Source organism: Pyrus communis, chromosome 2 (assembly GCF_041283825.1).
Source record: "Pyrus communis isolate YQ-2024b chromosome 2, ASM4128382v1, whole genome shotgun sequence".
Lineage (NCBI taxonomy): Eukaryota > Viridiplantae > Streptophyta > Magnoliopsida > Rosales > Rosaceae > Pyrus > Pyrus communis.
Genome location: NC_142566.1, coordinates 18315321 through 18387409, shown reverse-complemented (window position 1 = coordinate 18387409; position 72089 = coordinate 18315321). Strand labels below are relative to the sequence as shown.

Here is a 72089-nt window from a genome sequence, read left to right as displayed (position 1 = left end):
GTGGCTCGATTTTCTTGGCATTACAATGGAAGCAGCTTATATTTTGGGTAGCCTGAAAACAAGGAGCATAAGATTGAACAAGTATTCACATGCAACTACATAGCCAGCTCCTAAGTTAGCTCCATCAATGGTTCACTTCCACGCAATTTCACGTCTCACACGTGTAAGGTTTCTATTACAAGCAGTGTACGTAGCTAGGTTTGATTGGAAGTATTTTTTATAGTATCAAATGTTTGTATGTCCATCATATAACCAAAAACGTTTTGTAATAGAAACTTGACTAACGATTTATTTTTTATTTTTTGATGTTTCAAAGAAAAATATATATCCTTGTAGTAAGAGCTTGTAGGTGAATACGTGTAAGAAGTATTTGAATTTTTGTATAACTAAAATATACTTATATATGTTTTTCTTCTGTACAAGTGAATCGGTGATATTAAGGAAAAGAGAAATCGAACGCCAAACCTCATATATAAAGATAGACTTAACCAACTTGCAAACACCTTGCAAACTAATATGCTTTTAACAAAATTACTAGTCACCAAGGTTCTAAAAGACATTAGGCGTTAGTCAGGCGGCGGGCTGGGGCCTAGTGCCTAGGCGGACTAGGTGGATTTAATTAAATCTATTATATTTCGTGTAAATAAGTGTCTGTTTATACTTAAATTATATATGATTTCATCATGAACTACAAAATGAAATGACATATATATTATGAGCTATTGGAACACAATGAAAACGTGAAGAACAAGTATATAATGTGTGTTCCTTTAAGCATTCAACAAGTCTCTTACAATTTATTGAAAAAATAAAATGTAAAATGAAAGTTATCTATTTTCTATCTAAGTGAGTCACAACCTAGGCGGGTGTCTAGGCAGGTCTGGGCGGGCTAGGCAGGTGCCTCAATAGGTCTAGGCGTCATTTCTTAATTTTCAAACGCCTAGATATTAATCAGGGCAGTGGCCAACAGCTTAACACCTAGACGGCGCTGGACAGAGATTTTTAGAATAGTGCTAGTCACTACTAGTTAAAAAAATCTTGCGTGTAAAAAGTACTCTGCAAAAAAAATTTTAAGTAAGAATTTTTGTTGTATGTAATTGTAACACCACCGCATGATAATCATTTAATATTAGAACAAAAATGAATTGATAACATAGTGTTATGATTATGTTGTTACAATTTTGTTCATGGTGCTCTTTTCCTCTATCGAGGAAAACTTTCGTGGTTGTGGTTTCTCACTCTGTATTAATGGCAACATTTTGTACCGCTTATAGGACTGGGTCAATCACGGATCTTAGAATGGTTGTTGTTGTTGAAACATGAGATTGTGATTTTTGCGCTTGGAAAATGACTAATGAGGGGGAAGTATGATATTTACTAGAGGTGACTAATAACAATGTTTCTACTCCAACGATTAGAAAATCATCAGAGTGGTACAATATTTTCCTTTTGGTGCCCTTATAGCAATTCTTTCACTTGCAATTTTTAGTCCTTGCAAGTCTTATTTTCTCTGTTTGTTGGATATGAGTCTTTCGTAGTAACGGAATTGAATTTTACTTCTAATGAGTTTACAATTGTGTAATTGACCCAAGTGGAACTCTTGCAAGGGATCACCCTTATATTTTTTCTAGCTAAGATTTGCTTTGAGATCCATATTTCATGTGCATGTAATGTAAGTTCTTACTCATTTTTTCTGAAGTTTCATTTGATCTAAACAAAAAGGCTTTTTAGCCAAAACGATCTGACATTAGCATAACTTCTCATTTTGATTTCTGAGATTTGAAATCAATTGAAGTGGTTCCTAAGTTTTGTCAATCATCAATTATTTTGGTCATTCCGTGAAAAATCTCCATTAAACAAAAATAAAATGACAAAAATACCCTTTATTTGTGTCAATTATTTGGCCCATTGTTTATTAAATTGAGAGTATTTTTGTTATTTCGGTCATTATTTAAAAGATTTTTTTTATGAAAGAACCAAAATTATTGATGGTGAACAAAATCATGACCACTTTTATTGATTTCAAACCTCAGAAACCAAATTAAACCCAAAAAATTATGTCAATAGAGACCATTTATGGTAAAAAGGCAAAAGAATATAAAGAAATAGACAAAAATGATTTCTTAATCTTGGGATAGATATTGGACAATCGGCTATGCATAAGGCATGCACACCATACAGAAAAGCGAAATTACTAAAATACCCACATATAACTACTAAAAACCATCAGCTCAATGCATCACTTTCTTATTTAAAAGAGAGAGATGTTGAAAGAGCTCTATGAGCTCTGGGTTTTTGGGTTGAGCTCAGATCTCTTAGCTCGGATTTCGAAGAGAGAGAAGTCCAAAGAGAGGTGAGAAGAGTGAGTTGGTTTTTGAGTTGACCTCATACCTTTGATTTTGAACACAGGGATGTCGAGAGATGGTGAGAAGAGTGAGGTCGGGGTTTTCGGGTTTTAGCTTAGATCTGTGAGCTATGTGTGTTATTCTTCCATAACCAAACAAAACAAATTGTTCCATCCTTAAAGATAGGATATTTGTACTATATTTTCTGTTTTAGTCGAAAAGTTCCATTTTTTCCGACGACTGAAGCTTTGGTAGGCATAATAAGGTAGGGTGTTTAGTTCCAAGTTCCTTCATCAATGATTTATGAAATAAATGAGTTCTTTAAGATGAATTAATACTTAGAAGTTAAATTAGGGTTTGTGTTTCATGTTGGGGCATATGGGTTGTGGAATAAATTTTAAGTTTTGACGTGCTACAAAACTGAGAAAGAACATTTTCTAGTTCAAGTGTTCAATTGCAGAAATTTGTGAAATTTGTTCCGTAATATGCATGTAGTGTGCATTGTTACATCTTAATATAAGAAGCGAGAGTGTTCACTAGTATAAAAAGTATTCGAATCTTTGTATAAATGAAATAAACTTATATATGTTTTTCTTCTATACAAGTGATATTAAGGAAAAGAAAAATCATATACCAAACCTCAAATATAAAATAATTTCCATAAAAAAAAATAAAAAATAAAAAATAAACTTAACCAACTAACTTGCAAACACCTTGCAAACCTATATTCTTTTAATAAAATCACTATTAGTAAAGTGTAAAAAATTACTTTAAGCAAAAACTCTTCTAAGTAATAATTTTCGTTGTAAGTAATTATAACACCACCGCGTGGTAATCATTTAATATTAGAACATAAATGAATTGATATCATAGTATCATGATTATGTTGTTATGATTTGTTCCGTGGTACTCTTTTGCTCTATGAGAAAAGCTTTTGTGGTTGTGGTTGTGGTTTCTCTCGCTCCGTTAAGGATAACATTTTGTAACGCTTATGGGACGGCTCAACTTCAAATCTTAGAGCGTTTGTTGTTGAAATATGAGATTTTGGTTTTTGAGCTTGAAAAATGACTATGAGGAGGAAGTTCAATGTTTACGGGAGGCGACTAATAACAACAATGTTTCTTCACCAACAATTAGAAAATCATCAGATAGTTGTATAACTTTTTTTTTCTTGTGGTGCCCCTATAGTAGTTCTTTGGCTTGCAATTTTTAGTCTTAGCGAGTGTTATTTTATCTGTTTGTTGGCTATAGGTCATTCGTAATTAAGGAATTGAATATTACTTCTAATGAGTTTACAATTGTGTAATTGACACAAGTGGAGCTCTTGCTAGGGATCTCCCTTGTATATTTTCTAGCTAATATTTGCTTTGAGGTCCATATTTCATATGCATGTGTCATGTAAGTTCTTACTCATTCTTCTAAAGTTTGATTCAATCTAATAAAAAACGCTTTTTAGTCAAAATGGTTTCTGAGATTGGCATATCTCCTCATTTTGGTTCTTGAGATTTGAAATCAATAGAAGTGGTCTTTGAGTTTATCCATCATCAATCATTTTGGTTATTTCATGAAAAATTTCAATTAAATAAAGATAAAATGACAAAAATATTTTTGTCAAATTATTTTGGCCATTGTTTATTATATTGAGGGTATTTTTATCATTTTGGTCATTATTTAATAGAATTTTTATGGAATGACCAAAATAATTAATGATGAACAAACGCAATGACCACTTCTATTAATTTCAAATCTCATGAATCAAAGTAAAAAGTTATATCAGAGATTTTGACTAAAAAGGCAAACAAAAAGTATACAACAAGAGCATATGGCACTCTCCTTGAAGTGCAGGTGGGGCTAGAGCACTTCAATGTTGCAAACATGATTAAAGAGATCCGTGCAAGGAAGGCGTGATGGGGCAGATGGGCATAAATTTTGTGGACACAATAACAATTCCATATAAGGAAACAGGGCAGAGTGACTCAGAGAGAGAGAGAGAGAGAGAGAGAGAGAGAGAAGGAGGGAGGGAGTTGTGAGTGGAAAAGCTTAAACGCGTCCCAGAAAGGGGAACCGAAGAAGTAGTTTGTCCGAGTGAATGATGAAAGCGACCTAACACAGTATATATATGTGTATGTGTATGTGTGTGTATATGTGTATAATATATATATATATATATATATATATATATAATTGTAAGACCAATGCAGTGCAATGCAATGGCACCTTCCAGAGTCAAGTCCCAGTCTGAGTCCCTCCTCACAGCTGAGTGACAGTCACATTCATAACTTATCATCAAAAAAATATCTTCTCAACCGAAAAATATGTAAAATGGGTATCTATCAGACACAAACAACGTGAGAAGACAATGACGCGCCACTCCAATAATGAAACTCAGTAAATAAAAAACCGATTTCCAACGATTTAAAGTAACCACATTCATGGAAACCCTCCTTCAAATTGAACTAAAGTGCATTAAAAATGAATTTCATATTGATAGGATGAGAGATTTTTTATGTGCTTCTAAGTAAGTTAGGTTACTTCGCATATTACCAATTAGTTTTACAATGAAATCTCAATTTTTTTTATGGTATCAGAGCAGGTTATCTTGCGTGTGAAGTCCAACGGTCACAAGTGGTCCATGTCACCCGATTAGAGGAGGATTTTCTCCCCTCCTAATCTCTCCCTCCTTCCCTTCCCTTCTATTTGAACGATTACGGTTTAACCACGTCATCATTTTATATTGATTTTTTTATAGAGACAATAAGACAAAAAATAATATGTGAGAGGAGAGGATAGAAATAGGAGGGGATATAATCCTACTCCCATCCGATTTGTGTTGTTCGTGTTCTAGATTTGAAAATTTGTCACACATGGGGAGGTGTGCTAAGAATATCAATCTCACATCGAGAAAAATAAAGACCTTACATGTACTTCTAAGTAATTAAAGTTCTGCCTATATATTACCAACTATATTTACAGTGAAACCTCAAATTTTTTCCAACTGCATACATAAAATTGGTCCCAAGACAAATGACATTAACATGGTCTTTATTCTTTTCTAGCTAGGGTTTTCACTTTGACCCCTAAACTTTTCATTTAATAGTAATATATCTGTACTTGTGTGTTGTTGCAAATTATGACCGTTTTAGCGTTCCACCTAATTCATTGTTATTTTTTTTATCACGTTAAAGTATTCCCCTATACTAGCATCATTATATTAGTAACAACTAATTTAATTGTTCAAATTGATGTAAAATGAATTTGTACACATGGTCGTTTTTTAGGTGAGGGCCTCAGAAATTTACCTTCACATTGAAGAAGAATAAATATATAAATAGAAAACTAGATTTCAATCTCTAAATAAGATGAAGTTTAGAAAAATGTCTTATACAATATTAAAAATTGATTTTAATTCTTAGACTCTATTTAATATCCGCATATGTATGCACTGTCTCTCTTTTTTATTTATAATTTTATGTTGTCCATAAATTAAATTTTATTAAAATGTTATAAATTTTAATTCTCATTATGGTGAGTATCTTATATAAGAAAATATTTAGTAGAGATTTTTCAATACACTTATGTTTTTGCATATTTTTTTATGTGCCACTAATTTTATTACAATATATCTATGTACAAACATTTCGGTACACTGGATTAGTATAATATGTTTAGGTATAGACATTTCAGTACACTAGTTTAGTATAATATATTAGGTACCGACATTTTGGTACACTAGTTTAGTATCATATTGTTAGGCATGAAATTTTTGGTACGATTATGTTTTTGCATATTTTCTTATGTGCCACTAATTCACTACAATATATTTAGGTACGCACATTTCAATACACTAATTTAGTAAAATATATTATGATACAGACATTTATGTACGCTAATTAAAGGAAGTTAAATAAAATTAATGAATTAAAATGTGTATTATAATGAATTTAAAATTTAATGTAATGACATTAAATAGATATCTATTAAATATTAAAACAAAAAGATAATATGAATTTGAATTAAGTACACATTAAGGGATTAAAATCAATATCTAATCTAACACCAGGTTTTTATTAAATTTTAATCTTCTTGAAGAATTATAATTCAAAAACCCCATAAATAAAACATGTTCACAGAAGAATAACATATCAAAAATTCTCAGCTACATTGTTCAGTATGATATCTAGTATACGTAGTGTTCCATGATAATTTATTTATTTATTACATTTATGTTATTTGTAACCCACTCATCTCAAATTATGACGTGGTTGTTGATGATTTAATTATTACTTAAGTATTAGTTAACGTGTTTATTTTTTATTGGTGACACATTCCATAATTTGCAAATGTGGTGTAAAAAAATTAGTCTAACATTATTCTTTTCATATATGTTCTCTAACATGTTACATTATTATTATTTTATTATTATTATTATTTTTTTTTTTTTTTTTTTTGGTGTTTATATATTTGAGTAAACTGTCGATTTACCCCCTGAACTTTCACCTAGCTTTCGATTTCTCCCCTGAACATTTATAATGGAAAATTAAGGACTCAAACTAATTTTTTTTTTAGCCAATTTGCCCCCTACCATTAGTTTTTCATATATTCCATCCATATTTCTGTTAAGTGAGACCAAGTGCACAACATGTGAGGGTGGTTAAGTCATTTCACTCTTAAAAACGATTAAAAAACTGAAAAAAAACAAAAAAAAAAAAACAAAACAAAACAAAACTTTCCCTCTATTTTTTTCCGCTAATTCCTATCCTCGATTTTATTTTTTCTTCTCATTCCTATGCATGAGAATTGACATATGGTGTTATTGTCTTCATAAGTAGCTAAGTTAGTCTTTTTCTTGAAGCATGTACTACCATTTTTATTTTCTCTAACAAATTAATAATTTGACAAATGCTCATGGTGTTATTGTTTCCAAAGCAATGCATTAATATAAGAAACATGTTCAAAATACTCATAAAAAAATGCTCAAGATAATCACATACTTTTCATAATGTCATAATAATCCCAATACAATTCCACATAATGATCCTTAAGACCATCTCCAATGGTGGCTTATAACCTAAATTTTCCCTTCCCCCCCCCCCAAAAAAAATCCACTCCAACTCAAAACCTAAACCAAACCTAAAACCTAAAACTTAAAATGAACCCAAATACCAGTCACAAATTTAGCCCACAAATTGAAGTGGGACCCACACCCCAAAACCCAATCTGCCAAACAGGGATGAACAATGCAGCTGAAGCCTACCCACGTGGGCTGTCCCATCTGCTGCCAGTTTCACAGTAGCCCAACGACTACTTTTCTTCATCCAACGGCTCCATTTAAATGGGCTGTTGCTTAATCCAACGGTCTAGATTCAAATTATTTTTTTTAAGTTTTATATTTATATATTTATTGAATCCAACGGCTTAGATCGAATATAATCAAATCTAACGGTAAAAAAAAAGATCTAACGGTCCAAATTTAAATCCAACAGCTAAAATAATTTAAAAAAATTATTTAACTTAAAATTCAACCAAAAACTCTATAAATACCTATGTATTTGTTCAAACATCCACACAAAACTCACTTTTCTCCTACAATTCTTCCAATTTTTCTCTCTACCATTTCTTCTCATTTCCAAAATTTTTGAGATGGCAAAAAAGCATGTTAGAGGTCGTAATTGGACCTTTGACGAATATATTGCCTTATGTTTGGCATGAATTTCTGTTAGCGAAGATGGTGTCGTCGGCACCAATCAAAATAGAAAGGTTTTGTGGGGTAAAATCGTTGATAAGTTCCATGAAAACTCCAACGCCGGTCGAAGGGAAGTTGGTGGTGTTTATGATCGGTGAAAGATTATCAACAAAGCGTGCACTTTGTGGAAGGGAAGCTTGGAGAGAGCCATGGTTGACATGCCTAGTGGAAGGGGCGCCTCAGAAATTGTGAGTTTCTTTGTTGATATTTTAGTTGTCATGTACATAATAGTATTTTGCAACTAATTGTTTTTATGTATTTGTTGCATAGGGTGACAAAGCAATGGCAATTTATAAGACAAGAACTACACCAAAAAATCAAGCTTTTAAGTTGCATCATGCTTGGAACATCCTCAAGGATTGTCCGAGGTGGGGAACCGATGCGAATCAACAATGTGGAAGATTATTTCATAATGAAGCCCCACCCCCAAATGATGTCAATGAAGGTGTGAATTTTTCCGACAATGAAGGTGTCGACCAAATGAGCCCAACTTCTTCTTTTCCAAGGCCCCCAGGTAGAGATAAGCAAAGGGAAGCAAAGAGAAAAAGGGAAGTCCCAAGATCCGATACGTGCACAATTTGCTAGCGAAATGGCAAGAATGAACGAAAACCAATGTCGTCGGCAAGAAGAATCGGCCCAAATATTTTTGGCCATGAAGGAAGAAGGGGATAGGGAGCAAGAAAGGTACGAAACTAATTTGATAATGGAGGACCTTGACAAATACACTCCAGAGAGGAAGAAATACTTACGTGGTAAACAAAAGGAAATTTTACGAAGGAATGCCACAAGGAGTAGATTTCAAGATGATGATTCATCTCAAGACTATCACCCAAGTCCATCACCAAGTCAAGATGATGGATATCATTATTAAATTTATATAGTCTATGAGTTTTCGATTGTATTAAGTTATGTGGTTTATTAAGTTTTTTTTTTTTTTTTTTTTTTTTTTTTTTTTTAAGTTTATGTGGTTTATCATGATTTTCATGTATTGATTTAGTGATTTTTCAAAATTTATCGGAATTTAAATATTTTTAGGTTAAAGTGTTCATAAAATTAATTTAAGATAGTCTACATAATTTTGTTTTAAAAAAAATTAGCCTTAATTCATTATTTGATAATCTGGGGCTAAAATTTTAGGTCATAATGGTTGGAGTAGAAAAACTGTTTCTGGGCTAAAACCTAAATTTTCTGGGCTAAATATTTTTAGGTTTTAGGTCACCATTGGAGATGGTCTTAAGGTTGGATTATGGCTCGGTCAAATCCCAAACAAAGTAGGATTTTTGGGGGATCGAGATTGGTTTTGATAAGATTTGGATGAAATTGCTTAAGGATCAAAACTTGTGCTTGGATAAGAAATGAATTAATCACATAAGAGGTCTAGGTTCAGAGTCCTAGTTCAAGTAGAAGAGGCCAAGACTCGGCTGTGATAGAGTTTCGGCGGAAGAAAGATTTATGGAGATAATTCCACTTGTTTTCAGATAATGCTGACGAAATGCAATACTATCAGAACTGTGCAACTCGACAATCTTGGGCATCAAGTAAATTATCCTTATAAATACAAAAGGATTTGCAACGTAGAGAGGACCTTCAACTCAACACATAAATCAATGATCTACGCGAAACCTATCACACTTTTTGAGAAAACTAACTTTTTCACTAACCGTCAGCACAAATTTCGACTGGATAGACGGGTTTGGGCTACCAGCCGACGAACAACGACTAACTGGATAGACAAGGTTTTCCAGAAGAAACCAACAAAGGCAAGCGATTGGATAGAAGAGGGCAGAGTTTTAGAGTCAATTTGTCTTCGGAGTCTCGGTTGTCTAGTTAGACGGGGACTCTCTAAGGTCCGACTGATTATTTATCTCAAGTCTAAGCCGGTGAAGAATTTTTTATTCTTTTGCCGAAAGAGGTCACTTCATCACCTTTCTTTATGAAGTGAGGTGTTACTTTTAGGTTACTTTTAGATTTCGACACATAGATAGTCGAAGCAGTATTGAACTTCACAACAATTGGCAGAACTTTGAATTCAAGTTATAGAACCCAAGTCCAAGAGTGTTCCTTTCTCCGCTGAAGTCGCTCGATTCAGAAGTACAACAACACATTTCACCATATCCACCACATTCAAGACATTTGCCCGGCCAAGCTCGGTAGCAAATTGGCACATTCACATACTGAGTAACGTAATTAGCTCTTAGTTATTTCGGCATGCGTACAACGCAAGCTGCGTAATTTTTAGAATCAACGGTTACAAGAATGTAACAAGACAATCAATCGCACTTTCTTTCTTTTAGTTTTCTGTTTCATTTTCCAATTGGTCCCCACACTCCTAGTACACACACATAAGCAATAATAACATTAATTCATATAGCTGTGTTACCAGTTATTAGCCTTCACCTTTTTGTTTTATTTTTTTTCACCAGAATTTAATGGTAGAAAGCATATAATGAGAAATGTATATAGAGAGTGGGATAAATGATCTGTTTGTCTGAGAAATGGCAGTGCTTCGTAGATCCGATGCACAGGAAAGGATCTTAGGCGAGGGGCTTTAAGCTAGTAGAGGACAGTATCGCTTTGTTCCCTTTTGGAAATTGCAGTTTTTCTTTCAGTCAATTCAAACCTAAATTATATAAAGCCCCGTGCAAAAGTTGGTGCTTTGGACCACTTCACACATAACACTGATAAAGAAATCTACGGCACACAAAAATTTTGTATTATTCATTCTATGCAAAGCAAATAAAAACATGTGAGAAAATTACTTCTTTAACCTCAAAATTTAGGGTTAGCAAATCAAGGGATTCAAGGAAGATCCAGTGTAACAGATCCAAGTCTTTTAGATGGAACCGTGGAAACATCGCACAATATTTCAATTAGACGTTTCATCAAATAATTGGTGCAGTATGTTGTCGTCTATCAAGTCATGTTGTGCACATGACAAATGTAGACATATGTCAACGCAAGCTTTTAAATACTGTTGAAATATTTATCAAATAGTCAAATACCCTATGGGCTCAAGAGACCTTGGTCCCTATGTGGATTTGCCCTTGGTCTAAGGTACCTTGTATTTTGAAATACAATCATGTTGACGCATGTGTAATAAGAAGTTCTAAATGTAAACACTAACGAGTTATAGTAATAGCAATTTCATTCTAATAGTGTAACATATCTTCTTCTTTTTTTTTCTTTTTTTTTTTGTAATTTAGACATTGAGCAATAATGTCATCTTATAACACTGATAAATGTGAAAATATGAAGCCTAAAAGTAAATAACAATAATGACGTGTGAAATTAAAGCAAAGAATACAATTCCATAATCTTGACTAATAAGTTTATCAAGGAATTGTGAAATTTTCTCAAATTTTATGTTCTTTAAATATTCTAAATTACGCACAAATAGTTTTATGTTCTTCAAATGATTTAGAAGCACTACATTTGGCTTCTATTTCTAAGTCAAAAGAACAATGAAGAAAAGTGGCAGTAAAAATGAGAGGGGCTGCGTACGATTCTTTGCTTCGCAGGCCTTGTCTACCGCCCTCACATGCAAGGGACAGAATCTTTTGCTCTATGGTTGATCAGATGCCTAATTACAATGCTTAATCCATGATTACAACTAATTAATCAACATATATGCCATCCCCAAAACGTAAGTACGTAGAATATTTTACAGCTACGAAGCCAGGGATATTTACAAAGTACCTTTCGTATATTTATATTCATAGGTCTGCCTCGATTGGTTTTTTCATATCCCGCAAAACGAAATCCCACTCCTAAAGTTTTTCGTGTACATTTGTATAACATGTAATCCGATGAAGACTTCGAAAAAATGTGAAGATCGATGGCGAAAGAGAGGAGAATATATTTGCATGAGCCTATAAAAAAACCTTTGGTGTGACGCGCAGGATGATGGAAGCAACTCTTGTTTTTTATTCGCATCTACCCAACTTACACTATCTAAATGTGGTGGATAATTAACATATTATTGTGTACCATTTTTATGAATAAAAAATAAAAAGTTGAAAACGTTTTCTTCGTATTGTCGCATGTTCTAGGTCTAACCCACTCATCGAACTTGGCCCCAGTGTTTTTTAATTTGCAAAACGGCCAAGTGGAACCCTAACCCTTCTACGCATTCGGTCACTAACTTTTTGTGTTTGTTTCTTTTTTAATATATTTAGTTTCTTTTTTCCTTTCTTTATTCATGTTCTAGGTCTAACCCACTCATTAATCTTGATCTCATTCCATTAAATTTGTTTTTAGTACCATACTCAATACCAACACATACTGACCGTTAGATTTGAGCAGTTTAAAATTTAATAGTGTTTGTAACTTTTAAAAAAAATCACATTTTGTTTTTCAAAACTAACAATTAACTTTAGAAAACCGTTAAACACATGCAATTTTTCTTTTTCCGCATATTATTTTTTATTTATAGTCATTAGATTGAAAGGACAGACAAAAACAATGCACAAATTAACTCTAAACTCCTCTTTATTTATAATTAGAAACACGACATAAAATTACGCAAAAATATGTGAAAAATGAAAACAACTCTTTAGTTACTATCATTTCTCTAATTTGAAACCCTAACCCTTGTACCCCTTTGGTCATCAACTTTTTTAATATGAAATATATTAATTAATTTATAAAATATCTTGCTTTATTTGTTTATGTCCTTTGAGGCTAGAATGAAAGGTCCCTCTCGTCATAATAGCAGTGTCTGACTGCTTTTGGCGGAGAGAACTGATTCAAAGGACACCGATGATAGCGACTATTCATCACCATCGCGTTTATATTTCCAACACATTTACAAAACACTCCCTTTTCGTATAGCTCTTTTTTTTTTTTTGTGTCTCCACCCCTCTTTTAATAGAAAATTTTAACCCTATATTTTCCTCCACTACGTTTTTCACCTAAATTATGTCACGCATTACCCCATTAGGTAACTAAAGAATCAACACTCCAACCCCAACTTTTGTGGCCAAACTTTCATTTATTAAAAATGATAAATACCGCAGTAAAGAGTAAGAGCAATATTCTAAAAGACGCTAGGCGTTAGTTGGACGACGGATTGGAGTTTCGAGCTTCGCAACTGAGCAAGTTAGGCAGACGCTAAACAAGTCTACGCATCATTTTTTAATTTTCAAACGCTTAAAAATTAATCCAAGATGACTAGCCACCTGATGCCCAGACGGATATTTTTAGAATAATGTGTTAGAGAGAAGAACAACTATTTAAAATATAACTTAATTGTTAATAATTGAATTATTATAAAAATATTAATTAACGTACTTACTTTCTATTAATTACAGAGATTTGCGACTATGTTACAAAAGTTGATCTATGATGTAGTAGTACTCTGTAATAAATAGTACTCTAGGCTTTAAGAAAATAATATAAAAAACCTATAAATAAAATAAATAAAAGAACAAATCAATTATTGTTGTCAGAACTCAGAAAATCTAGTTGAAGATCTACTTCGTTCATTTGTTAGTTGGACAAAATGACCATACATCTTGTTTTTGGTAAAACACCAATGAGAGCATGCATTTGATTTCATTTCCCACAAACTAGGAGAATTTCCCGTCCTTGTTCTAAAATCTTTGACTTGGGGCTCTGAAAGAACAGGACTTGCCGATTTGGTGCTTACAAAATAAACATAATCAAGAGGACTGATCGTAATTAACAAGAATCGGGGACGTGGAGATGCAGGAAAATCTTGATTAAGAGGTCATGATCAAAGAGCTAAGCTAGCTTAATTAGCGTCTGGTGAGAGAGTGGAACCCATTTTTCTGCAGCCAGCTGTTTTGCGTGGGCGACGGTCTAATTTGCGGTGGGAATCCTGATGATGCTGCAGCAGTTGCAAATAAATTGGAGGTCGGAGTTGCGGATTGCCATTGTTGTTGGTGGTCGCTCGTTGACAGTGAAAGATCACTGCCAATGCGGCCGCCTCCTTCGCTGCTGCTCGGAAACTGAATCTACATAAAAAATAAAAAATAAAAATAAAAATTTATAATACACAATTATCACCATTAACTTCACAATGTACTATACGAAATTATGAGTATAATTAAATATTAAATATCCTCACATGATGATAATTTGATGAGTTGAAATTTGGTGGGAAATTGCGAGACATTTGAATGTCTCCAGCAGTAGGCCTCCTACTGAACTGCCCATATTTATGTATTTCAGCTGGGGCTTGAGATTGAAGGTTTGTTCGGAGTAGAAGCTGCATGGCTTCACTCTCCAAGTACCCGTCTCTTCTCTGAGCATCAATGTCGTCTCTTGATCGATCTCGCTGTATGTTAAGCTATTAAACAAAGGAAACAAAAACTTCAGAAATTGTTAATAACGTATGAAATGTTCTCTAATCAGACTTATATTAACCTAATTAATTATGGTCTACATTCATAATGTGGCAACATAAGATACCTTAGGCTGAAGTCCTTGACTCCTCCAATCGGCATCGAGTTGCATCGGGACAGAATGCTGGTGTTGCATTGCAACATTTTGGCTATGCTGATCATTCCCTAATGCTTGATTGTTTTTCTTTGAGTTTGTGCTTCCCAAACTCAAATCGAGATTGTGATCCGCAGCATTAACTCCCGATGATTCTACACAAATACATATCGAAATGAATAATTATACTAATTAAATCAAGATTGAGCATATAATCATCATCAAACTACAATGCATCAATGTTTTCCAATTTAATTAAATTTACCAGAGGAGTTGAGCTCGTTATCGTAGATGCTGGGATCAAAGTTTGTGACAGCTTCTTTGCCATTACACTTGATTGCTGCTTTGTCATAAGCCCTACAAGAATCGAAAAATAAAATTACTAAAGACTACAAATATACCTACATACACGTATACAAACACACACACACACACACACACGTATACACACCTTGCAGCATCAACCTCAGTGTCAAACAATCCCAGATAAACGTATCTGCCAAACCATTTAGCTTAAAAAGTTATAAATATTGTAGCAAAATTAATGAAGAAAAATAGTAAAATAAACAAACAAAAACAGTGAGAAATTAGTGAGAAGGATGGAAGCTAATTAAACAGTTTAATCAATTAATAATAATAACAGAAGGACCAAAGGTGGTGGCAATAGCGCTATTATTTGTGTGCTTACTTTTTGCCTAAAAATTGGCCCATCCTGGCCTCCCATCTGCCACACTTGTGCAAGGTGACCCCTCTATATTTAGAGCTCCCTCTCGGGAACCCGGTGCTTTGTCGGCGAAGTACATGCACAAATTCCTCCTTCGTTAAATTCCTCATCTTCTTGTGGTTGTGTGTTCCATTCCATGCAACAAAAACAACATTAACATCATAATTCATCCCTAGAATACCAAAATTCTGAATCTTAATTTTCCATGCTCAAAATAATCGATTTTAAACTTTCATGTTCAAGTTCAAATCTTCGTTTCGTTGTTTGAATGAATTCAACGTAGAATATCGCAAGTATAGTTTTTATTAAAAATATGTATTTGCTGCTACGGTGTAAGATAGGGGTATGTTATCCACACACCTATGTTTACTTCTCACACATTTTTTGTTAATTTCTGTCTGTTGATCTTCTTCAATTTATCTAATCCGATGGTCGAAAATTAAAATAGTGTGTGAGAAGTAAAAAATGATACTTAGATATCACACCCCTTAAGATAAGGTATAATAAAATTAAAACTGTTGAAGATAAGTACAAAATCCTTTCTCTGTTTCTCGGAGGCCGTACGCACCACACACTCTCACTCATGAACTCACCTGCTTCAAGTCTTCTTCATAATCCTCTATGCTAAAATTTATGTCCGCCTCCACTCCCCGGAACTTGATCGCCGCCCTATCGTACGCCCTGCATTTGAATTAATTCCCCAAATTAATTATGATAAACAAAATGTGGGATAATAATAATATTAATTATTATTGGGAAACAAAGGGCTCACCGAGCAGCTGCATGAGCTGTGTCAAATCCACCTATAAAATCAAATTTTGCAGAAAAGAAAAAACCCATCTCATTTCGTCAGAATATATATCCAAAGTACGAAATTTTTGCAAAAAAGGAAAAAGTACCAAACAAAAGTATGAAATTCTTACCAAGATAAACTTGCTTCCCACAATCCCTGTATATCCAAAGAACAAATCAAAAACCCAAAAAGGAAAAATTAAAAATAGAAAACGAAAATTTGTGATTGGCTAAATAATATGGAGAAATGTTGAAGTACGATATAGGAATGGAAGTACAACAAGTTTTAACTAATTAACTAACCAAATATGAGACTCCCAACGGCCAGTCCTCCGGTAAAACGTAACACCCCGGTACTGGGAGCTCCTGGAGCGGGGCCCACGCCGGCTCTTCTTCATGGGCTGGTGGGAGGCCTCCCCGGCGGGCGGCGGATTTCCGAGGCTGCCCGAATCCGACTGCCCGAAATTGACCCCGACCCAGTGGGCTCGGGGAAACGACGACGATGTAGAAGGAGGTGGTGGGATGCTACCGCCGCCCCCTGCGGGCCCCATTACGTCAAGATTAGAGGAGGAGGAAGAGTCTAGCTCTACCGGAAAGAACTGTCTGGTGACGGTCGCGGGCGGATCACTATCCATGGACTCCTCGTGGGCCACGGAGAACCCGAATATCTTTCCCCCACCTCCTCCTTGCTTCTTGGCGAGCTTGGTGGGCCCGTCGTCCTGATCTTCTTCTTCGTCTGATCCGCCATCCTCGATGACCACCGCCGACGAGCTTGAATTGGACACGGATCCGACCCGTTTCCTCTTTTCCTCGTCTCCGTCGGCGGAGGTCCTCTGGGAGGAGCAGCCTTCAGATTCCTCGCCACGTGGCCGCTGATCAGGCGAGTCATTGAGATCCCACATTTTTTTTTGTCTTCCCTGTCTCTCCCTTGCCTATCAGCTGTCTGGTTAGGTGTCGGTTTCGTTTTTTACATCAAACTCAGAATTCAGCGTGGCAAAAAGGCATCAACTTGAACAAGGAAACGCGAAGAGGAAAAAAGTTAGAGAGAGAAAGAGAGGAGAGCTATAAGGACGAGCTATGGAGCTAGAGAGAGAGAGAGAGAGAGTGGAGGTGATGCAGGATCCTGTGTTGGAGTGGCGCCTAAACTGCCCAATACAGCATAGACGAGGCCAGTTTTGAGCAAAGCTTTAGCTCAAGAATCCCACCACACTCATCTTAATACGTCTCTCTAACCACTTGCCTTCCTTTCTTTTCAATGACTCATGGTTTTCTCTCTCTTTCTTTTTTTCATTTTTTTTTTTTTTTTTTTTTGGTGAACCCTTTCTTTTCCATTTTTGTTTCGAAAAGATCTTTCAAATGTCGTACGAAGTTATACAATTTGTTTTTTTTTTTTTTTTAACTTGTTATATTAATTTTAAAAATCACTAGTTTATATTTGCACTTAATTATGTTGAAGTTTTTCATTTAAAATAAGTATGAAATACGCATTACTTGTGTTTAGAGTTATTTTAAAAAAAAAATTACTATGATCGAAACACAGGTAATATGACACGTGTTTTTATACAAATGATGAGAAATTTTATTTTTTAAGTTATTAACTTTTTAACACACATATCCCACTAATTATATGATGATATGTATCACTTTGTGTTTCAGTTACACTGAAAAATCTCTCGTTATTTTAGACTTTTGATACATTTTCGCAAGTTTTTTATTTATTTATTTTTTATTCTTATAAATACATAGATATATTTACAATTGTTGTGGGGGAATAAATTAGTTTAGGAGAGAGAGTGATAAGTTGCATGCTTTGTGTCAATTACACTGTTTTTTGTGTTGTTTATTATATACAGTGATATTTTACGTTAAAGAGGTGGAGATTTGAGTCAAATAAGTTAATAATAATAATTTAGTAGCATAAGTGTCATTTACACACTCTACCCCACTTTATGTTCTAAAAATCAGCCTTGATGACGTTCAAGCGCTACGCTATGGTCATCCACCACAATTTAGCCTAAGTCAGGAGGCAAAACAAGAAAAAGATTAGGCGGGCATTGGGAGGCCTAGACTTGGTTGATAACACTTTGGAATTCAGAAAAGTGAGATCATAATTTCAAATTTTTTCTGTTTTCAATCTGCAAAACGAGGAGAAACGCAGATTAATAAGGATGCGCCACCCTGTTGTCTTTTTTTTGAAATCCTAATTAATAAGGGTCGTACAAATATGATTTCATAAAAAATAAATAAAAAATAAATAAATAAAGGAAGCCCAATACTCTTTTATTTATGTGAAAATAAGGCCCATTAATTGTTTATAATACATATTTATATTTAAGTAAACTAATTATTTTTAAATATTAATAGGCACTCATTCGTTTGTATATATACATATACATATCTAAATTATCTATTAATAAAATTCTCTTTGTTAATCAAAAGAGAGTGAAAAAATAATTTGATTTTATATCACAAAATAAAATCATGAGTAATAATATAATTTTGCACAAACCAAATTTTGTTGTTTTTTTCTTTCTCTCACCCACGTCATCATAATATATCTCTAATTTTTAGAAATATAAAATATAAATATAAACCTCTCTTCACTTCCATGATTTTTTCTCTTCATATCCCTCTCAACATCGCTTTCAAATTTCTCTCAAACTTCTCTCTCTCTCTAGTCTCTCCCATATATTTTCCCAAAAAAAAATTGCTTCACACAAAGGGTGTCGACTTGGGCTAGTATATATATAATAAATTTACTTAAATCCGTTTAGTCCGTCTAGGCTTGTAAGCGTTAGGCTCCAATCTGTGATCAACTAGCGTTTAACATCTTTTAGAACTTTGATCCCACTTATAATTAAGTTGAAAATCATATCATTAGACCACAATGGTTTTTTTTTTTTTTTTTTTTTTTTTGTCAGATGATAAATCTTGTTAAATTAGATGTTAGAGTAGTCACCGACGGGGTTTGAACTCATGCCGTCACGCAAGGGTTCAACTCATTTTCATGACTGTGGTAAATAGCTACTTGTCATTAGACGACAATATTAAACACAATAATTTTTGTTTCTTATTTTGAATTTGATTGGTGGGATTGATCAAATTAAGGCGCGTGGAGTATAAGATCAGACGGGGAAATGGTGAAAAAATAAAGAATCGTCTCCTTTTTTTTTCACCAAACTTTCCCACGTTAACCAAATCGAAAAGCATGGTCTCTTCTTTTCTCGCTCCCTCTCTTCTCACCCACTAATGGAAGTAGACAACCCAAAGATTAAATAAGATGACTAATTACTCAGTTGCCTTTGTTAGCTACTTACAATATGTTTGGATGATGTAAATAAATTTAGAATTTTGACAAAAGTCAAAATTTATAATTTGACATCTAGCAATTTTTTTGTTTGAATTTATAAACATAAAAATTTAAAATTTCCGTGTTAAAAAAAATACTTGGAGTTGAGGAGAGTTTAAAAATAGCAAATTCTGTATTCAAGTCTCATTGTTCTTTTAGATTAACTAAACAAAAAAATCACAAAATCCAAAAAATAAAATTCTGTCATTTCAATTCCATCTTTTAAAATTCTTTAAATAATCTTAAATTTCCTCCTCTAAACAAAATGTTAATTCACAAATTCAGGTTTTCTCATATTTCACCAGGTTTTTACCATAAGAGAGAGAGGGCAGTAAATAGTGGATGGACAAAAGGGGCATTTTGGGAAACCAAAAAGGGGTATAATTATTGTGTGTGACTCAAGGACCTCAGAAAAAGAAATGGCAGAAGGAGAGGAGAGACAAGGAGAGAGAGAGGTTGGTTGTGATTACTGGGTTTGGTTTGGTATTAGAAAAAGGAATGGGAATAATGGTAGGAAAAGGAAGGTCTTTCTAAAAATGTCGAATCCAAGAGTACGGGAAGAGGGCCACCTTTGCCTCTTTCGTTCTTGTTTAGCCAGCCAGCAACCAATGGCCTCCTCCTTGGCCCCCTTCCCATTTGCTGTACCTCGTATTTTTCTGGCCCTTTCTCTCCAAGTCCCCACCTCACCCTCCCTCTTTCCCGCGTCCTCTCCACCTTCCCTTGTTAATTATTCATATGTTTAATTTCTCAAACAACTTTTAGAACAAAGATAACCTCTCCTCCATGTTATACCTTTTCAACATGTGGTCCTTCATTTGAATAATGTGACTGTATTATGTAAACGCGGTGGTGTTTAAGTCAAAACAATGTTTGTACAATCATTAACACTAGACTTAGGCCTAGTTTGGCGTTCATGTGCTGTGAGAACAAGTGTTGCTTTCAGAAGTAGGAGTATAGTTGCTTTTACTTTCCGTTGTTTTAGATCCATAATTTTGGTTTTTTTTATTTTTTATTTACCAAACACAATTTTAACCAACTTAAAAAAAAATATATATATATATTGCTTTTAAAAAAATTTCATACCACATAAGCCCTTATACTTTGAATTAGGGTTTTGAATTCGCAACACCTTCCCACATTACTTGAGAATATCACGTTCTCACTTTGCAATGGAAGGTCCTAAATGAATTTTTTTAACTAGGAATCAATCAAAACATCAATAGTGGATAAAAACTTATAATTGTTAGGATATGCGTTGTTTGGTTTTTTCTCTTCAGTTTGATTATGTTTTAAGAATTTCTGCGAAGTCATTTGGAGCTTGATGATTTTGATTTCTCTCTTTAGGAGAGATATTTCATTTTAGTTTTTGCCTTGGTATGCTAGATCTCTTTTAGACCTATGTCTGAAGGGGTGAAGCTGTTTGATTTGTTAGAGCTATTTCACTTAGTGTTTTGGAGTTATAACAATAATTAGGTGGTGCATCTAGACCCATGAGTATCTAACTCCTAATATATAATCTGAGAGTTTTTATTCTCACATGATCTTGTGTAACAAGTGGTTTAACGACTCTTCAATTGTTCTTTGTAATCATGCAGTTTTCTGATGAGTTTAGCTTCAAAGTTCTTGAAATCTGCTCACTGCTTTGTAATTAACCATACTTTATTGTAATTTTATTAGTTCTAGTTTGCAAAAACTTTTTAGAGTTGAATTCTTCGTGAATGTGTGTGACAGCTCGTCCCGGGAAATTTAAAACGTACGTGTGAAAAGACGAAATTGCCCCTAGTTCGATTTCTTTACGTTTATTGGTTGTTTTTGGAGTTTGGTTGGCATGTTGTAGGCCACACACACTTTCCCACACACCACAACCTTTCCTCCTGTTTCTCTGTATCTGTCCCGAGCCCCATTTCCCCTTCCCATTTTCTATCCTTTGTACGGACCACACCCAAAACCTATCAAACCTCCACAGATCGAAGAAACCAAGGCCATATTCGAGCTCGTGAGGCTTGTAGGAGTCCAACCATACCTTTTTCAGGTAAGAACACCTTCGTTTTCACGTCGAATCCACGATGCCCAATTTCGGGTACTGTTCATGCACACGTGATTTCTCACGTTTTAGGAAATTTCAAGCTTGTAGGAAGCTTGGTGAGGTCCCTAGGAGGCTCGGGGTGGTTCGTTTGAAGGTTTTGGACGTCGGGATCACTAGTTTCGAGGTTGGGCGGAATTGGGGTGATTTTTCAGGTGAGATTTCGTGAATTTTAGCCCTTGAAAGTAGTATGATTGTGTTCCTCTAGTTCTAAGCTTCATTTTGGTACCAATTTTGTGAAATTTGGATGAAAAACGAATAAGATATCGAAGTTTGAAATTTTCCCGATTTTCCGGCGCCGGAGGCTCGTCGGAGAAGACGATGGAATATTCCGTCAAGTCTGACGGAATATTCCTGACGCCGTTAACGGAATCTGTTAGGAATAACGGAATATTCCTAACGGCGTCAACTGACGCCGTCAGCGTGCCAGGCACGTGCCTGCGCGTGGCCGGAGCGTGTGGCCGTGCCTTGGCTGGCGCGTGGGGGCGCGTGCGACGGTTAAAAATTATTTTAAAAATATGGGGATGTTCGTGAGGTTGAGTAGATCACGTTGGTGTATTCATACACCCCATTTGAGCATTGTATGAGAAGTTATTTCTAAAGGTTTGGTTATGTGCTTTAATTGACGTTTTTGTAGTTGTTTCGCATATAGGTGATACCTATCCCGAGGACGAGCGTGGTCACTCGAGGCAGGGGGCTACGACCCTTCCACATACCAGTGAGTGGGCTTTTGGTTTTCCGTATATACCTATATACATATATTTTCCCAGAAATTGATTGAAATATTTATTAGTTTATACGCCATGCATTTTATATTGCCGTTGATTATGCTTGGTTAGTCGCATTCCTATTTATATGCATATTTGGTGCTGCGGACGCACATGTAAGTGCCAGGTAAGTGTTATTCATGTTTACATTCAGTAGTGATTTGAGATGCTTAGAGAGCTCATAACCTGCACCCCCGGTGTTAGTGCTCCCGCCCAGAGTAGGGCACAATCCTTCACGTGATGTTCACCTCCCGCACCACACGCTCAGCTTGGATCCAAGTTAGGTGCACAGTCCTGTCGTACAGACCACTTTAGGTGGTTCCGACTCGTAGGTGACCCGCGATTATTCGCCCAGCCTTCATGTGATCGTAGCACTTGAGCGTATATATGTATTACACCCATGCCTGTCGTACAGACCACTTTAGGTGGTTCCGACTCGTGTGCAGGTCCAAATAGTGAGTTTGAGACTTGAGCTCTAGATGCAGCCGTACAGGTCACGTTAGGTGACTCCGGCTGCCAGATTATATGTTATCGATATGATTTACACCTGAGCACTTGCATTTCATTTTGAGGTTTTGGCATGGCATATCCTTGAGCATGAGTGGTATATATATATATACGTATATCTATTTTCTGGGAAGTATACAGGTTTTACGGCGAGAGGTTAGAACGTATTTATTAATGGTTTTCGAAAAGCTTTGTTTTTGCCCACTCACTCTTTTGTTTTGCGCCCCTCTAGGTTCTAGTTGAGTAGCAGGTTTGGTGGTTTCCCAGAGGGCTTCCCGACATTTCTGACAGACATTCACCAACGTAGGGCCACCTTCGGGTGCACTGTTGTCGCATCATTTTCATTTGGACTTCTTTAGGCTTATGCTCTGAACTTGTGTCTCACTTACGCTAGCACTTGTTCTGTTACATTTTGTATGCTAGTTTTTATTATTTGTACTATTTACATTACTATTTTATTAGCTTCCGCACTGTGCACATGGCTACGTCACTTCCATGTGACGGCCAGCATGCCCTGATCTCGATCGGGGTGTGTCAGTGTGTCTTTATAATTCCATTTTTAATAAATCCTAAATAAAATATAATATTGTCACTCAGTACTACGGTCTGGTGGTATTCCTCTTCATTTGGAAATGAGAGGTCTTAGGTTCAAATCTCGTGGATAACGAATTCGATGCCAAATTAGGCTGCTCTTTGTGTGGCTTAGCTGAACTCTTTCTTCTTTTAGTGTAAAAATATCGATGTACTCATAAAAAATATATATAATACTTTTTCAAAAGTATTGGTTACTAGCTATTTAATTAATCCAAATGGTAGATACAGAAGCTTGAGCCATGAAAAATGTTATATGCCCGAAAAAAAAAATATCCATGACAAAAGAACTTGCAGAAAGAGCAACATGGTTTCTAGTCAATCTAGTTCCGAAGCTTGGTCCAACACAAAATACTTAAACTGCCAAACTTGCAATTAAAGCAACAACATAAATAACCAAAAAGAAAATTAAGGAAAAGTCCTAACAATCTCGCCAAGTATATAAAAAATTTTGTGAACCTATTTTACTTAGGAAAAAACAGAGAGAAAACTTGAGGCAAATAAAAGAGAGAAAAGAGCTTGAAGAATTCTGTGTATTATTCCTTATACATTGTATCTTTATTTATACTAATAAGGGAGAGAGAAACTAGATCTCTAAGTAATACAATTATAACTAGGAAACTACCTCAAAAATATTGCAAAATCCTACACATAATCTACTAGGATTTACACAACACACTCCTAGGTAATCTGCAACATTCCCCCTTGAGTGTATAAATATTCAAGTAAATAGCATCAAATCTTCATATGACGATATAGAAATAGTTGATGAAGTCGTCTCGTCTAGTCAGCACAATGAGCGAATGTGATCTAAAAAATAAACGGAAGAATGCATAAGTAGTAAAATTTACAAAACGTAAAACGCAAATAGGATAAAACTCATAGTCTAAGTGGAAAAGTGAGAAGTTGCAATAAGTAAAAACGAAACGCCTTCAGGACGCAAGTAGAATGCACACGTGGGTATGACTAACCCATGATAGGTGCTTCGTTAAAACCTCGCTAGTAGCACAGTGGGAAAAATGCTCCTAATGTAGGGAAATAGAGAACTACAAGCATTGCAAATGAGATAGTTACGCAAATCAATTCCTCATACAAGCTTATGGAAGGTTGACTTCGACTGTGACTTCATGAAGAGATCGGCAAGGTTTTCATGGGATCGAATTTTCTTGACTTCAATCTTCTGATCCTTTGCTGATTTGAGAATAATGTAACATGCTTGGTGTTGATTTTGTGGATGTATCATATCATGGTATGGTCAATACATTCGACATTATTTTCCTGGATCATCATTGAGGCTCAACGATGGATGAAAAACCGTAGGCACTTCGAATATGCTCACCAAGAGCTCTCAACCTTATTTCTGACGTGTGGCATAGTGTGGTGTGGTGAGCTTTGAAATGATTCAAAGATTTCACAACTAAAGTCTATTTCATGGACATCCAAGATATTGTGGTATATCTAACCGTAAAAACATAACCATTTGGGACCGTGCCTTGCACGTAACCAGTGTTAGCATAACAAACAAGGGAAGCATCATTCCGAGGATCATGAAGGTGGGATCTGCTCGAGATGCGTAGGGATAAGCCCAAATTCGTAGTACCTTCAAGGTAGTGAACAAACATCATTAATGCCAATTTAGTGGTTGCGTGCATGCGCAGTGATGTATCTTTACCAACAGATCAACATTGAAGTAGACGTCCTAGCTAATGCAATGAGCTAAGTACAATATAGCGCAAAGTTGAACTTAGATATGGAACTTCAGATTTCACAACCTCTTCAAGGGTCTCGTTTGCATCTAGCGTATAATGATCATGGGTATTCTCAAAATATAACATCTTTGGGGTATAATTCGACTGATGAACCATAATACAGTCAGAACAACATTTGGACTTCACATCAAGGCATAAACGAGTTTTTTTCAAAATCCTTCATCTCAAATTCCGTCTTCAGGAGCAAGACAGTTTTCTCAAGCTCTTCTAGAGTCTTAGTGAGATTTTTGTTATCGGCATAGACTGCAACTCTAACAATTCAGAATACTTCTTAGCTAATAGGCAATGGCATAATTTATTCTCATATCGTGACTGATCAAATAACCACTTAAATAGATATACCACATCTGCTCAAATTGCTTCAATCCATAAAGTGAACACCTCATTTGAATTGAGAGGGTGTTATGTGGTCCTAACTATTTGGACCAGTCTATGTAATTCTTCAGAAACTTACATGTAAATCTCCGTATCAATATCCCCATGGAGAAATGCTAGCCATATTCATAATGTTGCAATAAATCACAGAACTTTTGAGAGAATTCTTGCGTCATAAGGTGTTCAGTGCAACGCACTATTTCATTCATCTCATTATATTTCCTTTCCTATTTATAACATGACAGGATATTATCGTTCTTAACGATAGTGTGCCAATTTTATTGCTCCTTAATTCTCAAGGGTGTTGCCCAAGGGGTTTTCTCGACGGTGGTTCGATGGAGTGCTCGAGGTGGTTTTGTGCAGCGATCAGAAAGAACGATTTCTTCTCGGCGACTTGGGCATTCGCACGTGTCAATAGCTTTAACTGGGCAATCCTTCTGCCACACACGCCATTGTTATTGTCCTTGCTACAATTGCGCCTCACGCTGACCGACTTGAAATTCTAATGGCAGTGCTAACAGATTTATGTAGGTTTATGGTTCGTTGTGGTGGAATTGTGTTGAGGTTGAAGCCGGTGACTTTGGCTGGAATCCCCCTGCCACCCACCTCTCTTTGCCTTATCCTTGCTAAAATTGGCGACCCACCTTCCCCTGCTATCTACGCCTTCTGCCATCTCTGTACCCGCATCTCCTCCCCAGACACTTCATAACTTTAGCTTACTTTTTTAGTTCAATTTTATGTTTCATGTTTGTGCCACCTAAAACGGGTATGTGTTGCCTCGGTGATCTGTGGTGGCCTAGCTTTTTGTGGTGGCTTTAGGTGAGGGTCCTGGTGTTAAGGTTTGTCACGTTTATCGTCTTTTATTATAAATTTACTTCGAAAAACTCTTAATTTTAGTGGTTTTTTGCGGTGGTCATATAGGCATTAAATTCATTTGTGTTTTGCGCTAATTATCTCCAAATCAAAAAAATTTATCACTAAAAGTTATGTATCCATACCTATTGATCTCATTATTCTTAGTAATGAAAACTCTATTGCTTTTGTTAGGGAAAAAAAAAAAGGGGATAGCTAGATTCGTGGTTTAGGAGTTAACATCATGCTTGACATCATCAACACTAAACCATTTTATAATTTCTCCAACAACACTAAACTCTCCACTTTCTTTATGTAAAACAGAGAAATTCTAACATACAAAATATTGGACTTAATAACAAAACGAACTTCAGCAAAATTCATTTACTTTAAACAGCACTTATCGATAAGCACACACTCTGTGTGTGTGTGAATAATTTCATTTTATTTTTTTTATTAAGGAGTGTGATTAGTTTTTAAAATTTTAAAAAAAAGTATGAAAAAATGATGGTGGAGCAATTTCTCTTAATAAATGCATATTTTATCTTAATATTACATAATTACTGTTTTTTGTCCTCCTTATGTAAATATTGTGTATCAAAAGTGAGGGTAAAATAGGAAAAATAGGGATATGATTGTCATTTTATAAAAAAAAAAGGCAAAATAAGAAAAATAGGGATATGATTGTCATTTTATTAAAAGATACAAAATTACTATTTTTCACTCCTCATGTCAATATTATGTATTAAAAAATGAGAACAAAATTGAAAAAAATGAGGAAAAAAGTTAACAAGAGCTCTTCTCTTAATAGAATTGAAATAGATAAAAGATAAGAGCAGCAACATAATCCAAAAGAAATTAAAGAAAATTAAGTGGACTGCAGCCCGCAGGAGTGGAATAGGAAAAAAGATTTTATATTTCTTTTAGTTATGTATGTTTTGTCATTTTAGATGTCAATTATTATGTATAAAAAAAAACATAGTAAAATCTCTATAATTAAATAATATTGAGACCAAGAAAAATTATTATTATACCAATAAAATGACTAATTTATTAATTCTCGATGAATGAATATTTATTAATTAAAAAAAATGCTTTATTCATTTTTGTGATGAGATACATGTATTTGTAAATAAAAAACAAAGATAATGTATCTTTTAGGGTTTTAAAACTTTTAAGATAAACTAAGAACAAGAAGATCAAGTGTCTTAAAAATTTAATCTCCTAGAAGATAAAGTATTTCAAGATGTTTTATGTACATAGAACATAATCTCTTTGTATATAAGTAATCCCTTGGACTCTTAATCATCACAATTATCATACCTTGTTCCTTTCTTTTTCTCCTTTTTAAGAAAAAAAATGGGATAACTGGTGGCAAGTCAGGGTTATCCACCCCTTTCGGAGGTCGGAAAGACTCACAGAAACATTTTAACCTCCTCATAGCCACAAGTCTGGCTTCCACACCAACATCATGTTTCAAACTCGAGACCTCCAGTTTTTAGTTTTAAGAAAACCTCGTAATCTGCCATTTATCATTGGACCACCAACTCGTGGTTATCGTACCTTGTTCCTCAATAAAGCCTTATTTGAACAAAACGAAAAATATAGTGATAGAATAATAGTGATATTTCTTTAATTATTTTTTATTTCTTTTTGAATAAACGATATTATTTATATTAAGGAAGATGAGGGTGGGCTTAGTTTTACAATGTGCTAGCAATAATGTGATTCAAATTCGCCTTTAGTAAAAATCGAACTTAAAATCTTTTAATTTTTATTATTTTTAGTTGGAGCATTCTACATGAGTTTTTTGTGAGATTTGTGGTTTAAATTGTTTTTTTTTTTTTTTTGTCGATGGTGCCTGATTGACTCTCTGAGGTTACATTGTCAGAGGGAGTATTTAAAAATTAGTGTTTTTTGTTGTTGACAAAACTAGTGTTACATATAAAATTATTTTTTAACCAAATTCAAATTTGTTAATTTTTAATTACTCTCTCTTAAAATGTAATTTCAAGTTCAGTTACGGTATATATAGGTGCAAAATTTTCCAATTTTTATTTACCAACATCATATATATTTTTTTGAGAAATGTCAAGGGGAATCTCTCAAAAGTAGAATTCTTCATGAATTCTCTGTCGCCTCATGTTTTTTACGCAATGTTTAGTAATGTTAGTACGAAAATTGACGTTAAACTATAAGGTGACAGAGAGTAGATGTGGCAAATCAACTTATTAGGTCGTTAATAGATACCTATTAAGATCCATTTAGTTTGATTTCACCTTACACTATTATCACCCCTACTAAACTACCTCTATATTATAGTGATATCAAATTAAATAGTTCTTAACGATACCCATTAACAATCTAATAAGTTGATTTACCACATCTAACAGAGAATCCATAGAGGGTTCCATTTTAAAAGATTCATCTTAATTAATTTTTTTTTTTCACCGTAGGGAGGAGAGGATGTGTGTGTGAGAGAGAGAAACAAAAACAAATAAAAAAAAAATGAAAACTAATGAAAAGAATAAGAAAACTTTGAGTTTTAATGATAAGAATAAAATAAAATGTAAAGTGAATAGTATCAAGATTAACTTTTTAATATAAAAATATGATTTTTCGTTAAAGTAAACAGTATCAAAAAAATTTTGTTAAAATTTCAAAAAAAAAAAAAAAAGTCTGCAGAGGGTAGGATGCACGACAGGAGAGGTGAAAAAAGGTAGTCACGTCACAGAGCACAGGACGAAATTCTGAATGAACCCAAACACAATAAAATGCATAGACACATCGAATCTCGTCCTCAACAATCCTATCCAATCCCTACTACCAAAAACACAAATGTAAGTAATGAGTGGGTGCAAATGTGCCATTTGCAAAATGCTACCTTCCAATAATGGAAGTGGGACGAGGCTGTCATTTGACGATGTTGTCTTCCTCAAGTGCAAACAGGTGTACTCTCTAGAAGGGAGCCCACTAAAAAGTTAGGTTTCCACAATTAAATTAATTTGTAGTACGAAGAGTTGTTTAATTTCTTAAAACACATCTAATGAAGATGTTAAACTATAATGTTAAATTTCATTTGATGAGACATGATAATTTGAAGTTTGATGTTTATTTATTTATTTTTCTTAAAGGATGAGTCAAATTATTTTTTATTATATATTATAGGACCTAATGTTATAGAAATTGTTAAAAATTGTGTAAATTGGTTTGGGTACTGTATTTGATTTGAAGTTATTGGGCTATGTTATAAAATAAAAATAAAAAATGCTTCCATCTCACATACAACTCGTCGGTTGGAAGAAACTTACTGTCTTTTCATTCTATTTGGCACTTTTGACTCTTCTTCAGAGATAGTTTTATAAGTCATTGCAAGATTATTTCTTTTACCAATGTGAGATTATTTTACTTTCATATCCTCACACACCACTCATGTGTGACAAATTTTTAAGTCTAACATGTGGACAACACAAATCGGGTGACTTGGAGCACGTGTGGCTGTTGGTTGTACACGTAAGACAACATGTTCTGATTTCATAAAAAGAGTTGAGGTTACATTGTAAACTCCTTTTATTATTCTTAACGTCTTTTCTTTGTTTCAAACCTACCCTTTTATCATTTGAGCAATTTCTCAGTGTGATCATAACACCGTTGTGGTAGCAAAAATACAATGTCTTCAGTCTTGACGAGATTGTACCCACAAAACAATTAAGCATCTTTGATCAAGGACAAAGCCACGTGCCCACGAGGCAAGGTCAGTCAATGAATCTTTGATGCCTAAGTCAATTTTACTTAAAAGAAAAAGAGTTTAGGGCTTGATTGCGTAGCAAAAGCTTACCAGAAATTGCCGTTACTGATCTACAAATATTGTAACATGTGTAAATTAATAATAGTTATATTTTAAAAATAGTACCATGCGTCCACTAACACCATGTTGGTTTTCACTCCTGATTATTTTTCAAAATTTTGGAGAAAACTTGAGTAGGAATTCTTATAAATGCATAGTTTGTGTTGAAGAGTCTACAAGGACTTATAATCACGGAAGAGGATTCAGTCCGGATTTCTCTTATTAAAGGTCTAGGATCAAGTGATCCGGATCATTAAAATTTAATTCAACGACTACAAACAGGGAGCCTCTCTAAAAGTTATAATAATTGTAGTCGTTGAATTAAATTTTAACGGCCTAGATCACTTGATACTGGACCTTTGATGGGAGAGATCCAGACAGGATCCTCTTCCTATAATCACAAGTGTTATGTATTCATTAGTCAATGCATGTCACTCATCTTCTCACGTGACAAGGAAAGCGCCACAAATTGGAATTTGGATCTTCTCTGGATTTTAGCGTTCGGAACTTAAGGACCAAGAAATTTGGGGCCCTTGATTTGTGTGAAAGAGAAATCGGAGCCCTTGGTTTGTGTGAGACGGGTTAGCAAAATGAGTTATTGGAGATCATTGGATTCAATTTGAATTGTCCAGCTTGCTTGATTCTTGAGCTTCAGACAATGAGATCTGGATAGGAAAATTGTTTCTATATTTTTTCTTGCACCAATCCCACAGCTTTTTCTTTGATTACCAAGGTATAACCACAACTTTAATTTTGCAAAATTGGGTGGTTTACGTATGTAGAAATGAGTTCATGTGACAATATATTAGATATACACACCATAAAAATAAAATACGACTACTAGTAGACAAACATGGTGTTGTCTCCTTTCGTCCCTCCCTTTTTTTTTTTTTTTGTCTTGGTAACAAAAACAAAACAAGATGATACCCACTACCCACCACAGGTCCCAAATAGCAATTTCCGATCTCAATTGTGTATTACCTTATTGTACAAAAGCTTGAACATATGTATAACTTTGGTAATTGGTACCCACTTCCTCTTCTAGAACATAGCCTTCATTAAATGTGGATTATCAATCAAGGAACCCACATCACATTGATGGTCCTACACTTGATTTTAAAGCTAATTTTGGGATTACTTAAACAAACAAACACAAAAGATAGACTTAAGGTGAAGAGAGTGCCAACGAGAGCAGAGGCATATTTGTTAAATTTAGAGATGTCATTGCTACCAAACTACTATGAAGATTTAGTAATTAACTAATTTAAGTTATGGTTACTATAAATAATTTTAATGAAATTTAAGGTGCCTTAACTACAACATATACTTGACATAAGTTTACGTATACCTGCATTTCTAAATAATCGTGTATATGTATACCTACGAAAATTTTCTTAATTACGATATTTGTAATTTCTGCATACTTATGTAGAACTATTTTTAGGCGGAAAATACTAGTGTTATGTTGACGAGGTTTATCCTTTCTTTGTTTTGTTTGTGTTGACACGGTTCATCTAAATTAAACAAGTATGCTACGTCTTATGGTTTTGTATATCCATCTATATGGGTTCATCTAAATTAAACAATTATGTTATGTCTCATGGTTTTGTATATCCATCTATATGGCTTGAATTCGTAGTAAATTCTATTTCGTTAAGAACAGTTGAATCGTTTTTATCACATTTCATATACGTATGGTGCAAAAAAAAATGTCCAACTCCAAGTTATTAAAGAAAATGACTGTTTTTTAAAGCCTATGCTATCGACTCCTATGCTAAAAATGGCCAAGAACTTATGGGCTGGTTCGGATTTGGCCCCATTTTTTGAGGTGTGAGCAGTACAGCTTGATTGTAGGGTTATCCTTTATTTGGCCCATTTTTAAATGAATAGTTTGGGCCTTCCTTAATAGGCTAGGTCGGTCCATGGCCCAGCCCTAAGAGTTGGACCCAGTTTGGCCCGATGTAACTAATAAACTTGGTGTAGACTATTTATCTATAGATAATGTTAGGGCAACCAAAATTTTTAAACTAAATTGTAAATAAAATGATGTGTCACCAATAAGAAACAAACACGTTAATCAATACTTAATTAATAATCCAATCATCTAATCCAATCATCTACAACCACAATATTTGGTTTAAAAAATTTGATCTCCCTAACATTACCCTTTATCTATACTAATACAAGTAATTATTTTTCCCAACAAATTAAATCCTTTAGTCCTAGTTGTAGTTTATAATAATTGAGTAAGAGAATTTTGGTTCAATTCTTAATGGTGACAAAATAATTTTTTAAGCTAAGTAAAGACAGATTATTAGTGGCATGAAACAAACCTCAACATTGTTTTTTTTTTTCTTCAAGGAAATTATTATCAATTTTTTTAGCAAACAATATTAGCTACACTAAGGGAGTGGGGAGTGTCGGAGTGGGCTAAGCCTCACAATAGGCTAGTAATAATGTGGCTCTAATTCGCCATTGGCGAACCTAAGACCTCTCACTTACAAGTGAGGAGGAATACCATTAGTAAAGAAACAGATTTACAAACGAAAGCCCTAGAAACAAAAAAACATAAACAAGCAAAAAAGGGGCCAACTAAACAAACCAGCAAGACCCTAACTAGACAATTGAGGCCCAAAAACAGGAAAAAAAAAAAAAAAAAAAAGGGATTATCAAGAATCCATTGCTATCGCCTCCATCGGAAAAGTGCATCTCGGCCTGCACAAATCCACGTCCACCACTGAACATTGTCTCGCCAATCTCATCTTCCAACCTCGATATGCTTTCTGAGTATAGCCACAAAGTAAAGATAACCAACAATTGAAAGAAATCAGTTGGCTACCAAAAAAGGAGAAAAGAGCCAATCGGCTGGCCCAACCTAGCCAGCCCCGGGCCGCGCCAAATGTTTGAAACCAACAGCTACTTGTTGATGTCAGCTAGCCGTTATATTTGAATTTTTTTTTTCCTATAACTACCTAATCCATTAAACAACATTAAATAACATTAAGTAACATTAAACGACATTAAACAATATTAAGCAACATTAAATAACATTAACTAACATTAACGTAAAATTATTGAGATTTCGGGACATAAAATTATTGACAATCCATAACGTAAAATTATTAAGGTAGTTTAATTTAAGTAACCATATTAATTCAATTAAAATAATAAATTATGTTTGGCCCTATGACCTTTTGGCCCCCTCGGTTGGAAATGATTTTTTGTCACAGGACTATGTTTGGCTTATGGTCTTGTGGCCCCTTAGTTGGAGATGGTAAGAAAAATGACCTGACATTGTTCATTAAAATATTAATTTCTTAGAGGGCTATAAGGCCAAAGAGAGCCATCTGGCCCTCCTTCGGTTGAAGATGGCCTCAAATGAAGGAGGAAAAGGGATGCTAGTAAGGTAAGAAGAGACCCTTGAACTATAAACACCTCACTTTTAAAATTTTGAATTTATCAGTGCAAGTATGTAACGGTGTGAGTGGGTGGTGTCGACTGTTGAGACTCTTGACAAATAGATAACACTAGGGATACTAAATTTTTAAACCAAATTTGCAAACCAAATAATATGTCACCAATAGGAAATAAGTACGTTAATTGATACTTAAAATAATAATCCAATCATAAATAACCACATTAGTTGGTTTACATAATTTGGTTTAAAAATTTGGTCTCCTTAGCATTACCTTTAAAAAAGGGGGTGTGCTATCCAACACTTTTTTTTACTTCTTACACACTTTTTGTTAATTTCTGTCTTTTGATATTTTCCAATCCATCTGATCCAACGACTAAAAATTAAAAAGATGTGTGAAATGTAAAAAGGATGTGTGGATAGCAGACCCTTACAAAAAGGGTGTAGTTAAGTTAGGATTTAGATGTTGTAAACAGATCAAGGATGTGAGATTCATCATTAATTGTACATGTTTTCACATTCAAGTTGTGTACATAGCCGGATTGATATAATTGTGTTTTAGTGATCAATTTAATTGGTCCCAACTGACGTTATATACCCAAATTATTAGTGTTTCTCCGCTGCTAATCTTAGATTTATTTATGTATGTTAAATGCATGTGATGACACAATATTATATGATAAAGATTATATCATATAAAAGATCATGACATGAAGATAAATGAATTCCTTGAATTTTTAAAATTTGACCTTGAGTTTCATTTTTTGATTTTCAGTTTTCATTTTTTTTTTAAAACCGAAAGCTGAAAATATTTACTAAACAAAAAAATACTGAAAATGAAATGATTATCAAACGGTCCCTAAGTTTTCAATCTTTAATTTTTAAAAATGTTCTTTAAATTGTACCACCATTTGAAAAGATGATCAAACATAAGCGAACAAAGCCTCCTAATACACAATCTTACATTGTACTTTACATTTTATCAAATCGAACTGTCTTATTTAAAAACTGAAAAATAAAAAGGGTTTTAAATGTACCTTAAACTATAGCCACTTGAAATGCATGATCTTCAATTGTAAGTTGTATCTTAACGATCGAAATCATCTTATAAAAGGTTTGTTTATTTCCACACACACATTCCTTCAGTGACGAGGAAAGGTTTGCTTAAAGCTTTTAACCCCCTAATTCCTTATTTTGATAGGACTCCAGACTCCTAATTATGCCAGGACTCGATATCCATGGTATAAAACGTTGCTGCCCCCATCCTGCAAATTCAGACAACATAACACTCTAAGGCTGTCAACTTCCGCACACACTCGCTACTCACTCACATTCAACATCATGATTCTGTTAGCACTATTCGCGGTGATTTTCTTCGAGATGGTTTTCAAACTCTCCATCTTGCTCGAGACCCCCTTGAGGAAGACGGCGATGCTGCAGTCTTTGGTCTGCTGCGGTTAAGTTCCTAGCCAATACAATCTTCTACACAATGATCCAGAAGCGCACGACGACAATTTCATCCTCGAAGCCACTCTCATTGCGTTTGCCCTATTTCTAGCTCTTGTGATCGACCAACTGCATCGTCGTCTCAGTTCTCTTGATGAATGTATCGTTTGCAGTTCGAAAAGGTTCAAAGAGTTGGAGGAAGTGTTTGCTAGTTTAAATCTGAGGCTAAGGCACATGAGAAATCAGATTATAAGCGCTGAGAAAATTAAGAACCAGCCTCCTCAACCTTTATGTGACCAAAAGGTTGAAGGCCTCGAGCCAAATAATAAGAAATCAGTTGTTTACTGAAAGTTTGAACAAAATTAATGTTGCAGTCTACATTGAAAGACTGATCATGTCCATTTAGGTAGCTAGAAGAACTATTGACGCAATTAACTGTACAAGTTTTGAGGGTTTTTTTTTCGATTGATGGATAAACAGGTGGATAGTGAAATTGACTTCTTTTTTTCCAAAACTTAATAAATGTACTTTTTTCTCGATGCATGGCATGGTTTTATGTTGATTTATGTTTGCATAATTATTTTAATTTTTATTAACTCGAGCTAAACCTTAAAGTCCGAGCTCATTCAAAAAAAGAGCCGATTCGAACCAACCATTTATGAGTTCGAGTTCAATCCACAATGAACCGAGCTGAGCTTAACATCCCTAGTTTCTCACCAAACGTCTAAAAGACTAAAACTGATAACTTATTCGCTACAAGAGAAAACTTAGCAAAGCCGCCATCTCACCAACGATCTGTCGCGTTTGATGCGTGGTTCGAACTTGGAATCTGCACTCCAAATGAGGGACAGCCCTTTTGCTTGCTGTGTTTGGCTTGCAACACCATTTGGAATCCCTTTCCCCGGAGCTTCTTAAATGGAAGTCTCCTCCTCCAGGCCGTCTCAAAATGAATATCGGCGGAGCTTGGAGTAAGGAGAATGCTGTTGGAGGGGTGGTATCATTATCCGGGATTCTACCGGAAAGTTTGTTGCTGCAAAGGCGCTGAAGCTCTGGCTTTCAAAGAAGATCTTTTGCTGGCTTCGACAAGGGACTTTCACAAATAGTTCAGTTGAGAGTGACTCACTTCAGATCATCTCAGGCTTCGCAGCGCTAAAGGGCACCTCTGTCAACGTCTATCCTATCGGGCACATTGTGGAGGATTTCAAGGCATTGCTGACTCTGTGATCACCGAAGCTTCTATTGCAACGCGTCCGTCGCCAAGCAAACGGAGCAGCGCATCGTCTAGCCCGGTTTTCCCTAATCACTCTCTTATCTGATGCTCTTTTAGAAGACAGCTTAACTTGTAATGTTATATCTTGGTCCCCTCATGTACTGTTCTTCTAGGTAATGAAATGCTCTCTTTACTAAAATAAAAAAAAATTGATTCCCACCAGTCACCATCGATCAATCAAAAAATGAAAAAATTTCACTCTCAACCGTCTCTCTGACTCTTAGATAGACTTATATGAAATAAGCACAACAAGGTAACGGCCCCTCAATCACACCTCGCCAGTATCTTAATTACATGCAACATAATTGATTTGAAACAATACCATCTTGTAATCTCTATTTCATAAAAACTTACATGCACGAAACATGCCCATCATCACAATGGTGCTTCGATCCAATAACAATATCATATTGATAACTTATTTCAAGTAGATTACTCTCTTATTTAATACATCATGTTCCCCCATCGCCTCGCCATGAAATCATAAATGCCTCGCACACTCAGTCAAATTAGTTTGGGTAAATTACACAGAACTACCTCAATTATAGGTCGAACTACAATCGCATACCTCATGTTTAAAACATGACAATGTCATACCTCAACTTATGATTTTGTTGAAATGTCATACCTATATGTTAATTTTTCTATTAAATGCTGATGTGACATGAGAGGGATCCACTATTTTGCTAATTAGAATAAAAAATTAATTAATTAATAATAAATTATTTGTTATTTATTTAACAATTAAAAAAATATTTAAAACAAACAAACCTTTCTCTACCTTTTTTTTTTTTTTTTTTTCCCCCAGAAACCGTGCTTTCTCCTCATCTCCCCTTCATCCTCCTCCACCCCCTTCTTCCTCCTCCGTCCCCTTCATCCTCCTCTTTAAACACAGGTTTCTGATCTTTTCTAGCCCGCTTCAACTGACCCAGAGAACGGCCATATTTTCCCTCAAACTCTCCCTTTCTCTCCCAATGCTCACGATCTTTTCTTCTCTGTGTTCACAAAGACGCCGAGTCCCAGAGAAAGGCCATCACTAGACCACCACCATAACCGTGTCACTCTCTCTTATTTTCTCCCTCAACGCTCAACTCCCTAGTTTCTCTAACCTCTCATCTTCTTTGTACAACAACATAGATGGACTAAACCCTAAACTACCTCGTAGTTTTCAGATGAAAATCCATCAATTCCTGGTCAGATTGGACGAGACTTGGACCACAGATCACTTCCCCTTCATCTTGAGGTTCAGATTCGAGCATGGGAGACTTGAATTTGCCTCGATTTTGCGAGAAACCAAAAGCCCAATTTTAGGCTGACAACCTTAGGCCATTCTCAAGCCATTATCCGGCCACGACTTGGTGTAAAAAGGGTATATTTCTACTCTTTGATCTGTGATCTTCGTTTTGAGATAAATTTCATGTGTTTTGGTAGAGATTTTAGGGTGAACGGAGCAGAAATGCTGGTGCCCCTTTTTTGGGGCGCGTTAGGAGAGAAGGGAGAGTTTGAAGGAGAGAGATTGGGATGAGGGGGTCCAAAAATTATTTGTTTATAATGAATATTAATTGTTAAATAAATAACAAATAATTAATTATTAATTAATTAATTTTTTATTCTAATTAGTAAAATAATGGGCCAAGCTCATGCCACGTCAGTATTTAACAGAAAAATTAACAGAAAAATTAACAAAGGTATGACATTGTAATGAAATCATAAGTTGAGGTATAACATTGTCATATTTTAAACATGAAATATGAGATTGTAGTTCAATTATAATTGAGGTACTTTTGTGTAATTTACCCAATAAATTTTTAAATCTTCTGTTATTTATCATGTAGCGCGGTCGGGATGACCAGGGCGGTTTCTCTGCAGAATTAAAATATATAAATCTCCGCAGGCCCGCAGCTGAAAAACCAAAACAATTTGCCAACACCACCACCAGTAGTCAGTCCACTGCATCAGTATACACCCCAAACCATCATCCATGGCCTCGATTTTCGTTCCACAACCTCCGCTCCTCCATCTATCCAAGCCGTCGGCTTCTGCTCCGGGCGATCGGACGCCGTGCTTGCCGCTGGTAACCCGTCCCGGTCAGAGGCTCTTCCTGGTATCCGTCGCCACTTTGGGGGTTCGGAGGTCCTTCAATGTCGCATCCTCCGCCACCTTCGTGCCTAATTCCGTACCGGTATCTTCTTCGTTCCCGTTATGCAATTCGAATTTTCATCTGATTAATTTGATCAGAATTTGTAATATATTAGGGTGATTGATTCCTTTGTAGTTATGAACACGAGGATGAAATTTTTGGAAATGTGATTGCTGTCAAGCTTGCGCACTTGTTCATCTAATTAATTTGATCAGAATTTGTTTACTGCATTGGTATGTCTGATTAGAACTGGATAATTTATGATCGAATTGCCGCTCTTTTGCTTGATATTGTTGTGCAGGAGAAAAATGGAGTTCTTACTGTTGGCGATTTTATGACGAGAAGAGAGGATTTGCACGTGGTGAAGCCTACAACGACTGTCGACGAAGGTATTTGTTGTATTTGCATGAGATGACGCTTCGTCGCGTGTAATACTTGTTTTTATAGGTTTTTCATTTCTTCTGATGGATCTGTGCCTACAGCTATAGAGCTTCTTGTCGAAAACAGAATCACTGGTTTTCCGGTGATAGACGATGACTGGACACTGGTAGGTGCTCACTTATATATCATTGAGCTTCTTTGTCACATTTATAAATGATTGTCTAATTAAACTAACTTCAAGTTTCCATGTATTTATTTAAATTCCAGAACCAGACTTACCAATGATTGCCAATTTATGACGTTTGAAATTCATGTGGCCAAATCTTGTCTTACTTAAAACAAGCGTTACCCCAAATGATCTGATGTGAGCTTAGTGTAGTTACATTGTGCAACTGATGTATAATGGTACTCTGTTGACGCAGGTCGGTCTTGTCTCAGATTATGACTTGTTAGCACTGGACACTATTTCAGGTAACTAAATATGTTTGTTGATCTTCATTTTTGTTTCTTTATGGAATTAAGCTGTATAATTCATTTTTTTTCTTAAAGATTTCACGGCCTTCTTTTCTCTCAATTTCACATTCATTTGATTCATTACCGTACTTGATAGTGCTAGGCTACCCCTTGAAAAAGGGTAATCTGAATTTTGTGAACTAAGTTTGTTTGACAAATTTATTTGCTTAGCAGAGAAGTATTGTTTTGGCTGGTACGCATTGTAAGTATAGATTAGCTTTTTGAGGAAATTGAAGTATACGTTATTTATTTGTTTTTCAACATTGAAGCTAATTAAAATATGATGTGATTTTCTTCCATAAAAGGGAGCAAAGGCGGAGATGATGATGTTGAGGGGGATGAGTGGTATAAAGATACTGAGTGTAGAATAGAAAATGAAAATTCATGTGACGAGTCCCAACAAGTATGCGATTAGGATCCATGTAACCAAACTCAAAAGGTTGGGATTATGGTTAAGTTTAATATACAGAAATGTAAATGCGAATCATGCTGTACTGGCTTTGGCAAGTAAAGAATTAATTTTAACAAAAAAGGGGTTTTAAAGGGGGTGAATCAATATTGTATGAATAAAAAATGGAATCTTGGGCATGAATCTTGTATTAGTACAAATCTCTTGGAAGAGGGTCAAAATGTTAAATTTACCTGTATAATTTGTATATCAAATTTACTTGAGATGCAAAGGTTTGTCTAATTTCTTTTACATCCTATTTGGAACTTCATCAGAATAAGGAATTCTCTGCTTCAGTTCAGCTTCATCTGAGTTCTATATTAAGCATTACTATCTGGAACCGCCTTTGCCCTTAGAATTCAATTTATTTGTTAGGGAAAGATTTGGATGTTCATACAGATACCAGTCCAACCAAATTAGATTTGATTTGTCAAGGATTCAATTTAATTTTCTCTCACACTTTCTCTCATTCCAAAAGTAGCCCTGCATTCCCTCTTGTTTCTGCACTTTTATCTTCATTCTCCACAGAGCTCTCTAGGTTCTTCAATAATCTATTGGTTTTCATTTTTCTCATTGAAATCGAATGAATTTTGCTTGCATTATTGCGTCTACATGATGTCAAAGACGTAAGAATATATGGCTAGTTATGTTGGGGCATTGTTTGATGAAAAAATTGAACCAAATTATTTGTTTTTGCTTAATATCTGTTGGTGTTTGGAAATTTAAATTAAAAGTTCCAGTCTGTGATACTGTTGCGTGCTACAACAGCTCTAGTGGGCAACTGTTATGTAGTTCGAGAGGTGTAATATTGGGACCATATTCATTTGTTTCCTCTGTTTTAAACAATAGTGAAATCAACTTAATTATTCAATTTAGTTTCAAACAGATAACATGAAGTGAAAATCAATTATACTCAAGTTTATTTGATTGACCTCAATTCAGTTTTAGATAGAATTGCTCACAAATGATGTGTTAGGTTGTGGATTAACTTCTTCTATGTCCAATGATCGGGTTGGTCATCTCTTACATAGTTGATAATACAAATCATTCGAATATTTCACCTGATAGGTAGCGGAAGAACTGACAACAGCATGTTTCCAGAAGTTGACAGCACTTGGAAAGTATGTGATATTTTATATATCTTTTACCTTTCTCGATATTTGTCTTATAATTTTATATGAATTTTAGTAGAATTAACATATGATCTCGGTAATGGGAATGAATTTGAGAGGAGGGTTTTAATAGTTTCTCAAACTTGTATATCCCCATAGTGGCAATTGATATATCAAAAGGCATGGTGCTTTTTGCTCTAGAATTTCAAATTGGCGCATTGCGAAGCATCTTTGAAGTCTAACCAGTAGTTTTCCTTTTTCTGCAACAATAATTTGTCTTACAAAAATGCTTATATAACTGCGTTGTGGTTGCAGACTTTTAACGAGGTACAGAAATTGCTCAGTAAAACCAATGGTCAGGTGGTGGGTGATGTGATGACACCAGCCCCAGTTGTCGTTAGTGAAACCACTAATCTTGAGGGTGTTGCTAGGTATGCTTTTCCTGCTCTACTTTTTCCCATTATCGGCCTCTACCCGGAAACAATTAACTTCTGTTATATGATGGCAGAATGTTGCTCGAGACAAAATATCGCAGACTTCCAGTTGTAAATGAAAGCGGCAAGCTGGTAAGAGATGCATTCTTTTTCTCCGTCTTCGTAATGATCTTTCAACAGTATCTCTGATATGCCATTGTTTGTTATCTGAAGATTGGAATTATTACAAGAGGAAACATCATAAGAGCCGCCCTTCAAATGAAACATGCTAGTGAATCGAAAACATAACACGCAGACACATTCGTATCAATATCATTTCCAGATGTTTATGGTGGAATCACAGAAGACGTCGGAGGAATTGGTCTGCTTTTTAGGTTCAATTTCGACAAAGGATTTGTATAAATCAGCAATGAAATTGTAATAATAATAAATAACACGGAATCAGAAAGAAAATAACGATGCGTACGTTTTAGTATAGGAGGAATGTGTTGAAGTTGTTAAGATTTCCTAGCCGTTAGGATTAGGTTTCCTAGTTTGTATGATTGTTTTCAGTAGTTGTTAATAATCCCTATTCTTTAGGGACAAGTTGTTTAGTTTGCTTCGTATTTTAGTCGTGTTCCACGTTATTAGGTGTAACATCCCACATCATCCAGGGGAGTGGATCATGTAAGCCTTATATGTATATTTCCATCTCTACCTAGCATGAGACCTTTAGAGAGCTCACTAGCTTCGGGTTCCATTGGAACTTCGAAGTTAAGTGAGTTCGCACAAGAGTAATTCCATGATGGATGATCCACTGGGAAGTTTTCGTCTGAATTCCCAGAAACAAAATCGTGAGGGCATGGTCGAGGCCTAAAGCGAACAATATTGTGCTACGGTGGAGTCAAGCTTGGGATGTGGTGGGGCTCGGGTTAGGATGTGACAATATGGTATCAGAGCCAATCCCTGGTCGGTGGTGTGTCGACGAGGACATCGGGTCCCTAAAGGGGGTGGATTGTAACATCCTACATCGCCCAAATGAGTGGATCATGTAAGCCTTATATGTATATTCTCATTTCTACCTAGCACAAGGTTTTTTGGGAGCTCACTGGCTTCGGGTTCCATCGGAACTCCGAAGTTAAGCGAGTTCGCGCGAGAGTAATCCTATGATGGGTGACCTATTGGGAAGTTCTCGTGTGAGTTCTCATAAACAAAACTATGAGGGTGTGGTCGGGGCCCAAAGCGGATAATATCGTGCTACGGTGGAGTTGAGCCCGGGATATGGTGGGGGCCCAGGTCGGGATGTGACATTAGGTTTGTTAAAACGTGGGCTGCTTATTTCTTGCTTTCAGTTTTCTTGTAAGGCTATTTAACGCCATTGTTGCTCTTTCAATTGAATAATAGATATTCTCCTAGGTATTGAGTGCACAAACAAACATTTATTTACAAGTTTTCTTAAGTGTTCATTCTCATGTTCTAACATCTGGTATCAGAGCCCAATAACGGGGCCTGATCGAAGCTAGTTTCATCGTTCAACAACAACACCACGGTTGAAAGTAGCTTTGTGCAACCTACAATTCTGAGGTTTGATGGACACTATGACCACTGGAGTATGCTCATGGAGATTTCTTGCGCTTCAAAGAATATTGGAGCTTGGTGGAGACTGGGATTCCTGCAGTAGCAGACGAGGAGGATCTCGGTGATGCACAGAAGAAGACCATTGATGATCATGGGCTGAAAGATTTGAAGGCTAATAACTATTTGTTCCAGGCTATTGATCCATCAATTCTGGAGACGATACTAAAGAAAGATACTATGAAGGACATTTGGGACTCCTTAGGGTGTGTTTGTTGCACCAGACTATCTTGGACTGTATTAGCTTCAGGGACTAAGCTGGATTGACTTAGAATAGACTAAGCTGGACTAACTTAGTGAAGCATTTGGTGCAGTATCGGACTAAAAAACAGGATAATTAATAAACTATAATATTTTATTAAATTAATGCATATATAGTAATATTTTATATTATTTAATGTTTATTTAATAATATTTAATGTTTTTCATGCATATTTATTCCCCTTTTACTTTACTTCAAAGAGACTACCCTCCAGAACTATCTTTTCTTTTCTTCTCCCTCTGGCTTCGCCCCATTTCTTCTTTCCTCCATATTTTTCCTGCAAAACGCAGGTGTAAAGTTCATTGCAAATCCTTCAAAACAAGCTCATCCTCTTCACTCTCTTGCCGCTATTAAGCATTTCCACCTTCCTCATCCTTTTTTTCCCAAAAATTTTTCAGATCTCTCTCCTTCCTCTGATACATGCGTTGGCTTCTCCACCTACAAAGTCATATTATAAATTTCTGGCAATGGGTGGATTTTGAATTTCGGATTGGATTTTTTTTTTTGTTTTTTTTTTTTTTTTTTTTTTTTTTTTTTTTTTTTTTTTTTGTGGTTGGATTTTGAGGTTTGGGCAGTAGGTGGAACTTTGTTTCAAATTTGAGAGGTGATTAAAGGGTTTTGCAGAGGTACGCTTGCAGACGATGCAACTGGCAAACAGAGCATGTTTGAGGATGGGATTAGCAATCCCATACATATTGGGGGTCCTCACTAAGACTACCTAGTGAAGGACTTAGTCGATGCGAGTCCGACCCTGGTCTCATTAATGTTAATCCTTGTTCGCATCAAACACCGACTAGCAATCCCAGTTAAGCTAGTCCAATTGAAGGAAGTTTAGTGAGGGCAAACAAACGCCCCCTTAAGGTAGAAGTACCAAGGTACAACACGAGTCAAGCATGCACAACTACAAGCTCTTCGAAAGAGTTTGAAGTTCTGCACGTGAAGGAAAGAGAATCAGTGAATGAGTACTTCGCACGGACTCTCACCATAGCTAACAAGATGAGGATTCATGGGGAAAAGATGGGATATGTGGTGGTCATCGAAAATATTATGAGATCAATGACTCCTAAATATGACTATGTGGTGTGCTCTATTGAAAAGTTTAATGATCTCGACATCTTGTCCATCGATGAACTCCAAAGTAGCTTGTTAATGCACGAGCAGAGAATAAGCAGGCACATGGTGGATGAACAAGTTCTGAAGGTGACTCATGAAATCCAGCTAGGTGGGAGAGGTGGACGCAACGGTTTCAAAGAAGAGGACGAGAGATGGGTAGGAATAGACCTGACAAGTCTACCCTTGAATGTTACAATTGTCATGAACTTGGGAATTTCCAGTGGGAATGCCCTAAGAAAGGGAATGATTCAAAAGGTTTCTACATAGAGACAAGTGAAGAAATGTTGTTGATGGCTTATATGGATATCGAGGAAGCTGACAGAGAGGAATTATGGTTCATGAATTCGGGATGCAGCAACCATATGTGTGGCAAGAAGGTGATATTCACATACCTTGATGAAACCTTTAGGAAATCTGTGAAGTTAGGGAACAATTCAAGCTTGGCTGTGTTAGGGAAGGGAAATGTTCGTATAGAAGTCAATGGGATCATGCAGGTCATCACTGGGGTATTTTATTTGCCGGATTTAAAGAACAACTTACTTAGCATTAGGTAGCTACAAGAGAAGGGTCTTGCCATTTTTATAAAAAGTGGCAAGTGCAAGATTTATCAGCCTGAGAGATGACTGATCTGGGAAACATTAATGGCAATGAATAGAATGTTCATCTTGCTTGCTCGCACACAACCACAAGAACAAAAGTGTTTCAACACTGTTGCAGAAGATCAACCCTAATTGTGGCATTGTAGATATGGACATCTGAGTTGGAGCGGCCTAAAAATTCTTCAACAAAAGAATATGGTGAAGGGCTTACCAAAGTTTAAGGCTCACGCGAAGGTTTGTGAAAAGTGTTTGGTAGGGAAGCAGCAAAGAGATCCATTCTCAAAGAAGAGTACATAGAGGGCATCTCAGACTCTTCAACTTGTGCATGCTAACATATGTGGGCCCATTAATCTGATCTTCAACAGTAAGAAAATGTATCTCATTACCTTTATTGATGATTACACTAGAAAGACGTGGGTATATTTCTTGGTTGACAAACTAGAAGCTTTTAGTACTTTCAAAAGCTTCAAGGTTAAGGTTGAAAAAGAAACAGGTTCAAGCATAAGGAGTCTACGTACAGATCGTGGGGGTGAATTCACATTACTCGAGTTCACAAATTTTTGCAACATGCATGGAATTCAAAGGTAGTTGATTGCTACCTATACTTCCCAATAGAATGGTGTCAAGGAGAGAAAAAATCAGACCATTATGAATATGGTTCAAAGCATGCTTTCAAAGAAAAAAAAAATTCAAGAGCTTTATGGCCAGAAGCAGTCAATTGGACCATCCATGTACTCAACAGAAGTCCAACACTAGTAGTGAGAAACATGACGCTAGAAGAAGCTTGGAGTGATTCCAAACCATTAGTAAAACACTTCAGGGTTTTTGGGTGTCTATCACATGTACATGTTCCTGACAATAAGAGGATTAGACTTGATGACAAGAGTATGAAATGCATTTTACTTGGAGTCAATGAAGAATCCAAGGCTTATCGACTATTTGATCCAGTTTCTAAGAAAATAGTGATAAATTGAGATGTGATTTTTGAAGAAGATAAAGCTTGGGATTGGAGCGACAATCATAGAGAAGCAATCATGGCTGATCTTGAATGGGAAAAGGATGAAGAAGAAGGTCCAGGAGATGATAACAATGTAAATGAATCCAAGACTGATGAAGCAGTACTAGAAAGTGGGGAATCTGATCAAGATGACTAGCCAGAAAACACTACCATTGAAGGACGAGTCAGAAGATGACCAACTTGGATGAGAAACTATGTAAGCGGAGAAGGTTTCTCCAAGGAAGAAGACATGGCTCACTTAGCTTTGTTTGCTGATATTGGTCTCATATCTTATGAGGAAGTTGTGAAAAGTGACAATTGGAAGAAGGCTATGGATTCAAAAATTGAGGCCAGGGAAAGAAATAATACGTGGGAGTTGATAGAGATGCCATCAGGAGGAAAAGTGATTGGGGTAAAATGGATCTACAAAACAAAGCTTAACGAGAAAGGTGAAGTGGACAAATACAAGGCTTGCTTGTTGCAAAAGGGTATAATCAACAATATGGAGTGTATTATGCCGAAGTGTTTGTACCTGTAGCTCGTTTGGATATAGTTCGTGTCATATTATCACTTGCAGCTTAGAATAATTGGACAGTTTACCAATTGGAAGTTAAGTTGGCATTCCTCCATGAAGATTTGGATGAAGAAGTGTTTGTTGCACAACCTCCTGGCTATGAACAAAAAGGGTAGAAGCACAAGGTATATAAGCTTAAAAAGGCTTTATATGGTCTTAAACAAGCTTCTCAGGCTTGGTACAACTGCATTAAGACTTATTTCATGAAGGAAGGTTTCCAGAAGTGCCCACATAAACACACCTTGTTTGTCAAAAGAATGAATGGAGGTAAAATGTTAGTTGTTTGCCTTTATGTTAATGATCTCATATTTACTGGGAATGAAGAGTCTATGTTTAAAGAGTTCAAGCATTCTATGATGATTGAGTTTGATATGACTGATCTTTGAAGAATGAGCTATTTTCTTGGCTTAGAAGTGTTGCAAAGGCCAGAAGGTATCTATGTTAGCCAAAACAAATATGCTCAAGAAGTGTTGGAGAGGTTTAACATGGACCAGTGTAATGCAATTCATAATCCTATTGTTCCTGGCTTCAAAATGATGAAAAATGAAGGAGGCATAAACGTTGATAGCACTCTGTACAAACAAATTGTGGGAAGTCTCATGTACTTGACTGCCACACAACCTGATATGATGTATGTTATCAGTTTAATTAGCAGGTTTATGGAACGACCTACTGAGCTATATCTTAAAGCAGCGAAGAGAGTGTTGAGGTACTTGAAGGGCACAGTGAGTTTTGGGCTGTTCTATAAGAAGAGAGAAAATGAAGAACTCATTGGGTACACAGACAGTGATTATGCTCGAAATCAGGATGATAGGAAGAGTACTTCAAGGTATGTTTTTATGTTGAGTTCAGGGCCAATCTCATGGTCTTCGAAGAAACAACCTATGATTACTTTATCTACCGTTGAAGCATCGTTTATAGCTGCAGCATCGAGTGCGTGTCAAGCAGTTTGGTTAAGAAGGATTTTACAGCAGCTCAGTCATGAACAGTGCAAATCCACAAGGGTTTTATTGCGATAATAGTTCTACTATTAAGCTTTCAAAGAATCCAGTGATGCATGGTCGCAGCAAACACACAGATGTTCGTTTCCATTTTCTTCGAGAGCTAACCAAGAATGATGTTGTGGAATTGGTTAAATGTTCTATGCAGGAGCATGTAGCGGATATCATGACCAAACCATTGAAGCTGGATGTGTTTCTGAAACTGCGGGAGTTAATGTGTGTTTGCTTACTCATGGATGTAAACTGATTGCTGATAACGTTCAGTTTAAGGGAGGATGTTGAAGTTGTTAAGATTTCCTAGCTAGTAGGGTTAGGTTTCCTAGTTTGTAGGATTGTTTTTAGTAGTTGTTAATAATCCCTATTCTTTAGGAAGAAGTTGTTTAGTTTGCTTCTTATTTTAGTCGTGTACCATGTTATTAGGTTTGTTAAAATGTGGGTTGCTTATTTCTAGCTTTTAGTTTTCTTGCAAGGTTATTTAACGCCATTGTTGCTCTTTCAATAGAATAACATATATTCTCCCAGCTATTGAGTGCACAGACAAACATTTATTTACAAGTTTTAGGTTCCAATAGAATGCCTACGTCATTTCACCCACATGCAAGTGGGTAATTTTCAATGTAGATGCATGTGGCCCCATAGTCCACATGTATACCAGCTAGTAATACACTTCACGCACGTGAGTGCAACTGACGTTGGCGAAAACTTAGTGCAGTGGCTATCGCGTCTCCTTGCGGATTTGCCTCGTCCGTGCGAGTGTGGTTTGCCATCTCATCCATAACCGGTGTTTGTAATTTTCAATGTAGATGCATGTGGCCCCATAGTCCACATGTATACCAGCTAGTAATACACTTCACGCACGTGAGTGCAACTGACGTTGGCGAAAACTTAGTGCAGTGGCTATCGCGTCTCCTTGCGGATTTGCCTCGTCCGTGCGAGTGTGGTTTGCCATCTCATCCATAACCGGTGTTTGTTGAGCTGAATCGGCCATCGGATTGATTCATGATGTACCGGTTGTTGAACAATATATTTGAAATGTGGGTTGTTGACTTTATTCGGCTTCAATTATTGTGCAATTTAAATTTATGCCTTTGAAAATAGGAAATGTATCGGAGTCAAACTGATTGTCACACTGAAATTAAAGATTTTATTTTCCTTTGATCACAAGATGGAAATAAGCATGTGGAACTGCAGTCAATCAAATCTTTGAGGGGAAAGAGGTAAATAGGACTCCTATAGACATCTAAATCATTGAGATTTGAGAAAGTTTATAATAATTAATTACTCAAATTAGCAAATAGTAAACACCGATTTCTCCGTTAATCGTGGATTAATCATTGTCTTTACTCAAAAGTGGGTAAAAATTGTTTAACCAGAACATGGATTGGATCACAGCTCATGCATTGTTCAAAGTTCATCCGCCTATAAAACAGTGTTTGTAGCCATTCTCTAATCTCTATGCAAAATTACTATGCAATCAGCTATTGCTAATCAAAATTGGAACCAACAAAGCAGGGACGTCCATCATCAACACGTGTACACGATCATATCCATGGTCTATGGTCCTCTTCAACTTACGCACTTGCATCATTATTGTACGCACACGTGCGTGTATGCAATTAGTCGTGACACTCTTCTTTCTAGCACGCTCACGCCATCTTAACACTCTCTTGTCCTTGTCGGAGAGGGATCATGTAGCCATTGCAACAGTGCCATTTGACCACAAATAGAATCTAAGACCGAGAGTGAACGGCCTAGAGGGGGGACAAAACCGATAAGGGGCACAGTGCATCCCATTTGCCCTCTTGCTCCTCCGTCATCCAAAACCGCACCAGCACCATCACAACCATATATAATCCCCATAACCACACTTAACCAGCAACAGTGCAGAGAACCGGATATACCTAACTCTTCCAAATCCCAATTGCTTTCTTGTACTAGTACAACTAGTAGTTATAACTTCAGTGGTTAGCCTGGTCCCTGTTGTGTCCCCCAACTGTAGGACCCTTTCTAGTTTTTGCTTCCTCCTTCACAGCTAACAAGTAAAAACATTCCCTCCTCTTTCTTTTTCATTTTTTCCACTTAAATCCACCCTTTCTTTTACATTTTTGCTCTATTCCTTCAATTCCCCCATCTCCTACCTCACCACCAAACTACTACTTATGGAAGAGCAAAGTTTTAATACAAAGCAATATAAAGGGAGGGAATCGAACACGAAACCTCGGTGCTGCTCTTAACCAGCTGAACTACAAGACCGAACATTTCCTTGTACGACGAAATGTTAAATACCCAAAATTAAAAGGAATAAATACAGAAAAAGGGGGAAATTAAGCTAATTAGTAGCGTAATTTACATCTTACATCACGTTTTTATAAAGGGCCAAAATTTCTCCATCCAAAGCAAAAATTTTCTGAAAAAAAAAAAAGAGATACAGTAGGCGAAATTCTAATTTCCAGGACCAGGACGAAAGCTTCATCATTGCTTCAGCAGTCACATACCTACCCTGCGCACGTTAGCAAAGGCCACCCCTCAATTTTTAAAACCGAAAGAGATTAAGACAACCTCTCTAATTCCACTCACCTTCCGAATTCTCCGGGTCGGGCATCTTGTTCAGGTCGACCCGATCCACGCATCCGGCGAAGCAGGGCTTAATCTCATCGCCGTCTCCGTTCCCTGCCGCCGAACCGCGGTGGTGTCGCAGAGCCGTCTCGACCGCGTCTACCCGGGCTCCGACCTCGGTGGCCCGCTTGCGTATCAAAGCTGCCGACATGTCACCGCACCCGCAGCCACCTTCGACCGGCAAAGCCTCTGGAAAATTGAGCCGCGCGGAGGGGCCCCGCAAGTAAAAAACTGCCGTGTCGTACGCCCGAGCGGCGGCGACGGGAGTGGAGTAGGAACCAAGCCAGATTCTAGAGCGCTTGTTGGGTTCTCGAATCTCGGCCACCCACTTGCCCCACTTTCTCATCCGTATCCCCTTGTATGGCTTGTCGTTGTCCACCCCAGCTCTCTTCCTATTCGCCGCCTCTCCACCGCCGCCCTCCATCTTCAATTGTTCTCCTTCAATTGTTGATGTCGGTCTGAGAGTGCGAAAGGGGTGCTCTGCTTTTTGGAAGAGAGGGAGAGAAAGAGAAAGAGAGAGAGAGAGAGAGAGAGAGAGAGAGAGAGAAAGGTGGGAGGGGGTTTTTTGCATGCTCCTTGGCCACTAAGGTTGTATCTGGGTAGGCTTCCACGTCTCTGAAACCCAACAAACTAAAACATTTTATTCCCCGAAATAAATCCAAATTCACCGACACAACAAATCCCACCGATTTTCTTTTTCTTTTTCTCTTTTTTTTGGGTTTTTTTATTTTTTGGGGAGGTCTTGCCTAATTAAGAAATGGGGTCAGTCAGACCCAGAGGACCCTGTCCTAAAATACAGGGCACTTTTTTTGTAGTGGAGAGATGCTTTATTTATTTTTCATCTTTGCATATTTTTCAAAAAATTGGTTGGGTTTTATACAATTTAGAAGTATAAATAAATAAATAAAAATATGTAGTGGGTGGTGGAGGTAGAGGAGGTAGAGGAGGTAGTGAAGTGATGGGAGGTGTCTGTTTGTGTGGAAAATTCAAGTGGAATTCAAAGGTTGTGAAGAAAATAATAATAATTCTATTTTCTTGTTTAAAATAGTGAGGAAAGAGTGGTTTATTCTTTTGTTATGATTAGACTATAATTTATTATGTGCCAATGTTGAAAATTATACTTTAATTAGTTCACGAACTTAAAAATATATTGCATCATTAATCTTTCAACTTAACAACGTGTTACATCACCGGTTATTTTCTCTAACCTCTTTTTTTTTTTAATTAAAACTAGGGATATATTAGAAACTTCAATTTAAAACAACATGAAATTTTAAACTATAAATACAGAATGAAAATAGTTGGGCTTGGCAACTTGTAAATATTAGGCAATGCGATTTCAAAGTTGATAGGAAATCGAAATGTGGCTGGACTTAAGGCTAGTTTGACATTGCTGAAATTATTTTAAAAGTAGCTTTTTTAAAAAGTTGGGGGTAAAATTTTGTTTGGTATATGAAGAAAAAAAAAGTGATTTTTGTCAAAATCATAGGAACAACAGAAAGCAGCAGTAATTCTACCGTTGCTTTTGAAAGCAACACTACTTCTTCTTCTTTTTTTTTTTTTTTTTTTTTTTTTCCACAGCACAACAACCCCAAACTAGCCCTTAAACAACTAACACATCACATATTAAATTGTGAAAAAAAAAGGTTCCTATGTATTCAATTTTCTTAGACAAAAAAGATCTTTTTTTAGGTTTTTGTCTTTCTCATTTTTCAATTTATTTTCAGTGATGTGAAATGAAGTTCTTAATATACCCCTAAATTTAATGAAAAAACAGACGGAGTTAGTGAAAATAATCAATGGTACAACACATTTTTGTATTTGAAGACTAAAGAAACTAATATGAGAATTCATGGACTAAAATTAAACTATGAGTAAAGTTCAGGGATCATTGCCACTATTAAGCCTACAACTCTATTTGACATTAGAAGTTTGTAAACGATGATTTTGGTAATGTTGATTTTAAGATGAATCACTCTGATTAAGTTGTGTGTTGTAAACATTTGTTACCATTTCATTAAAGAAAATCAGTGCTTTTTGCTTGAAAACACGTTGAACTAAATGTGAAATTAACTAATTTAAAAAGGTGAAATAATTTTTGTGATCGAAGATACATCTTTTTTACTAAGCGAATCAATTAAAAAATACATCTTCATTTAACTCAACCAAGATAACACAAGAAGAACTTCTACATCAAAATGCAATAATGCATGAGGTACTCTTTTTTTATTTTATTGGGGTTGGGTGAAGTGACATGAGAGCTCCGACCCAAAAATATATCCAACCAAACACTACAAAAATCAAATATTTTTGTTTTGGAAGAGTGTTTTGGCAAATGTAAAAAGCACTCCAAACCCAACCTAATTCAGTTGTTGCTTCTGTGGGTTTTATTATTTCGTTGCTTCTTATTTAATTTTCTATACCGTTAGGGATTGACTTTTCGCTCCAAGCAAACGGCATACCTTCCCTTATCTTTGTTTGAAGAATTTTTTCAATGTACCTGAAACACAATCGACATAACTCTCACGTTACCATTGCCCTCTTCCGCAACCTTAGAAACAACCGAACCCAGAGCAGCCACACATTGAATTTGATCATGACCAATTAGGATGTTCACTATCCTCAAAAACCTGAGGCTGCCTCATGTAGACTTCTTCTTTTCATTCTCCACGGTTTTTACAACAAGCAATCGATATTTCACGATCAAGGGTGTAGTACTATTTGTAGTAACGGTCCTTATATATCGTATTAACAATCGAAAGATGGTCGAAAGAAAAAATCTCTATTTGACAGGGCGGGCTTTGTCCTTTAGTCCTCTGATAGTGAAATTGCTAAAAAAAAAAAAAGGGACCATAGGCGTTATGCTCTTGTCACCGAGAATGTGGAAGAATGGCTCCCTTGTGACAGTAAGGGATAAGCACTAATGGGGATGGTTTACCAATACGGAAATGCAGGGATCATTTATGTTAAGTCTGGTTGCTCGGGCCGTTGTACCTTTTGATTATGGGGAAAGAGAAAGATAGGAAAGATGCCAAGTCAAGCCATGTACTACTATTGGCCATACAATGATGGCAAAGTCGTAAGACCATGTATGGGGGTTGACGCCTGCCCAGTGCCGGAAGGTCAAGGAAGTTGGTGACCTGATGGCTTAAAAGAAGCTCCCAATTGCAATAGGAGTAGCTACTTGTTTCATGGCTTTAATTTGAGCTCTTCAGATCCTGAATCTCCATAAATGGGTATGACTGGTTAAGGTGATCAGCTTCCGATAGTGGATGCGGGTAAATCACAGTAAAATCTATCTTTTCGGAAGCGAAGTCGTAACTTATACAGTTCGAAAGGCGCCCGCGCCATCACCTACAGCCCTTTTCTCTGTCGGGGGCTTCCACGAAATGAAAACAGACGACATCGTCGTATGCTCAACACCTTACCTATTTTAGGCGATACCATTGGTCTAAACTATCAGAATCTTGGTTCCCCACGAGATAATCACAGATCAACCGTGGGTCAAAATCATTCTTTCTTCTTTTTTTTTTCCATTTCAGGTATGTCATTTGCTATGAAAGACGACAAAGAGCATTTATAGTGCCCTTGGCCGTAGAGCGTGTTTTTCGAGCGCTTGGGATGATTTTAGGCGCGGCGTATTCCCTTTGGCTATATAATCGTTTGGTTCACAAATGAATGTAGGACAAATATTTGAATGCTCGCTTGGGTTAGCGGGGGGTCTGCTAGATAGACATTATCGAATAGCACATTTTGATGAGAGATATGAACAAGAGGCAAGTGGAGAAAACGAGCCATCCTCCCCCACCTTAGGCAAGCTTGCAATGAACCGAAAGGTGAGAGGCAAGTAATACAATTGATTAAAAACTTTAAAAAAAATATCATCCAACTAATTACTTAATCTGGACTACGTTTTCAGCGCATTAAAAAAATCTCTCCTTTGGAAAGGGATAATATTGACATTATGCAATCCCAGTGGCCCCATAAGTAAGGTTGAAAATACCTGCTGATCATATTATTGGGCCGGCCTTATTATTTTATCCACAAAAATGGTTATTATCTTTTGTTTTTTTACTTCCATTTTTCTATAGTTGGGTTTGATTCCCTGAATTTACCGCCACAAAGTTGATTGAGAGCGACCTTTTGTCGGTGGAATAAAATCACATTTGCTTGTATTTATAAGAAGTCATACCATGACTAGTAGGACCACACATGAATTTGGAAGATTAGACCACTCAAAAGTTGAAGGATCATGTCTTTTCTGCTGTACATAGAAAAGTAGAAAAATAAAAAATATCGTTTTTTTCTTTTTGGATATAAGTTTTTTTCAAACGCCAAAAAAAAAAAAAAAAAAAATTACAAAACACAAACATCGATTATCAAGAACGAAAACTTCATATTTGAAACAAATGGTGGATTTCATTACTACCAAGGCACCTAACTGTTACAAGAGGCTTATTCTCACTTGTTTAACTATGATTTAGGTGTTTTGGAGGAAAATTATTTGGTCCCACCGGATTCAATCAAGGCAAAATTGTTTGAAAAATCTTACAAGGGTCTCCTTACTGATGTAGTACTTCAGCAAACGGGAATTTTGATTTCTCGTTGATCCTTTTGTAATTCAGCTGTTGTGTCTCTCTCTTACACGTTTTTGGATTGTCCTTGAACCATGGATCTTTGGTCTTAGTTGTTGGAGCTTTTTCGTTGTTCCTCTCTAATAGTAGAATCAGTGTGACAAGTTTTTTCGGAAACCTTTCTTATAACTTTTTCTGATTCTACTTGAAAACTTTCGATTATAGCGGCTTGTACATTATATGGAACATTTGATTCCTTTAGAATCAAATTCGGTTTAAGGGCAAGTCTGCTTTCCTGGATTATGCCAAGTTATGGCTAGTGGCTCGGTTTCGTGACTTGCTCTAGTGTGTTTCTCAAGATGTAGCTCATTCTCTTCTGCATTGCCTATTTTCTCATTATTGTGTATCTTGCCGCTTTATATTACGGCTCCATCCTTCATTTCAGTAATTTGGAAGTCGTCGATGGCTGGGTGGCTCAGGCTCAATATTGATGTGTCTTATGCCGATGGACGAGCTGGATTTGGTAAGGTCTTCGCTCATTGGAGGGTGGGGGTGCTAGCTTGTGCATCAAACACAGAATTTGCAATTCCAGTTGCTACATAATCTTACTTTCATTGAGGTTGTGCGTATAACTTGGGTAAGAGATAGGAAGCATTTATGGATTGAAATAGATTCCATGTATCTTTTCGAGGCTCCAAATGCGATCTTTTGATTTCTTATGGTAAATTGGAAGACTTGTCTATAACAACTTCGTCGAATACGATTTATTTGTACACGTGTTTATTGAGAATGAAATCAAGTTGCAGATGATTTAGCTTCATTTGGAGTAGATAGTTATGCTTAGTATTGGTGGTCTACGGTTCCGGACTTTGCAGCCTCTGTTCATGGTCTTAACATTATGTTTTGTCTTTATTACCATTTTGTTGATCATTTTGTCTTTTTGGGTCTTGACCTAGTTCTCCTCCCACCCCACGTTTGTATCTTTTTCATTTACTTTTTTATATTATTAGTAAAATTGGTGGAGGAGGGATCGGTGGAGAATTTTTGAGTGTAATGGGCGATCATTGTCGAAGAGTTAACTTGGCATAGTCTTTCTCCATTTAACATAAAAATTAAATAAAAATGTCATCATTTAGCGTTAGCTTTTGCTCTTTGGTATTAACATGATATCAATAAAATGAATGACATATTGACGGCACCTCGAGTACCCTATATCAAAAGTTAACGAGCTGATATATAAAATTGACGAAATGAGGCAATACAAAACACAAAGTAAAAGTCTATGGAGTGATTGCAAAAACATGATGTAAAGTGATACTTCAAATATGGTTTAGCAGTTATTTTGATAAGCCTATAAATAAAACACCACTCCCCAAAAGGATATGTTGCCATTCTATGTTATGTCACTAAATTGTTTACTCAAGTCATAAACTATAAGGCAACAATTCTCGAACTTCTAATTTACGTTATCACAATTATTTACAGTTTTACGTAAGCGTTGCATGATAAATTAAATCGGGAGTATCAAAATCACTAGTGACATATAATTGAGGAGTACTCTTTCCCATACGATAGGAGCCACAAATAATGTGGTTGGAGTAAATGTTCCATTTTTATATACTACAAGGACAGATCGTATGTGCTTGTCTTCAACCACATTTTTGTTTCCATGTATTTTAACTACATTAGGGTTATGAGCACTGACGAATCGAAACTATATATGGAACTTTATATATAAAAAGACATTACTAAATTCGGATGTGGTTGGTTTTTGTTCCCCATACTTTTGCAATTTGCATTGTATTTGTTGGATACACTGGGATTGTACCAAGTATTATTGCTCTCCACAATTTCCCTATTAAAAGTTTGCCCATAATGCCATAACTCACTGAGTGAGAGATACAACTGCAAACGTTTAAAAAACAACGACAATAGTACTTGATTTCTTCATGCCTTTTCTATTTTGGATTGTTGAAAAAGTATGCATCAAAGATGCTCAACCACTATGGTTGTCGTCTACCAAGAAAAAGTTCGCTGCTATGTAGCGACTCTTCAAGATGTTTAACCACTATGACTTAGAGAAAACAAATTCTTTGTAACGTTACATTTCTATTCTAATAATACAATGCAATGTTATATGCAAATTTGTTTTTAAATAACAATGTATTCTCGAAACACTATAGTGTCGCTAAACTCGTTATATATATCCTTTATGGGGAGGGATCCCTATTTTTGAAAAAAAAAAAAAAAAAAAATTGAGGATTAGTTATGGGACCTAGTCTACATCGAACTTCAATGATCTGAATCGTCTATATTGTAAACATCGATTCTTGGATCATCCTTGCAAACATTCAATTCAATCAAAATCATTTGCCTATTCAATTGACACGATGAAATTTCAATATTTCCTAGACCATATTATTCGTCAATTTCCGTCTCCCCCTTCTTTATCGCCTTCGAAAATGCCCTAAAAAAGGTAGGCAATGAGGAGCAGAAGGTCGATGATGGCGCCTGTTAGGACGTAGAGGCGGAGAATTTTGTTTCGAAGGTTGAAAATTGTGCGGTCTTTAGAGGAACTAAAGGTGGGGAAAGCAACTTTGGAGATGAAGTGCAGGTAGATCATGGGGAAAGACAGCGAAGGCAAAGTCTTGGGGGCTTCCCATTTAATTTTATTTTTAATTCCTTTCAGATATTTTTTTTTTTCCTGTAATGTTAGTTAAAATTCACATAAGCATTTATGTCATTTAATGAATAAATAAGAGCCCTTTGATATCATGTGATCTAAAAGCTCAAAAAGAGTGTAAAAATATTTGTCAAAATGTTTGTTCCTTGAACATATCCCATATATATATATATAATTGTTATTAGCATTCCAAAAATCTCATTCTATACCCCTCACAAATGTATTTTTCTTTCTAATTATAGAAAATTTGGAGTATCAAATGAGATTTTTGGAGTGCTAATAACAATTTCCTATATATATATATATATGTATGTATGTATGTATGTATAGACACATATGTATAATGATTGTTTGGTATATATAGATTATGGGTGTACAGCTTGCAAATGCATGGCTAGTTGTGTTGTATTGTATTTTTTGGTATTGTGACTCAATTATATTACTTACCATGCAAATATAAATAATAAAAAGAAGCCGAACTTTATAGCCCTGAAAAGAAGGGGCTTCTTTTAAGGTTTTGTTGCTTTGTGATTGAAATATTGAAGACAGTGGGTGGGTAGGTGGCAAAATTAAGAAAACAATCACGAGGTTTTATTTTTTATTTTTTATTTTAGCTTTTGCACCAAGCTAGATAGAGTGGGGGTAGAAATAATTTGTGTAGGGATGACAGCAATAATGGGGCTAGCTAGAGACTAGAGGAAGTGATTTGTAATTTTGTTTCATGTAGTGACTATCAGTTGTAGCTTTTGTTTTTTGCTATATCGAGGGTAATAAATCCTCCAATCTTACTCAAAATTCTCGAGCAATTACAAAGTTAGTGCACACGACTCACCACAGAGGACGAAAGCAAACCCCTTACTACATAACCAACTCCATGACTCAATGTAAGGGTTACGTCAAGGTTTATCAATTGATTGATATTTGTGTTTACAATCAATCTCTTCGGCGTCTTATCAACCAAATCTCACTGGCGTCAACAGAGGTTTGAGTGGCTGATATTGCATCAAGATTAGTGCTTCATTTACCATCTATATTTATAATCTCTCTAATAGAGGTAACGCCTTATTACATAACCAACTCCACGACTCAATGTAAGGGTTACATCAAGGTTTATCGATTGATTGATATCTGTGTTTACAATCCAACTCATCGGCGTCTTATCAACCGAATTTCACTGGCGTCAAGAGAGATTTGGGTGGCTGATATTGCATCAGGATTAGTGTTTCACTTACTAGCTATTTGTACAATTTCTCTAGAGATAACACCCACCAACATAATGTGAGTCCTTTTTCTATTAAATATATAGTACAAATAGAGGGTAAGAATTACATTTTTATTGCTTCAGTCTTCCATATTGCCTAGCCAACCATGCTAGGTAACTTGATGAATCTGTAGTTTGAAGATGAATGTCAGGTAACTTTAAATTCTTGAAATAAAATTGAATTCTTGGAAGAAAAAGAAAATAAAAGAAGAAAGGTATTAGGTTGCATTTAAAGCAAATTTTGCCGGAGGGGGGGGGGGGGGTCCCCAAAAGTGGAGTAGAATTATATATCCATCAATCTTGTTGACTTCTTTAGTCTAAACAAAAGGATTAAGAACTAAATTTCCACTTATCAAACTAATCATACTTTAGTCAAGCGTAAGACTACTATTTAGTCACGTGACTTGCCTATTAGAACCAATAGATGATTTCTCCAAGAGAAAGCAGAGGGCGAGCATCGATGAAAGAAAATCTTTAGGTGTAACAGTGAATATGTTATCTTTTCTTTATCTCTCATCACACAAAAGAGAGAAAAAAGTGAGAACATACGTCTACTGGCAGAACTAACATAGAGTTATTGATTGTTCTTGATCCCAACAATTTTAAAAGCTCTATGTATATTTGTTTGTATATTGTATTTGATCCCTATTAACAACTAAGATAAATTAAATTACAACCTTCTCTTTATGTTTTTTTTATTTTCTTTTATCATATTTGTCTTCCTTTTCTCTCTTTTTATATGAATTTCTTTAGTTGAAAAGCCTTGACAACCTTCAACATTTCGTTACAGTATCTTGCATTCACCCTCGACAAGCCTCTACAAATAATAGTAGTTGTCGCCACATGTTGGCATAAATTTTCGGCATATGTTGACAAGAATTGGCAGATATCTGCTAAGTGCTCAATGAAATGAGTCAATAAAGCTTTTTTTGTTGATATCATAATCTCATTATTTGAAAATCCTAACTATATCGCTGCCTACGTCTATTGTATTTGGTAATATACTGAATTTTAGTTGAATAATTGAGCTTGCGATTGCCCATACGTCGCAAATATCTATTTCTACGTTCCATTCTCCTATTGTTCATCTCCATCATTATACCAAAAACATTGATCAGGCATGCAGACTAAGAATTCGGTCAGAAAATGAGAAGTAGCAAGTCAAGCATACGATACGATGGCCATCATCCCCATGAATGCCGTGACGTGGCAGGCAATGGCAGTGTGACAAAGTGTGACAAACCCGAGGGCAGTTGGTCCTTAGATGTAGGAGTTAAAGGATTCACGTTGACCTTTCTACATAAATCCAAAAAAATGAAAAAGGAAAATAATAAATTTCATGCACATGTCTAACTTTTCCACGTCCATTTATATATCATTTCAGATTGAGGAGGAGGTCGTGTCTGAGTGTCTCTGCAGAAAAGAAAAACCAAAAAAAAAAAAAAAACAAAAAGTCAAGCGTGTGGAAAATGTGACAAGTCATTGTCTTTGACAATTTTTTATTTCCTTTGAACAAGTCTCTCGCGCACACACACATAGTAATTGACGATGCTTGATTAGCTATTATTATTTTTATGTATATGTCTACTTGCATTGAACTGGATTAGCATTATGGTCAATCGGTTAATTTGAATGTTGATGTATTGTGAGCTTTGTAAATATCAATGGTTTGTACACGTAAGCAACTAATTAAAGTAAGTTTCGTCTAAATAAAAAAAACATCAAGCGATTTTTCGAAAAGTTAAATAAATCCTTATCTTCATTTTAGTGATCGCTTTTCTCACCATCTTTCTTGCACAGTAGGGTTGGAAACTTTAGTGAAGGTATGGACAAGGTCCTAAAAACGTTAGGTACTAATTAAACGGTAGGCTAAGGTCTAGCGCCTACGGATTTAAGTAAATCTATTGTATTTCGTATAAATAAATGTTTTCTTATATTTAAATTGACATGTGCAAATAAATATTTGTTTTTGACCGTAATTTGCAATTATTGTATCCATCGAGTGCACGTACAACAAAATATGTTTAAGTCAACAAAATATCATACTTTTGTCAAAGAATTAAATGTTTATAATTTGAAAACCCACAAATATTTTCCATTATTGAATGTTGACGTTGACGATGACGACGAGGGCACCATCAAGGAAAATGAACATAAATGGACACCCCTGCCTAGATGGCAAATCTACCTACTGTTGGTACAACTAATGTAAGATGTGGATCGCCTTGCGCGGGCATGGAAACGAGCGAAAAGCTACAATCTTCTATTCAAACTACTTCGGCTTCTTACGCATTCCCATTCGTGATCTGGCGTATCTGGGATTCTTGTTAAGCAAAACTTGTAACATAAAACCAACAAATCCAAGGAGAGGAAAGGAAAAAAGCAAACAAAGCAACAGGCCAACTACTAAAGGATACTCTAATCTCATGCCTTCGCCAGCTGTTGATGAGTAGAGAAATGTGCCTTGCAGATGACTCAGCGCTCCAGTTGAGCAGGCAGTGTCCTACAAACATAGGGCAAAGCATATAATTAGAAATTTAGAACCACAAAGCAGGTCTAGGAAGCGTTGCAATAAGGAAATTCAGACATTGTACTGGTAAGCAAGGCTTCCATAACATAAAATCGATAACGCCCAAGACTCCGACACAAGAGGCAGCAATAGAATAAGTAATGGATAACTTTACTTTCGATTCTCAATTGTTTTCTACAAATGCTCATATCAGTGCTATCTACATCTAAGCTCCCTCTTGGAAACTCCGCATGTTTACTGTTATTTTTAAGCTGAATGATAGCACCAATAAGTACCTGAAAATCAACAAATGCAACCGGAGCTCCATATGTGCTTTGCATCTTCAATTTTATGAACCCAGGGCACCTAACAAAAACAAATTAGAAAAGCCTCGTCAGTGTTACAGACTATACAGATGAATGTAAATGAAAAGAAATTATAGCTATTAACCTTGAAAACACTTGAATTAGCTCTTGCTCCGTACATGTTGGCCCCAAGTTAGCCACAAAAAGCGTTGGACATGGAGTATTATTTTGTGGAAAATGCTGTACAGAAGAATTATTCTGCCAATGTAAATAAGAGCCAACAATGTTCACAATTAGATTGCATTTAATGCAATTTATGTAACACCTACGATGAAGAGAGTAGGATTCCAGAAGAAAACAAGCAAATTGAAAAAATACAAAATGATGCACAAAATCCACGTTAGGAATCCAGTATTTAAAATTCTGAGACTACAATGGAAGTTTCTTTCACTACAACACAAATTGCGATAGGATGTGCTCAATATTAGTTTTAAGGTGGCCTTTTATTCCATAAAACAATGTCCCTAGTGCAGCCCTATGGTAAAACGCCTGACAAGATAAATATCATAATGCTTAAAGAATCGAACATGTATCTTTTAAAAGCAAAAAAAGAATATCAAAGAAAATATTGCATGACCATCTTCAAGAATTTAAAATCGACTTGAAAATGAAAATACACAGAGAAACCAAGTATAACTAATGAAGAGAAACCATACCGCATTTGGGGATATTGTCTCGTGTACAGCTCTGCCATTGAAGTTGCCATGACTGAATAGTAAAGAAAACAATAAATGAGTACAAAAAGTTCAATTAGATTTACTAAAGAGGTTATTTCAGAAAGGAAATACTATACTCCAACTTTGTGGAACAGGGCATCCAGAAACTTCTTTAACTATGCCCTTGGCCTTTCAGCTAGAAGTGATATACTTTAAAAGAAAATATGTGCTGATTATTGAACTAATTGTAGTCACTTCCATGTAAAAAAAACGTGTGCTCAAGCAGTGCAGATGACCTTGGTGCAGATGGATAACCAGTCATGTTGTAAGCAGAATTACCCATTCCAGGCATGTGAATGCTGCCAACTCCTGCTAGTGTCCAAGCGTGCAAAACATGTGCAATGTGAGCTATTAGATAAATGTGTCCTCCATGTGACTAAGTAATAGTTTCTGGTCTCAGAGACCAGGCAATCATCAAACAGATATCATCAAGAAAATTGATCATATAGAGAATGGAGATCGCATAATGTACATCAGGATGATTAATATACAAACAACTGCAAACAAGGGAATTCACATGAGCTAATCCGTTAAGTTACAGACAATCCTCTTACCAGAATCAGGAGTTCCCCTTGAATATGATGAACTTCTAGCTCTCTTATCTGAGCCAGATCTTTCATCATCTGCAAACAATGATCAACAATAGCACATATTGCAGTTCCATGCCAGTTATTACCGAAATAAACAAAGAACGGACCAAGAAAGTGAAGAAAGCACAAAGCAATCAACCTGTTCTTGAACGCTTAGACCTAGAATTAGATTTAGCTAGATCAATATATAATGTTGAACCTTTCTCAAGATCAAACACCATCCCCTGCAAATAAGGTTCAAAATCAAGAGCTCTCAGTTAATGCTTTCACATCTTTCTTCGTGCACCTAAATTTCACATAAAAAGAGGAAAACTTGCCGACTAAAAGGCATATAATCAACCAACACATTTGCAAACCGCTACTATAGAACCTCCATCCTCCACACACAAATAGGTATAAGTGATTCAACCCTATGATAGGCTCTTCAGCCAAGGAGATAAAAATGGATAAATATTGACTACATTATCATAATTGCAAATTGCAAAAGACTTACAAGCCAAATGATCGCCCTATTTAAACCACAAATACCAACCAATACTAGCCCGATTTCCACAATGTCAACACAGCAGTGCAACCAACATAGTACAAATACAGTATTTATTTATAGATATCCAAAATTTACATCACTAAACAATGCAAGATACTTACATTCAGCGCGTGCATTGCTCCAATGGCAGACTGCTGATCCAAGAACACCGCAAAAGCAAAAGGCTGCATCACCAAAACACCGTGTCAGCTCACATAAACTTCAGCGTCAATAAATACCACACATTCAAATCCAATCCAAAATTCCCCAACTTCCCAATAAAAAAAAATTTAAAAATTAGGCATTAAATTTATCGAATTTCAATTGATAACGACGTACCTGAGATTTTCCGTTGGGGGTTCGGAGGTGGGAGGACTCGTAACCCGGAAACTCGCGGAAGAGGTTATAGATTTCGCGAGGCTTGACATCTTCTGGGAGACCGGCGACGAATAGAGTTCGGAGCTCGTCGTATGAGGGTTGGGGGATAAGAGGGGCAGCGTAGGAAGCGAAAGGTGGTGGCTGTTGAGGGAAGTAGGGCTGAACCAAGTGGTGCTGTGGCGGTGGCGCCACCACTGGAGGTGGCTGAGAGGGCGGAGGTTGTTGGTAGTAGGGGTAGTGAACCGAGCCTGGTGGTGGAGGCGGTGGCGGGTAATAGGGAGCCATGTCGTCCATTTGAAGCCCTAGAAAAAAATTGGCTTCCGTTTTTTGTATTGTAATATAGCAGCGACAGTACTTTTAAGTTGCAAAGGTGGGCTGGGCCAGAAAATTTGTAGCCCATTATGATATTTATATTTTGGCCTGATTGAATAAACGGTGATGATAAGGTAATCGAAAGATAACTTCGTCATAAAAAAATTTAGGGTAAATTAAAAAAGACTACCTCAATTATTGGGCCATCACAATTTCATATCTCATCTTTAAAACATTTTAATGTCATACCTTATCTTACGAATTTGTTGCAATGTTATACCTCTGTTACTTTGTCCGTCAATTCCTCTGATAAATGCTGACTTGGCTTATGCTGGGTCCCACTACCTCCACATATGGACTTCCACGTTGGTTTCTGAAACATGTGGATCATCTAAAAGGATGACACGTGTATATTATAATAATAAAATAAATTTAATAAAATTTAAAAATTTTACAAAAAAAAAAAATTGCCTCGTAAACCATGCAATTTGAATTGAAGCCTAAAGCCCCAACCGTGCAATTCCATTATTTAGCTCCAGTTCCCAAATCAAAGAAGAACCCTAACCCTAATTTCCTATCACTCACACCAAATTGCAATCAATAGTTTGTTCAGCGAAAACCTTAAGTTCATTTCATCGTCACCTACCTTCCCTTTGTTCATTTTTGTTGAAAACCCTAAGCTCCACTGGTTTTCAAAGGATTTAACAGTATTTTGAAAGATTCGAAATGGGGTGGAATGTGCGCGAGGATCCCGAGGAAATGACGCCTACCTACTGTAAATACAAATTTTAGTTCGTTTTGTGCTTTGTTACTTCCCTTTTTTTTATTCAGGTTCTTTTGGGTCTGTTGATTCCAAAATCTTTGTTGGCGATGGGTGGGTTTTGTTGATTGTTTATTCGAAATGCTTACTGATATGTTGGAGAATGGGGGTCCATTAGGTGTTTTGTTTATTGTTGTCGAGAAAAAGGTAGTTTGTTTACTGTGGTTTGGATAATTGTTTTAAAAAGAAATTTGGTGCTTGTTCTAATTTTTGTTTTGTTTATTCTAATGTTGGATAATGGTGGGTCCTTTTGGTGCTTTGTTTGATGGAGATGGGTGGGTTGTTTTCTTTGTTTATTCAAAATGCTTACTTATTTGTTGGATAATGGGGTATTTTTGGGTCTTATTGTCCTTTTTTCTGTAAGCTACTTTGTCCTTTGCTTTGTTGTTGACTGTTGAATATGTTGAATTGCAATTGTTTACATTTGGGGTGAGTGTTGTCTTAAGGTTTGTTGGCTGCACTAAATATGGTCTTTTTTGTGCTTTGTTTGTTGGTGAAGAAGATGTAGTATTTTCTTTGTTTATTCAAAATGCTTACTGATTTGTTAGAAAATGGGGATCATTTTGGGTCTTCTTATGCTTTTTTCTGTGATGTGTGGTCCTAGGGTTTGTTGGCTTCACTAACTAGGGTTTTAACTAGGTTTTTTTTTTTTTTTTTTTTTTTAGTAAATTTTAGTTTATCTAGACTTATTTTCCATTCATTTGCATCATGGTGGGGAGCTCGGTCATGAATACTACTATGGGGGGGGTGGGGAAGTTGCATGTTTGTACCATACTTGACCAATCCCGAAACTACCAAGCACTGGTTAACTTCATACCTTCAAGGACCTGTTGAGGGGTTCATGCTGAGGCACCCCTACCGAAGCACAAAAGTTTCCCTTCAACCAAGAGGTCAATCATAGCACGACACATGTCAACATCATAATAAATCTCATATAGTCCCACATCGACAGCAGACAAAATCTAGAGGCTCTTCTCAACTATAAAAGAAGACCATTCTCCTACAATTAATCCTGAATGTCATTATTGTACTTAAACTAGTCATTAGAACCCACTGACGATAATCATGCTTAAACTTATGTATTTGTGCAAACCATTCACTATTAATGAGAACTCCTCTACTCCGTGGACATAGCCAGACTTACGGTGAACCACATACATCTTGTGTTTGCTTCATTATCTCTATCTATTTACATATTATCAGCACCAGGTGATCGAAGCAACCGAGCGAAGGTGACAAACTTGACATTTTACGCTGTTCTAAAGTCTTTACTGATTTTGTGCATCAACATTTGGTGCCGTCTGTGGGAAACGACACTTATTCCTACTATCTCCAGCTTTGTCAAGCTAGTTTCCATCGTTCGTACACACTCTCATTTGATCAAGCATCCCTCTCCAACATGAGAAGCGAAGCAAGCCATAGCACACAGAATGACACTCCCCTTATGCCTAGTGTGAAGCAGTGAAGGAAGGAACGAAAAAAGTTTGCTCTTCAAGCTAAATCAAAGAGCTAAAGGCTCAAAACAACAAGATAGCAATGAAAAATGAAATCCTCTTAGAGCAGTATGAGAAGCTCTTCGAAATGCTCCATGAGGCTAAGCATACTCAGTCACACGAGTCCATTTCCTCTGTGGACGTCAATTATCACATGGGTACCCCCCAAAAGGGGGGTCACTGATCTTCAACATGGATACTCCTAATAAGAAGCGAGCTACTCATCAATGTGTTGATCAACGTAAGACTTTTCTCAACCCAGCTGCTTTGAACCGAAGCAGGAAAAATGGAGGAAGGTGCCTCTTTGTAGAAATGGTGGAAGGATCGAAAACTGTTTATTGCGATTGTCGAGACTTCTTGAGGCAGCGTCGAGAAAACCTCATTCACATAAGCTCAAGGATCAAAGACCCAAAGGTCATCAAATGGCTTAGTCTCCTACCACAATGTAGGCTAACCCCTAATCAAGGAAAAGAACGACAAGTCTTTGAGGGACAAGAAGATGTAGGAGACTCGGGGGACTTCCAACAAACACGTCCCGAAAACGAGTATGGTGAATCCAGGGAAAGGCCACATGCCTTTAACCAAACTTCGATACTTCCAAAGAATAAATGAGACTTATGAAGAAAAGTTCTAATTATGCCTGACTCCACTCATGACCCCCCTTATCTTGCAGCTCATCGAAGAATTGAACAGGTTGAAGGCCGATCGTTAGGCCAAAATACCTTACTGGAATCAACCAAGTCTAGGCCCACTAACAAGGATGATCATTTACACCCCTTTACAAGAAAAAACTAAACAAAAACTTTGTGACAGCCCGTCCCGAGAATTTTAAAACGTACGCGTGAAATGACGATTTTGCCCCTAGCGTGATTTTTCGTTGTGTAGTTGTTCTTTTTGGCTTGGTGTGGCTGGTTTTGCACCACACACTCACCCTCACTATTTTCCTCTTTTCCCTGCACTGTCCCGTGTTCCCTTTCCCTTCCCATTCACCATATACATACGGACCACACCCACAAACCTATCAAACCTTCACAGATCGAGGAAACCAAGACCACATTCGAGCTCGTGAGGCTTGTAGGAGTCCAACCATACCATTTTCAGGTAAGAACACCTTCGTTTTCACGTCGAATCCACGATGTCCGATTTCGAGTACTGTTCATGCACACGTGATTTCTCACGTTTTAGGGAATTTCAAGCTTATAGGTAGCTTGGTGAGGTCCCTAGGAGGCTCGGGGTGGTTCGTTTGAAGGTTTTGGACGTCGAGATCACGAGTTTCGAAGTTGGCCGGAGTTGGGTTGTTTTTGCAGGTGAGATTTCGTGGTTTTTAGCACTTGAAAGTGGTATGATTATGTTCCTCTAGTTCTAAGCTTCATTTTGGTACCAATTTTATGAAATTTGGTTGAAAAACGAAGAAGATATCAAAGTTTGAAGTTTTCCCGGTTTTCCGGCTCCGGCGACGGCGCCGAAGGCTCGCCGGAGAAGACGACGGAATATTCCGTCAAGTCTGACGGAATATTCCTGACGCCGTTAATGGAATCCGTTAGGAATAACGGAATATTCCTAACGGCGTCAACTGACGCCGTCAGCGCGCCAGGCACGTGCCTGCGCGTGGCCGGCGCGTGGGGGCGCGTGCGACGGTGAAAAATTATTTTAAAAATATGGGGATGTTCCTGAGGTTGAGTAGATCACGTTGGTATATTCATATACCCCATTTGAGCATTGTATGAGAAGTTATTTCTAAAGGTTGGTTATGTGCTTTTAAATTGACGTTTTTGTAGTTGTTTCGCATATAGGTGATACCTATCCCGAGGACGAGCGTGGTCACTCGAGGCAGGGGGGCTACGACCCTTCCACATACCAGTAAGTGGGCTTTTGGTTTTCCGTATATACCTATATACATATATTTTCCCAGAAATTGATTGAAATATTAATTAGTTTATATGCCATGCATTTTATATTGCCGTTGATTATGATTGGTTAGTCGTATTTATATGTGTATGCATTGGCGCTGTGGACACACAGGTAAGTGCCAGGTAAGTGTTATGCATGTTTACATTCAGTAGTGATTCGAGATGTTTAGAGAGCTCATAACCTGCACCCCCGGTGTTAGTGCTCCCGCCCAGAGTAGGGCACAGTCCTTCATGTGATGTTCACCTCCCGCACCACACGCTCAGCTTAGATCCAAGTTAGGTGCACAGTCCCGTCGTACAGACCACTTTAGGTGGTTCCGACTCGTAGGTGACCCGCGATTATTCGCCCAGCCTTCACGTGATCGTAGCACTAGAGCGTATATATGTATTACACCCAGGCCTGTCGTACAGACCACTTTAGGTGGTTCCGACTCGTGTGCAGGTCCAGTTATTGAGATTGAGATTTGAGCTCTAGATGCAGCCGTCCAGGTCACTTTAGGTGACTCCGGCTGCCAGATTATACGTTATTGATATGATTTACACCTGAGCACTTGCATTTCATTATGAGGTTTTGGCATGGCATATTCTTGAGCATGATTGGTATATATTATACGTATATCTATTTTCTGGGAAGTATACAGGTTTTACGGCGAGGGGTTAGAACGTATTTGTTAAATGGTTTTCGAAAAGCTTTGTTTTTGCCCACTCACGCTTTTGTTTTGCGCCCTTCTAGGTTCTAGTTGAGTAGCAGGTTCGGTGGTTTCCCAGAGGGCTTCCCGGCATTTCTGACAGACGATCACCAGCGTAGGGTCACCTTCGGGTGCACTGTTGTCGTATCATTTTTATTTGGACTGTTTTAGGCTTATGCTCTGAACTCGTGTCTCACTTACGCTAGCACTCGTGTCCATTACATTTTGTATGCTAGTTTTTATTATTCGTACTATTTTATTAGCTTCCGCACTGTGCACATGGCTTCGTCACTTCCACATGACGGCCAGCACGCCCTGATCTCGATCAGGGTGTGTCAAACTTGGCTTACAATCATATACCAGGAGGGAAGATCTAATTGAGCATATCCACATCTTTGAATCTACCATGACATACTGAAGACACAATGATGAAGAACGATGTCTCATATTCCCCTCAACTCTTTATGGTGGAGCTTTCAATTGGTATTGTTGTTTTCAACCTAGTACTGTGGATTCATTCGCTGAGCTAAGAAGACTCTTCGTGGCTCAACACATCTTCTAAGCTGATCGCTTACACTCCATTGATGAATTATACATTATTCGTTAGAAATCAGATGAGTCATTGCGTGAATATGCCGATCGTTCCAGCCACAAGTACTCTCGTTGCACTGAGGCAAATGATAAAACAACACTCAGGGCCTTCATGGTAGGCATGCGTGAATGCTTCTTCAAGTACATAGTCAATGTTAACACTTGGAAGACTTACTCTAACGTAATGATGCAAGCTTACAATCATGCATTTGCCGAGGCAAGGACATGCCAATGGAACCCTCATATGGTTAACCCCTATAAATTAGTAGGGAGTGAAAGTCAAGTTCTACCAAGTGAGGAGGTTTTGACCATTCAGACACTCATTGCATCATCTCCTGCTTTATTTAGCTACTCGCTAAGTCACCAAACATATTCATCTCTTGGTAAGAGGAAGGATTTTTACTTTCAGCAAGTTCATTACAACAAGAGGGATAAAGGTTCGTATCAAGACAACCAGGGGTGAACGTACCTTCAACTATTATGACCGTAGGGTCAAGCCTAACTCTTTCAAAATGGGGGGACTAGGTGCTGAAGGAAACACTATTATAAGAAGGCATATACATTACAAATGTTTTGACCATCAACCGTTTTAGATCTTTTGTAACCTAAGCCATTTAGCAAATATTTAATGAAAAGGGAACTCAGACAACTTCATCTAAGTCTTTTACATTCCTAGCATTGAACACTTGGTCTATGTTGGCCTACCTCTATACTCTAACTCAGAGCTTCAACATGCGTACTTTAACACAAAGTAAGTGAAATTAAGTGTTACAACCAACATGGTTCACATATCGAAAGCATGTTCATGCATAGCAAAACATTTATAAGCATCACTCATGTCAATCAACATAAACATTATACATTTCAACACATTCATACATAAGCCAACTAAGCTTCAAAAGGGTGTCAACATATTTTTTGTCATTCGACATTTGCTACAATGTGTCTCGACACCTTGCCCTTATTCTCACCAACCAGGTAATGAAAGGTACAACTCGTACTCTAATATCATTCAGCAACTTGCCACTCTTATCACCAACTAGGTGATGAAAGAACTCACCTTCATATCACCAACCAAGCGATGAAGAGTACAACTAGTACTATTGATAAACATTTTTGCCTCAGCAACTCACCATTCTTCCCACTAACTAGATGAGGAGTGGTACAACTTGTACATGTGAACTCTTGGCATTCACAAATAATCAAAAACCCTCAAGCCTTATAACTTAAAAAAGGGATAAGCAAGCTTAACTCAACCCAATTGGGGGAGCACTTATACCCAACAAAGGTTATAGTCACCAACAAATCTTATTACAAGCCAACAAGGGCTTCACTACATGGTAGACAAAGATCAAGCTCTTCAACCCTTTTGCATCTGCTCCAGACATTTCCCCTCTATAACAATGCAAAAACCACAACTCATAGAAAGCTTTGCACACTCTTAATCAAGAATGTGCGAAGCAAAATCAATTTATATGGTTCCTTCGAACCTTCAACTGCTACAATGTGTGGTTTGCCTCGCACACTCTTGCTCAAGAGTGTGGAAGCAAAATCTATATATGTTTCTCCCACATTTTCTTGTCCCTAGTTCAACAAAAAAAAAAAAAAAAAAAAGGAAGGGGGCTGAAAAAAAGTTTGCCAAAAAAAAAAAAAAATTATGTTAACAAAAAAAATCAGAAAGTAATTAATTAATAATTATTTTTGATAATTATTAATTAAGCAATTAATTAATTGTTAATTATGACAGGTGAAGAAGGCCAACAAAACTTCAACACATAGGAGGCAACTATAAATGTAAAAAGCTTCACACACTTTTGATCAAGATAGTGTGAAGCAAAATCAATTCATGGTGTCCAAACTACATGTAAAAGCTTCACACACTCTTAATCAAGATAGTGTGAAGCAAAATCATTTTATTGTGCCCAACAATTAGCTTCAACCTAAAAGCTTCACCTACAAAATTTCAACCAAACAACTTCACCTACAAAACTTCAACCAAGCTTCACCTACAAAGTTTCAACAATAAAACTTCACCTACAAAGCTTCAACCTAAAGGCTTCACCCACAAAACCTCACCTATAAAGCTTTAACAAAAAAAAAACAAATGAATAGCTTCAACTATCCAAGCTATGTGTCTAAACAAAAACCTACAATCAATAAACCTACACCCATTAAACCACAACCATAAACCTTTCTGTATTAAATTATTTTTCAAACACAGACCTTTGCTACAAATATTAAAATAAAATAAACTAAAAAAATCACAAAAACCAAAATTTTTCTTTTTTCAATATGTGCAACAACAAACATAAACATTTTTCTCCATTCACAGGATCCCTATTATATATCATATACAATTTCAAGTATATGTCAAACAAAAGCTTGTTTTGCCAATTAAATTCCAAGTAATTTAATGGTTGAAGTCCTATTATATATCATATATAGATTATTGTGACAAGGACAAAATGTCACTCCCTATGATAGATGATATGGTGAAAGTTCTAAGATATAGTGAGATGTTCATGAACTACTAC

The 72089-nt window shown here is 36.4% G+C and overlaps 5 protein-coding genes across 15 annotated transcripts; 2 read left to right on the top strand and 3 right to left on the bottom strand.

The window, feature by feature from the left end:
• Window positions 1–13548: 13548 nt before the first annotated feature.
• LOC137747604 (floral homeotic protein APETALA 2) lies at window positions 13549–17406 on the bottom strand. 8 transcript variants are annotated; one of them, XM_068487743.2, is made up of 10 exons: window positions 16367–17406; window positions 16195–16220; window positions 16044–16074; window positions 15865–15952; window positions 15236–15381; window positions 14999–15043; window positions 14813–14904; window positions 14521–14702; window positions 14177–14398; window positions 13549–14063 (listed from the first exon to the last, which is right to left on the bottom strand). In XM_068487743.2, the coding sequence occupies exons 1-10, from the start codon at window positions 16963–16965 to the stop codon at window positions 13845–13847; spliced, it is 1650 nt and encodes a 549-aa protein (XP_068343844.2). In that variant the 5' UTR covers window positions 16966–17406; the 3' UTR covers window positions 13549–13844. The 8 variants fall into 8 exon arrangements, with proteins under 8 accessions (XP_068343844.2, XP_088541372.1, XP_088541376.1 ...); XM_088685246.1 differs by having other exon boundaries at window positions 13549–14057; window positions 16367–17404; XM_088685250.1 differs by having other exon boundaries at window positions 14177–14386; window positions 16367–17404.
• A 19734-nt stretch (window positions 17407–37140) lies between these two features.
• Window positions 37141–41955, top strand: LOC137748599 (CBS domain-containing protein CBSX1, chloroplastic). The gene is made up of 9 exons (XM_068488768.2): window positions 37141–37703; window positions 38170–38516; window positions 38776–38863; window positions 38957–39021; window positions 39278–39326; window positions 40885–40937; window positions 41244–41359; window positions 41437–41494; window positions 41576–41955. Exons 2-9 carry the CDS (start codon window positions 38316–38318, stop codon window positions 41648–41650), a joined length of 705 nt encoding a protein of 234 aa, XP_068344869.2. The 5' UTR covers window positions 37141–37703; window positions 38170–38315; the 3' UTR covers window positions 41651–41955.
• Window positions 41956–44255: 2300 nt separating this feature from the next.
• Window positions 44256–44905, top strand: LOC137747850 (uncharacterized). The gene is made up of 2 exons (XM_088678674.1): window positions 44256–44438; window positions 44573–44905. Exons 1-2 carry the CDS (start codon window positions 44256–44258, stop codon window positions 44903–44905), a joined length of 516 nt encoding a protein of 171 aa, XP_088534800.1.
• Window positions 44906–49824: 4919 nt separating this feature from the next.
• On the bottom strand, window positions 49825–50752 carry LOC137749018 (ethylene-responsive transcription factor ERF011). Its single transcript, XM_088685236.1, has one exon. It carries the CDS (start codon window positions 50707–50709, stop codon window positions 50086–50088), a length of 624 nt encoding a protein of 207 aa, XP_088541362.1. The 5' UTR covers window positions 50710–50752; the 3' UTR covers window positions 49825–50085.
• A 9925-nt stretch (window positions 50753–60677) lies between these two features.
• LOC137747702 (uncharacterized) lies at window positions 60678–64065 on the bottom strand. 4 transcript variants are annotated; one of them, XM_068487861.2, is made up of 10 exons: window positions 63702–64065; window positions 63485–63547; window positions 62976–63060; window positions 62801–62869; window positions 62483–62558; window positions 62187–62238; window positions 61616–61728; window positions 61462–61531; window positions 61074–61159; window positions 60678–60971 (listed from the first exon to the last, which is right to left on the bottom strand). In XM_068487861.2, exons 1-10 carry the CDS (start codon window positions 64032–64034, stop codon window positions 60929–60931), a joined length of 990 nt encoding a protein of 329 aa, XP_068343962.1. In that variant the 5' UTR covers window positions 64035–64065; the 3' UTR covers window positions 60678–60928. The 4 variants fall into 4 exon arrangements, with proteins under 4 accessions (XP_068343962.1, XP_088541353.1, XP_068343963.1 ...); XM_088685227.1 differs by having other exon boundaries at window positions 61616–61710; XM_068487862.2 differs by having other exon boundaries at window positions 62483–62555.
• Window positions 64066–72089: the final 8024 nt, after the last annotated feature.

Coding starts and splice junctions, on each gene's coding strand:
- LOC137747604 (XM_068487742.2), bottom strand. CDS start 16,965: ATGTGGGATCTCAATGACTCGCCTGATCAGCGGCCACGTGGCGAGGAA. Junction 16,221..16,366: donor CGTTGGGAGTCTCATATTTG/GTTAGTTAATTA, acceptor TTGGATATACAG/GGATTGTGGGAAGCAAGTTT. Junction 14,905..14,998: donor ACTGAGGTTGATGCTGCAAG/GTGTGTATACGT, acceptor CGATTCTTGTAG/GGCTTATGACAAAGCAGCAA.
- LOC137748599 (XM_068488768.2), top strand. CDS start 38,316: ATGGCCTCGATTTTCGTTCCACAACCTCCGCTCCTCCATCTATCCAAG. Junction 38,864..38,956: donor TACAACGACTGTCGACGAAG/GTATTTGTTGTA, acceptor CTGTGCCTACAG/CTATAGAGCTTCTTGTCGAA. Junction 41,495..41,575: donor TAAATGAAAGCGGCAAGCTG/GTAAGAGATGCA, acceptor TGTTATCTGAAG/ATTGGAATTATTACAAGAGG.
- LOC137747850 (XM_088678674.1), top strand. CDS start 44,256: ATGGGATATGTGGTGGTCATCGAAAATATTATGAGATCAATGACTCCT. Junction 44,439..44,572: donor TGGATGAACAAGTTCTGAAG/GTGACTCATGAA, acceptor GGGAATTTCCAG/TGGGAATGCCCTAAGAAAGG.
- LOC137749018 (XM_088685236.1), bottom strand. CDS start 50,709: ATGCAAAAAACCCCCTCCCACCTTTCTCTCTCTCTCTCTCTCTCTCTC.
- LOC137747702 (XM_068487861.2), bottom strand. CDS start 64,034: ATGGACGACATGGCTCCCTATTACCCGCCACCGCCTCCACCACCAGGC. Junction 62,870..62,975: donor GTCTAAGCGTTCAAGAACAG/GTTGATTGCTTT, acceptor CATTGTTTGCAG/ATGATGAAAGATCTGGCTCA. Junction 61,729..62,186: donor AGACAATATCCCCAAATGCG/GTATGGTTTCTC, acceptor TTACATTGGCAG/AATAATTCTTCTGTACAGCA.